Source organism: Daphnia carinata, chromosome 9, assembly GCF_022539665.2.
Source record: "Daphnia carinata strain CSIRO-1 chromosome 9, CSIRO_AGI_Dcar_HiC_V3, whole genome shotgun sequence".
NCBI lineage: Eukaryota > Metazoa > Arthropoda > Branchiopoda > Diplostraca > Daphniidae > Daphnia > Daphnia carinata.
This window is the reverse complement of record NC_081339.1, coordinates 1-72,089: the sequence shown is the minus strand read 5'-3', so window position 1 is coordinate 72,089 and position 72,089 is coordinate 1. Positions and strand designations below refer to the sequence as shown.

At 44.2% G+C, this 72,089-nt stretch overlaps 3 long non-coding RNA genes, 1 other non-coding gene and 1 pseudogene across 5 annotated transcripts; 2 read left to right on the top strand and 3 right to left on the bottom strand.

Annotated features, from left to right (window-relative positions):
* Nucleotides 1-31,350: 31,350 nt before the first annotated feature.
* Nucleotides 31,351-31,423, bottom strand: Trnar-ccu (transfer RNA arginine (anticodon CCU)). Its single transcript has one exon. It is a non-coding gene; the product is annotated as a tRNA-Arg (tRNA).
* A 1,157-nt stretch (nucleotides 31,424-32,580) lies between these two features.
* On the bottom strand, nucleotides 32,581-34,283 carry LOC130702675 (uncharacterized). 2 transcript variants are annotated; one of them, XR_009004391.2, is made up of 5 exons: nucleotides 34,159-34,283; nucleotides 33,943-34,100; nucleotides 33,673-33,862; nucleotides 33,334-33,598; nucleotides 32,581-33,191 (listed from the first exon to the last, which is right to left on the bottom strand). It is a non-coding gene; the product is annotated as an uncharacterized LOC130702675 (long non-coding RNA). The 2 variants fall into 2 exon arrangements; XR_009004389.2 differs by having other exon boundaries at nucleotides 33,673-34,100.
* A 12,187-nt stretch (nucleotides 34,284-46,470) lies between these two features.
* Nucleotides 46,471-49,910, top strand: LOC130702670 (zinc finger SWIM domain-containing protein 8 homolog; annotated as a pseudogene).
* Nucleotides 49,911-53,110: 3,200 nt separating this feature from the next.
* On the bottom strand, nucleotides 53,111-53,652 carry LOC130702671 (uncharacterized). The gene is made up of 2 exons (XR_009421651.1): nucleotides 53,520-53,652; nucleotides 53,111-53,437 (listed from the first exon to the last, which is right to left on the bottom strand). It is a non-coding gene; the product is annotated as an uncharacterized LOC130702671 (long non-coding RNA).
* A 9,833-nt stretch (nucleotides 53,653-63,485) lies between these two features.
* LOC130702676 (uncharacterized) lies at nucleotides 63,486-64,931 on the top strand. The gene is made up of 5 exons (XR_009004392.2): nucleotides 63,486-63,784; nucleotides 63,892-64,392; nucleotides 64,456-64,629; nucleotides 64,700-64,769; nucleotides 64,833-64,931. It is a non-coding gene; the product is annotated as an uncharacterized LOC130702676 (long non-coding RNA).
* The last annotated feature ends 7,158 nt before the right edge of the window (nucleotides 64,932-72,089 follow it).

Genomic DNA, 72,089 nt, shown 5'->3' with positions numbered 1-72,089 from the left:
TTTAATAATATGCTGAAATTTTTCATTAAATAAATTGAAAATTTTGCCATTTACTCGCTTTTATTATTTAAATAAATTTTTCATTTTTTAGGATGTTATAGCCCTGTCTAGTCCCCATCATTTCCGATGAGTAAAATTATCTGGGGTATTAAAGTAATAGAAAAAAAACCCTAAAAGCTGCCATAGTTGTTCATATATGTCTGAATTTGGACTCAAAAGGTCTCACGTTCGGCTACTTGTCGTAATTATTAAGCATTGTTTTGATGAATCAGATCAATTTTATATCATTGTCTTTCCATGGAAATTCAGAGTTTAATGGCTATATACCGTTTCGAATTCACGTCCCTTAAGTCGTCCATTATTGCCGCCTGTCGATTTTGCCTTGGGCTACTTGACCAAAACTGGTCAATAGGAAAAAAGGAAATAATATCTTGTGATTTGTTTTGGTTTTTTGAACGTGGTGATTTCCTATTTTTTTTCTTACAGATACACAAATGAATAGTGCAATAATCGAGACCCAGTCACGTCTGACGCAACTGGGTGATTACGACACACACAATAATAAAAACAATACTGACAACGGTCAGGTTAATATCTTAATCTAATATTCTGGTCATTGTGCGTGGTACACAGTTATATTTGTTAGGATCCGTCAGCCAGTCACGTCGACTGCACGGATATGAAGAGAACAACGATAGGAGAGTGAGAAGGGTGGGAGTGTGATGATACTTACATCGGATCCATGGTTACCGAAGGGTTGAGGCGTCGGAGAGAGCTGGTGGCGGTCACGGCAGAACGGGAAGCGGCGTCTCGGCTTGGGATGTTGAGGATATGACCAGGAGAGTAGGACAGTTGTGGAGTGTTGAATCAAGTTTATTTCGGCGTAACGTTGAAAGATACACGAACACTTAGATACGAAACTGAATGCTACGCAGAGAAACACTACAGCACGACTAACGCGAGTAAAGGTTACAAGAAGACGCTCTCGAGGCACATCTCAGGCGTGGGTTTTATACCACACTTGGGCTTGATGACACCAACTTGGCGTGGGAACGCTAAGTTTGCGTGGGGTCATCGCAACAGAGCCAGAATGTTACGCGAAACGCGAGGTCGAGTGATTTATGTCTTGTCGTTGACCCCACGTTATGCGAAGAAAGGGTAATAAAAACGAAACAAGAGGCGAAAGAGTCAAGTGGGGGGGGGCAACCGCAACATGAGCAATAGAACACATAATCTAACTAACTTATTTAACTTTAAAGTTTATCGGGAGTCCTTACATGACTCCCCTCCTCGGAAGATTGCGTCCCGCGATCGATCCCGCTTAGTCGTCGCCTGTCACCTAGGGTCGGTTCCATTGTTCGTCACCGCTCATGGGCGTGGAAGCTCGTGGTCCCGGTCCATCCATGTCACTCCACGGATTGTTTCCTAAATCCTTCCAACTGGTAGCTGCCCAGCCGTCCTCGTCCTTTCTTTGGGAGGGAACCCGGTATTGGCGCTCGACGTACCGTGCCGCTGCGAAGTCCTCTTCGTCGGAGTCCAGAGAATAATGGCTGCTGACGACGCTGACATTATGTTTTTCGCCACGCTCCCTAGCGACGCTGTCGTTTAACGCCGCGGCATCCAGGCCTCTTTCTTCTACATCACTGGTTGGCGTCAGGCTATACGGCGATCTCTGGCGGTTGACGGCTGCGCCTTCGGCCAGGTGTAAAATTACGGTCGACGTACCTGAGGAGAAAGAGTTTTCCTCCCAAGATACGTCTTCCAGGGATAGTGAGTCCTCGTCCGTGTCGTCCGTGGTGTCGGTATCGTACATGACCTCGTCGTCAGGGGGGTAATCCGCGCAGTAGAGGATTTCTTCTTCGTCTTCGTAGTGAGTCGTGGCGTGCTGCGTGTCGTTGTCGTTGGAAGGATAATCGGCGCAGTAGAGGATGTCTTCGTCAGTGACCCACCAGGCGGCGTGATCGTCCCTGCTGTGGTTTCTTGGGTCCGAGGATATGGCCGACGAGGTTGGGGTTCTAAGGTAGAGTTAGGTAGGGTTACAGTATGTTGGCGGAGGGGGTTGGAGACATGGCATCGGGGAGGCATTAAGTCATTCTACGGTATTAAGTCGGGTTTACGATCAACTAGTGCTATTGCCTTAAGGGCCTACGATGCTAACATGATATTGACATTGACATGACATTGGCTAATTTTAGGGGCTGGACAGGAGGGCGGCTGCTTCTCTTCGTTGTGCAAGGCGAAGGGGGTATACGGATGGTTGTGCGAAGTATTGTTGATTTGATGTGGGTCTTGGTGCGCCATTCGGTCCCGTCGACGATGTAGGAGGCAGGTTGACGATGGTCACCGGGGCGCTCGGTGGTGGTGCGGAAGCAGCTGGGAGTCCCATCTCAATGTCTCGATGAATGGGTTGTGGCGGTGTTAACCAGCTGCAGGGGTTGAAATACCTACAGCATGGGATGTAGAGTCCTAGGAGCGAACCCAATCCACAAAACCGGAAGGCTAAGGCAATTGCCATTCCTACTCCTGATAGAATTCCGAAGCTCCGGAGCCAGGATCCGAGTCTTGCCATGAAGGAGATGTCCCCTGCTTGGCTTGGGTGGATGAGTATGGTGTCTGTATGTCGTTTTCCCGACATTTCGGTGACGTATCCGAGCTGGATGTATGCCAAGATGTCGGCCATGATTTTGGAGGTGCTCAGTGGGTGCGATGTTATGGTGGGGTGTAACTGTATTATCATGCCTAGGGAATTGTCAATTTCTAGTGGTGTTGCGTCGATTAGGCGTCGGCCGTGCATGGCCAAGCTGGGATTCTCTGGCGTCCAAGTGTTATTCCTGAAAGCGTGGGCCTTGCCGTTAAAGTTGACAAAGTTCGCGTGCCAGTAGCACTCGGAGTACTTCGTGAGCTCCCATCCTTCTATGCTGATCGTACTGTTCCCGGCCTTAGGTTGGGCGCCGCAAGGCGTGAAGACAGTTTCGAAGGTGACGTTTTGCGGGAAGCACTGTAGCACGGACACAGAGGTTCCTATTGTTACCAGTTTGGTGCAGAGTGGGAGATCCAGATGTGTGGCTGCTAGCCAGCTGTCGTATTGGGCTGTTGTCGTGGCGGCATGATAGGCCGCCCTGCGGCTTTCGCATTGCATATTACGTATTTCTTGAGCTAGATGATTGGAGATTTCCATCGCGAAGTCTCTAATACATTGGGTGTGGCTTGCATACTCGATCTCTGCCTGCGCTAATGACGGTACCGCCTCGCCCGACTGGTTGGCTATTATTTCGGTCTTTTCTTCCATCTTGGGGCTCTCTCGTACTGCGATGACGACTTTGTCCATGCCCAGGACAGGGTGAAGCGTAAACTGGGTCTGGTTATCGCAGGCGGAGCTGTTCTCCATTGAGTATATGAAGTCTAGTTGTTTTGCTGGGTCACGTACGCGGAAAATGGTGTCGTTATCCGTCGTGTATTTAACGCCGAGTCCGTGCCCTATCATCTTTAGTTCGCATTGTTTCGCTTCTTTCCAAGAGTCTTCCCATACGAGGGTTACTAGGTTGTGCTGGAGGGAGCCGCTGGCTGCTCCAGGAGCATCTCCGAGTGGGGAACTGATAGTGCAGTTTGGGCACTCCGCTTGTAGGGTTACTTCTTCGAGACGGCAGTTAGCCATTTTTTCTGCAGTGGTCTGTAACCAACTCGTCTCTACGAACGGGTAACCTTCCAGGGCAAAAGCGTTTGGGCCGACGATGTCCATGGCTTTTCCCCTGCACTGTCGCGAGTCTCTCATCCGTCGGCATGTTGTTGCGTCTACTTCGATGGGCTTGCGGCTGTGTGACACTTGGTTCCACTGCAGGAAGTCTTTGTAAACCTTTGTGGTCACTTCCCACATGCTGCATATGTGTCCAGCGAACCGTTTGACTTCTGGAAGCGAGGAGTAGATAGCATAAGCCACCGGCGTTGGCGGGGTGGGCGACACTTCATACGCACACTCGTCTTCTTCCATTTTCAGGAAGCCTAGGTTCACTGCGTTGTCGCAATCGCACACGCTGACGTTGAAAGCAGCCGCGGGGACAAGGGACGAAAAGGCGAATAGGGTCATCACAAAAAATCTAGGGGTACAAGACATGACAGGGGTTTGAGAACGCGAAATATAAAAAGAATTTCTACACTACTTAATCAAAAGGATAATGAAATAATGGGGGTACACTGGTATACACGAAATTGGGGGTTACGTTTCCTACTCTAATTCTACCGTAATTTCTATTATTCAAAGTTAGGTGGGGGTCTAAGGACGTTTCGGGGTCGGAGTCCGGAGTGGCGTTCGGGTAAGAGAGGTATAGCGGGAGTGAGTGGGAGGAGAGGGTCTAGGGTTGTCGACGCTGGTGCTATCTCATGGACTGAGATTTCTCCTCTGGCTCCTTCTATCGGCTGGGACCATCCGTGGAAGTCGATGAGGTCTGTCTCGTCGAGGTCGGTGTGCTCTTCGTTAGCTGGGACTGGAAGTTCCAACTCGCCGGGGAGGTTAGCGGCCGGGGTCTGTTTTCGGGGGTCTGCGTGGTCGACGGTCGGCTCTTCCTTCCAGATCATGGACTCGTACAGCGGCTTGATGCGGTTCACGTGGACTCGCTGCGTCTGTTTACCCGGGCACTCTTGGATTTCCACGGTCTGGTTACTGTTCACCTTGATAACCCGGTATGGTCCAGCGAATCGTGGAATAAGCTTCTTACTGGTGCCGGCCATCGGTGTCCTAACGTCGAGGAGGACTTTATCTCCTACTTTGAAGTCATATTCCCTAGCACGTTTATCGTACTGGGCTCGCTGTTGCTCTCTGGCTTGGGCTAGATTATCCTTAACCAAGAGGAAGGCTTCATGCAGGTGTTGCATGGTTTGGCTCTTGTAATCGGAGGGCGTGATGATGCTTGTTGTTGGAGCCGGTAAGAATTGGTCGATGGGCATCGTAGGGTCGCGACCATGATTTAGAAAATATGGTGTCTCTAAGGTGGAGGAGTGTACGGAGTTTCTGTAGGCGAATGCCACTGGCCCTAACATTTCTTCCCACTTCGGGAATGCTTGGTCCATGTACTTCCGTAACATTTCTACGACCGTTCTGTTGAACCTCTCCGTGAGGCCGTTAGTCTGGGGGTGGTAAGCGGTTGTTTTCAGATGCTTGACCTGTAGTTTGTTACACAACGACGAGAAGAGTTCGGAGGTGAAGTTTGATCCTCGGTCGGTTATAATTGCTCTTGGGGGGCCGTGGTATAAAATGATTTTGTCCATCAGGGCCTTACTCGTTGTCAGGGCAGTTTGGTCTGGTAGAGGGATGACTTCCACCCATTTTGTGAAATAGTCGGTGATGACGAGGATGTGGTTGTTCCCTTGCAGAGAGTGAGGCTGGATGGGCCCTAGGAAATCCATTCCCAGTACCTCGAATGGTCTCGACGCAAGGTCTAGCGGGTTCAGGAAGGCTCGTAGACTGGATCGTCGTTGTAGGGCGCAGGATTCACAAGTCAGACAATACTCTTTGACGTCAGAGAGCATCGTCGGCCAGTAATACTTATCCCGCAGCCGTAGGACGGTCCTTTGGTAGGCTAAGTGGCCCGAGATTGGGGAGTCGTGGTACTCTTGTAGTAGAGGTTTCCTTAAGCTTAAGGGGACTACCACTTGTTGTTGGGCGAAGGGTCGCCTCTTTTTGGATGTTGGTTCGTTCCGGCGGAACAGCACGCCGCTGGAGATCGAGTATAGGTCGATTTCTTTCACCCAGATCTGAGTGTTGTTTTCTTCACTGAGGGCCCCGTCTTCTAGGTAGTTCTTGATGTCGTTGCAGAGGGCGTCCTTTTGTTGCTCGATCAGCATGGCGTCGTCTGTTTTCGGGAAGGTTTGAACCGCGTTGACGGGGATCCGCGATAAGAAGTCAGCGTTCTCGTGTACTCTACCAGGACGATACTTGATCGAGTACTGGAGGTTAACCAACATTATGGCCCATCTTCCGAGTCGGCCGGTTTCGTCTTTGAAGGTTTGTAACCATTGTAATGGTCGGTGGTCGCTGATGATGACGAACGGCTCATCTTGAAGATAGTGGCGGAAGCGTTTTATCCCAAAAATTACTGTCGCAGCTTCCTTTTCGATGGTTGAGTAGTTCACTTCGGCCTTGTTCAGGTGCCGACTTGCATAAGCGATTGGCTGATCCTTCCCTTCATGTAATTGGGACAGGACGGCACCTAGCCCGTAGTCGCTGGCATCGGTGTATATAAGGAACTCCTTCGTAAAATCTGGGTAAGCCAGGATTGGCTCCGACGTCAGACAGTTCTTGAGGAACTCGAAGGCCTTTTCTTCTTCTGTACCCCACACTATCTTGTCTTGCGGTCTTGCTTTTGTCTGCGATAGTAGTGGATGGGCTATAGTGGAGAATCCTTTGATGAACCGGCGATAATAGGAGGCCAGCCCTAAGAAGGACTGCAATTCCTTTACGGTTTGGGGTCTACGGTAAGTAGCTAGTACTTCTACTTTGGCTGGATCTGGTGCTACCCCGTTCGCTGAAATGACGTGGCCCAAGTCTTGCACTGAATTAGCCAGGAATTTGCACTTTGACAGTTTTACCCTGAGGTTGGCTTTTTCCAGTAGTGCGAAAATCTTGCTTAAGTTCTCCATGTGTTCTTCGTGGGATTTCGAAAACACGATGATGTCGTCTAGATAGACAAGGCAGGTCTTCCCGATCTCTTCCTGCAGAACGAAGTTCATTAGCCTTTGAAATGTTCCTGGGGCATTGGTAAGGCCGAACGCGAGGCGGTTCCACTCGTACAGGTTGTTCTCCACGATGAAGGCGGTCTTCTCCTATGACGCTTCTTCCATCTCTATCTGCCAGTAGCCGGAGGCTAAATCCAGGGTGGAAAAGCATTTCTGGCCGTGTAGCAAGTCTAGTACGTCGTCGATTCTAGGTAAGGGGAAGGAGTCTTTCTTCGTAACCGCATTCAGTTTTCGGTAGTCTATGCATAGTCGGTCATCCCCTGTCTTTTTTTTTTTTTTTACAAGTACAATTGGAGCGGCCCAAGGAGAGAGTGACGGTCGTATGATGTCGTTCTCCAGTAACTCTTCGATGATCTTCTTCGAAACTTCCTTTTGACGGGGTGATGCCCGGTAAGGCCTCTGGCGAATGGGTCCCTGGCCTTGTGTGTCGATCACATGTTTTACTAACCCTGTGTTGCCTAAATCGCTGGTTTTGAAGGTGAAGATGTGCTGATTCGTCAAGAGCAGGTTGCGCAAACTGTTCTTGACGTCTTCGTCGACATCTGGAAGGGCGGCTTCGAGAACGGCAGGGAGGAAAATGGGGGATTCGGTGGAGCAAGAAGCCACGTAGGTACGTGGTTTGACGGTCACGTGCCCTAGGGTGGTGTAGCGAGGCAGGTTGATGGTGCAGTTGGTCTCGTTGATTAACACGACGCGAAACAATCCATTCTGCAACGGTGTCGAGACCAAGGGATCCAATCGGAGTCCGGGGGGTAGACGGAAGTCTTTGACGAAGAAACAGGCATTGTCGAGAGATCGCTTGAAGTCACTATTCTCGCTCTCCACCACGCATGCGGATGATGGAGGTACTTTTATTCGATGAGCCGCCATCATGGTCGGTTGGTCTTCGGTCTGGAGTTGATCAGACTCCTTCACACGGTAGACGCGCCTTTCACGACCGTCGATTATGAACTTATGTTTGTAAAGAGCGTCTAAACCTAGAACGCAATCTTCCATAATTCCTTGAACGACGATGAACTCTTGCTGGAAGGGTTCACGGGGCCTCTCGTCCTCGACGAGAAGGTTTAACACTACTGTTCCCTGGCAGATCAGGGGCCTGTTGTTTATGTCAAAGAGGTCGACGGCTACCTCCTTTGAATGTTCCAGATCGGTTCCTTGCTTCAGGAGTTGGTTGAAGAGTGTACTGCTGACGAGACTCTTTCCTGCTCCGCTATCCACTAGTGCTCGGAATGAGCAGTCTCCTACGTTCAGATTAAGTCTTGGGGTGGCTGGGGTGTCGGATACTGACTTGACGAATTTTTGGGGCTTAGGGTATCCACCGAGGGGCCCAACATGCTGATCGGTGGCGTCTAGTTTTCCGCCTTTGACCGCAGAATGCCCGGTCGAGCTGAGGGCGCTTCTGCCGTATGCGATGGTGGTGGGGGTGGAGGGTTTTTGATCATGGGGCAGAAGCTGTGGCGATGCCCAATTTCGTTGCAACGGCTGCATTTGTCGTTTCGCTGTAGGTATCTGGCGATGCAATTCTCCGTTGTATGGCCTCCGTACGTGTTGTGAAACTCACACAACACCGCTGTCCTCCTGAAAGCTTCGGGCTGCGATGCGATGGGGTCTCGTGATTTGGCTGTTTGTTGTTGTTGTGTCAACTGGCGTTGCAAATTGCTCAATCGATGCTGTAACTCTAGATTCTGGTCGGAGGCGTTTCTTTCAATTTTCGTGTTAAGCTTTTCTAGAGCCTCCAATACTCCTGCCAGCTCGGTGTTACGGTTGCTTGGAATGTTAGGGGACGCATACGCAGCCTGGATGCGTACCCTCGCTTGGCCTTCTGCAATCGCCATTGCTGATAACTCTGCTTTATCGATTAATGTTTCGAAAGAATGAAACTGCTTGTGTTTCAGCCTGGGTTGGAGGTCGTATTGGAGACCTTCGATGAACCTGTCCATCATCATTTGCTCTCGTGATGCTGCAGTGGCGGCGTCGAGGGCACCTTCCATAGGATAAGCCTTGTAGAACGCTTTCCGTATACGGTTGACGTAACGTCGCATGTTTTCTTCGGTTTCTCGCCTCATATTGTGAAACTCTACACTCCTTTGCGACCTTGTCTGGGTCGAGTGAAGGAGTTTAAGAAGTCTTTCTTTAACGGCTGCGTACTCCTGAGAACGAATGGGGTTGTCCAGTTTGAAATTATCAAATTCTTCGGCGGCTTCTCCGTAGACCGCATGAGGCGGAGTTTCCTCGCCTCTTCAAAATTACCCAAGTCAAGGGTGGCCTCGAGGTGAGCCACCCAATCGTCGAAACGACCGGACCTTTGCCTGTCGCAATAGATTGTTACCGAACTGAACGCCTGCATGGCCTGCTCTTGCTGGGCTAACCTAATTTTATCTTCGATGGTTAGGCTGGGCGCGATTGACGACTGGTGGTTGCTGTTCAGTGCGTACGTCGAAGGTTCTTGAACGCCTCTCCAGTGCTGGTGTGATGGCCCGTCTGTCGCCGGTGGGGCGTTCAGAGGAGTTGACGATACAATAACCTGGGGGAGGTACGTTCGTGGGGTTAGTGCTGATGTTATGTATGGCTTGAGTGGAGAGGGCACTGTGTATCGGCTGTGGTACCGATAGGGATGTGACTCCGGGTGGTTTCAGATGCCCGCTCGTTGTTGATTGCTCTGATGCGGTGCAATTTCCTTGTGTTATTCGGGTTCTGGATAAAGCGGTGTTGACCGCAGTGTGGATTTCGACGCCTGCTTCCAGAAGTCGGGTCAACTCCTTCTCACACGTATCCACCAAATTTTCCTGGAGTTCCGTCGACCGTGAGTCCATTGTAGGGCTGTACGTGGGTAATATCGGTGTAAATGATACCTTCCGGTTGGACGGCGTCTTTACCGATGAAGGGTCGGACAGGGCGTTAACGGGGGTTGGGTGTAGGGCGTGGTGATGTTGCATAATGGGGGATAAAATAGGGGGTGCTTGTGGACGTGGGGGAACGGTATTTTCTCCTACGAGGTTAGAGGCGATTGGTTTCGTTATGTGACTCGCTTGTCCGCGCGTTAGCGGTTCGATGTTGTGGTACAACGTTCCTTGGGAGTCGGTTCCGGGGGAGTCGGCTTCCGAAATGTCGACCAATTTCCCTTCGGCTACGTTGGGAGGTTGTTGCGGGCTCGTCCTGATGGGGGGTGGGGGGACGTCGTTCCCTGAGTCCGTGGAGAGGCTGTTGCTGTCGTACGACCCTGGTCGAATGGGTGTATACCCTGTCCGCAGGTCTAGGAAATCGAACACTTGGGCGGGGGTAGCTAGGTATGGGTGGAGCTCTAGTAGGGCTATTAATGCAACTCTTGTCTGTTCAGGGTCCAACTGTCTTCGATGATTGGCTTCCAAGTGATGCTGAAGCTCGAAGATGATTTCCTCTTCTGGTACGTTTTCTATAAGTGTGTTCCAATATTGGCTATAAAAAGAAGCCCTCGGGGCGTCGCTTGGTAACAGGGAAGGATCTTCCTCTTGCAGGAGAGTGATTGCCTGACGTAGCAATTCTCTTCGCTCTTCCTCGGTGTCCGACGCGTCTTTCAGCAGAGGTCGCGCGGCGTCCAATAGTCTATTCTTCCTCTAGATACTCAGGGTTTCTTCCCCGGCGCGGTCTTCGGGGAAGTTGGACTGTTGGGTGGGCGCGGACGGCTGTGGGTGCGGAGTTTTAAGCCGGGCTCCCAGGCGTTCCCACTCGGCGTCGTTAGCGTGCTCCTGTATTTCTTCTGCGGTGAAGTAGGCCGCTTCCGGGTGCGTTTCTTTGCAGCTTGCGACGAGCTTCTTTAGTTGGTCTTCGATGTATTGTTGGTCAGAAGCGGATTGATTCGGCCCTGTTCCTCTCCTAAAGGAAGGGAAGGTTTGACGGAGGGACTTTCCCCAGCGTTTGAAGAGCGGAATCCTTTTCTCGAAGTTCGACCCTCCTTTTGACATATCTTCGGATGTTGTAGAGGAGTGGTTCGGCAGTTGAGATTCCTATTGCAGTCAGCGGGATTTTCCTTACGGGAGGCGGCGTGAGGATGTATGAGCCTTCGGGGGTCAGCGTGAGTAATCGTGGCTCCGGCAATCGGCGGGAGTCTTCGGGGTCAGGGTGAGTAGATGTGGCTTCGGGAGTCGGCGGGAGTAGCCATGAATCTTCGGGAGTTAGCGTGATCTTCGGGAGTCGGCGGGCGTCGCCGTGAGTCTTCGGGAGTGTGCGTGAGTAAATATGGCTTCGGTAGTCTGCGTGAGTAGATGTGGCTTCGGCAGTCGGCGAGAGTCGCTGTGAGTCTGCGTGAGTAGATGTGGCTTCGTGAGTCGGCGTGGGTCTGCGTGAGTAAATGTGGCTTCGGGAGTCGGCGGAAGTCGTCGTGAGTCTTCGGGAGTGCGCGTGCGGGTCTTACGTGTTGTGTTGCGGATGCCTTGGTTGTATGTTCGTTGACAGTAGGGACATGGGTAGGGGTAGGGGATTACAATTTAAACGACCCGCGCGTTCAGTCACGTTTAACGTCCGATACCCACCGCACGTTTCGTCTTTAGCGTCGCGTGCAGCGTGTAACGTTCGTGGTACGTTCCGAAAGGGCAGATCGTTGGTAGCGGGCTCGTCGGTTCTCGAGCGGCGACGTCACGGTTCGACTTCGCTGCCACCACATGCAATAATCGAGACCCAGTCACGTCTGACGCAACTGGGTGATTACGACACACACAACAATAAAAACAATACTGACAACGGTCAGGTTAATGTCTTAATCCAATATTCTGGTCATTGTGCGTAGTACACAGTTATATTTGTTAGGATCCGTCAGCCAGTCACGGCGGCTGCACGGATATGAAGAGAACAACGGTAGGAGAGTGAGAAGGGTGGGAGTGTGATGATACTTACATCGGATCCATGGTTACCGAAGGGTTGAGGATGCTGTGGCGTCGGAGAGAGCTGGTGGCGGTCACGGCAGAACGGGAAACGGCGTCTCGGATGGGATGTTGAGGATATGACCAGGAGAGTACGACAGTTGTGGAGTGTTGAATCAAGTTTATTTCGGCGTAACGTTGAAAGATACACAAGCACTTAGATACGAAACTGAATGCTACGCGTTACAAGAAGACTCTCTCGAGGCACATCTCAGGCGTGGGTTTTATACCACACTTGGGCTTGATGACGCCAACTTGGCGTGGGAACGCTAAGTTTGCGTGGGGTCATCGCAACAGAGCCAGAATGTTACGCGAAACGCGAGGTCGAGTGATTTATGTCTTGTCGTTGACCCCACGTTATGCGAAGAAAGGGTAATAAAAACGAAACAATAGGCGAAAGAGTCAAGTGGGGGGGGGGGCAACCGCAACATGAGCAATAGAACACATAATCTAACTAACTTATTTAACTTTAAAGTTTATCGGGAGTCCTTACAATAGCATTAACACTGCCATGGAAGATCTATCAAATTCATCGAGCTCTGAGATGGAAAACATCATTTTACATTCAAATTCAAACGAAGAAAAGGAAAAAACAAGTGAGTTGGAAGAAGTTTTATTAATCACTGAGACATCTTGTGCAAACAACCAAAAAGTGAAAAGGTTGAGGCAGTCCACAGCATTGAAAAACCTTGAATTTGTTAAAGCAAGTATCTCAATTACACCTTAACCTTTTATATTGCATTATTATACATTTTCTGCTTAGGCTAATCACAATACCACTAAACGTGCACTGCATTGCAAGACAATACAGGGCAGGACACGAACCAAGAACAACAGGATGGACCGAGTTACTGAGAGGGTAAGATTCATGTTGACAGTAGTAAAACTAGGGTATTTTATTTTAACATTATTTTTTCACAGCTTGCATCATTGGCACAGGATTTCAACGGTCAATATATTTTGCTGGCTGCATCTCCTAATGACAAAGTGTGGTCTTCCACCGTTAAGTCATTTGGGCCACTGGCCAAACAGTTTTAAAAAACAGAGTTGGCAATTGTCTTTCTGACCAATGGCAGAAGTTGGTAGATGATCAACAAAAGAGTAAGTATTATACTTTATGCTTCTGTCCAAATATTTACCTGATAACAATTTTTATCTCAACAGTAAGAGCGCAGGGCCCAAATTCCTTACCTACCAATGCACCTGTTACCAATAATGGTTCCATTGAGACAAGAGAGCTTCCGCTATCTTCTGCGCAATCACTTCCGGAATTTTGTCTGCAAATACCTGCTACGTCGCAAACAGTTGTAAGCTCTTCACCGCCGGGCCGCGATACATCTCAAAGTAAAGTAACGAAACGTCCGTTTGCTGTGGGAGTTAATGGTCCAGCTTCTTCGCCATCGGTTACTTCACCGCCAATCTCCCTAATTCCATTGGCAAAGGCGCCCCAAGGTGTTCTTGTTAAAACGGCTCAGGGGACTTTTATGAAATTAAAGAATAGCGAGGTAAAACAGTTAACTTTCCATGTTTTAAGCAAAAAGAATGACTGAAGAACAACTAAATATTTAGGTCCTTATTCCCTTTATCTCCAAAGTGACCCCGGCACCAGGACTCAAGAAATTATAATTTACCTCAATGAATGTAATTCTAAACTTTGTTGTTACCCAGAGGATAAAATCCAGAAATAAAAGTCATCATTCAAAGATTTTTATATCTTTTATTAATCTTTAAAAACAGAAAACCTACCTCGTAATGCACAAGCATCTCCTTTACCCTTGTAAACCAATATTAAAAACATTAAACAATACAGTACATTCCATAAAATAATGATCTACCTTTGGGACCTTTCTTCTGTTCTTGAAATAAGGTCCAGCTATCAAGTATCATGGCTTATTATGTCTCCACATAAGAATGCTTCATTAGTTCTTACGTACGACAGCTAGTACATCTGTGTTATACAAAACGAGAATTAGTGAGGGAATTGTAATCATTGACAATTTTTTACTTACAGTCCTGAACAAACAGTCACGGGTTACCAGTACTCTAGGCAGGTCCAGTGTCAGATTGGAAAGCACTTGAAGTGCCTGGTTGTTCCATCGCATCAGCAATGTTACATATTAAAACAAAACCAAACATTAATTTAAAAATGAGTTGACTTGAATTGTGATTTCTTGTTCGGCTTCTTTGTAGGACAGCGAGTAGATCTGTGTTATCTAAAACGAGAATTTGTGAGAGAATTGCAATCATTGATAATTTTTTACTTAGTCCTCAACAAACGGACAAAGGTTATCTGTATTCGCAGCAGGTCCAGCATCAGATTGGAAAGCACTTGAAGTGCCTGGGTATTCCATCGCAGACATGTTACCTATTGAAAACAACCAAACGTTACTTTAAAAATGGGTTGTCTCAATGGAACCATTATTGGTAACAGGTGCATTGGTAGGTAAGGAATTTGGGTCCTGCGCTCTTACTGTTGAGATAAAAATTGTTATCAGGTAAATATTTGGACAGAAGCATAAAGTATAATACTTACTCTTTTGTTGATCATCTACCAACTTCTGCCATTGGTCAGAAAGACAATTGCCAACTCTGCTTTTTAAAAACTGTTTGGCCAGTGGCCCAAATGACTTAACGGTGGAAGACCACACTTTGTCATTAGGAGATGCAGCCAGCAAAATATATTGACCGTTGAAATCCCGTGCCAATGATGCAAGCTGTGAAAAAATAATGTTAAAATAAAATACCCTAGTTTTACTATTGTCAACATGAATCTTACCCTCTCAGTAACTCGGTCCATCCTGTTGTTCTTGGTTCGTGTCCTACCCTGTATTGTCTTGCAATGCAGTGCACGTTTAGTAGTTTTGTGATTAGCCTAAGCAGAAAATGTATAATAATGCAATATCAAAGGTTAAGGTGTAATTTGAGATACTTGCTTTAACAAATTCAAGGTTTTTCAATGCTGTGGACTGCCTCAACCTTTTCACTTTTTGGTTGTTTGCACAAGATGTCTCAGTGATTAATAAAACTTCTTCCAACTCACTTGTTTTTTCCTTTTCTTCGTTTGAATTTGAATGTAAAATGATGTTTTCCATCTCAGAGCTCGATGAATTTGATAGATCTTCCATTGTAGTGTTAATGCTATCCATTTTTGTATCTGTAAGAAAAAAAATAGGAAATCACCACGTTCAAAAAACCAAAACAAATCACAAGATATTATTTCCTTTTTTCCTATTGACCAGTTTTGGTCAAGTAGCCCAAGGCAAAATCGACAGGCGGCAATAATGGACGACTTAAGGGACGTGAATTCGAAACGGTATATAGCCATTAAACTCTGAATTTCCATGGAAAGACAATGATATAAAATTGATCTGATTGATCAAAACATAGCTATATAAAAGAGCTGCATTATGTCGGAAAAGCAATGCTTAATAATTACGACAAGTAGCCGAACGTGAGACCTTTTGAGTCCAAATATAGGCATTTATGAACAACTATGACAGCTTTTAGGTTTTTTTTCTATTACTTTAATACCCCAGATAATTTTACTCATCGGAAATGATGGGGACTAGACAGGGCTATAACATCCTAAAAAATGAAAAATTTATTTAAATAATAAAAGCGAGTAAATGGCAAAATTTTCAATTTATTTAATGAAAGATTTCAGCATATTATTAAATACAAAATTTCACTAAAAGAAAACAAATTTTACTGCGTAATGACCGCATTTTCTGGAGATTTAGAAAAACCTACGATTGAAGGATAAAACATAAAATAATAACTCAAAAAAACTTTCAAATCATTTTTTTGCTTAAGCAAAAAGCTTTCAAGAACCTATATGGAACCCGTGCGCAAGTTGCAGGTATGAAATTTTTTTTTCTGATCCTATAGTCGCCAGTTTAAATTTTTCGGGTTAAATCATTTATGTTTGCAGAGCTTGAGTCAATGTGGTTAGTTTGCGTACAGCATTAAGAACTCTTAATGAGTTTTCACTTAAAAAAACCGCAAATAAAATAAAGAAATTAAGCGCACAGAGGGAACAATGCGTATTTTAGCAAATAAAATTTCTTTGGAGTTGATGTACCTATTCCTTAAATAAACACACAGTGTTCTCATGAATGAAATAGAGTTTTTGAAATTTTTATTTCGTTATTCATTTTTGTTTAATTTTACAGTTGCGCTATTGATGAAACATAACACAGTAAAATTAGTTTTCTCCCTCCTCTTCTGATGATTCTTCTCCGCTGTCGGTATAATAATCATCACCAGATGCTTCTTGCAGAGAATCTAATAGATTATCTTCTTTTTCTATTCTGTCTATGAATTCCTGAGGATTAATTTCTATGTCCTCTCTGAACTGGAGCGCTTCGGTAAACACATGAACAGCGTCGCTGATGATTCCGCTGAGGCGGACAATTTCTGTGTTGGCCATTACTGATCGACTATAGTCGAGAAGAGTAATAGGTCTTAATCCTGGATATAAAAATCATTAATATGGTTACATTAACTACAATAAATGAGAACTTACTTTCATAGTTCTTTATATCTCTGTGAAGATCCTTGCAGAGAGACGTGAGGGATCGCGTGAATTCTCCCATTTCCCTTTGAGTTTTGGTAATAGCTTCCTGATAACGAAGCCCGAGCATCCAAGTGTCGATCAGCTCATAGTCTTCGCCGAGGAAATCTACAAAATAAGACTTATTAAAAAATACAACAAAGTGAACAGGAAACATCTTACGTACTTTTGTTGTTTTGATGCCAAGGAAAAAATCCTGTGTCCGTGTTCTCCTCGGACACGATTATACCCTTCTGTTGAAGTAACTTGACAATCGTATCCACTCGTTTTTTCTTTTTCGACATTATCTTCCTATTGCTTGTACGTGTCTTGCAGGTATCTAAATGATTTTAAAGCGGAAAAATAGATGACTACAATGAGATATTTAGTAGTCAAAGATATTTACCAAAGAAAGTCGCGTTACGAGTATGTAGAACTTTGATCATGTGGCATTCACCTTCAATTTCTTTTTGGAGTAGCTCAACGTCCCAATCGCTGTTAAGATTTTTACTTTTCACAAGTTTTGCTTGATTCTTCAATCTGATCAGAATTTGTGGTAGAAGTTCCTCCTTTAGGCCACGGTGGTCAAGAAGGTCTTGTAATTTCTTCTCATAAAAATTAGATTTGCGTCTGGCCTACAAAATTCTGTTATTTGGAGAACTCAGAGTCAATAAAATAAATAAGACTTACTCTGTTTAACCGTAAACAAAGCGCAGCCATCATACGTTTTTCTTTGTCTACATTATAGGCGAGAATAGCGCTTGTTATATCGTCTCTCCTACCTGCACAAAATATTTAAAATGTCTCGTTAAAAGAACTAAATGCGTACAAATAAACAAATATACTGGCTCTGCTTTGATGCTTCGTCGTTGTACCGAGACGGGCCATATAGGAAAAAACTTGTTCTTGTTCTTCTCCTAACATATCCGCTACATCCTTTTGCCAATGTCCATTATAGAGTACCTAAAAGGGCATACGATTGACTCGTCAATATATTGGTTGAAATATTTAAATATGTATTTACCCTGCAAGCCCATGAATGGCCTAGACCATGAAAGCGGGAAAGAAAGGGAACCATGTCCTCAGTTAGCTTCTTGTATTCCGGATTAGATTCGCCGAAAAGATTGCTCTCTTTAGTAGCGAAAGGCCAATACTTGCAAACAACGTCGTTGCACAAAAACTTTGTCCCCATTTGGTGTGACTTCAGATGCTGGAGATGGGTATGTTTGAATGTTTCTCCCTTGAACAAGTTGGCCGAGAAAATCACTGTGCCATGAGAGCAACTCATCATTTCCAGACCGGTGATGTCCAAATTCCTTTTACTTGAAGAATCACCCCGGGCAGCCTTCCATGTCGATGAGCCACATGCATCATCTCCTTTACCCTAAGAAAATTTATACTTAAAATATAGACGACTGTTGATGAAAGAGGATATACCTTCGGGATCTTTTCTTCTATTTTTGAAATATGTTCCAGTTGTAACTGATCGCTAGCCATTTTTACGTCTCCATATAAGGATTCTCCTTGACGACTTAAATAAGTTAACGATATTAATAAGTAAATACAATAGTTTTAAACCAATTATGCTTACTCTTTTGCTGACGCAAATCGGTATAGTTTTCGATTCGCATCCGCGTGCATTCCATAAGGATGGTTACCACATATTTTACAATTGCCATGGCGTCGGAGGATTTCCTTTTCTTTCAGGCAAGTAAAATATTCAAACTCTCTACGAGCGCGATTAAAAAGTGTCCTGTTGATGATGTTAACCTGCTCAAGAAAACAACTAGTTTTAAGATAAGAATTTTCATTTTTGATTTAATTATATCTACTCGACTTACCCGGTTGCAATCCAAAGAGATTTCCTCAAGGGTTTCGATAAACTTCCGTTCGGATGTTCCTGGTGTTTTGTGCCTTAAGCGATGCCACATTCTTAATAAATTTTCTTCGAAGAAGTAGGAGCAATTTGACAGCGAGCCAGGCCATTATCCTGAACACATGTACTCCTCATTAGTGGCCAAACGAGACTGCTTGCATTCGGAGCACCAGAATTCTGTGTTTTTTAAATCAAAGCGGCCTTCTTTGGTTACAACAGCGACTTTGGTGGGACCTCATCGGAGCTTCATGGAACCTGCTGCAAAACATGAATTGCAGCAAGCTGGCTCATATAGGGGAACCGGAATATCTGTCCAAAGAAAAAGGAATTAGTCTGAATCCAAACATAGTGATTATACATTTATACCTATGATTGAGATTGCTCTTGCATGACCTAGAAATTCGGATGGCCCAAGGATACGTAGCAGATCCGTATGCAAAAGAGTACGCTGATGGGTGAAAAGTAGGCAGTGTGTGTCCAAATCACACTTCCCACAAAAATTTTGAAGACATGTCGCACAACGTACAAAGCTTGGTGCATGGCAACGAATACAAGAAAAAGTCCCTGCACCACAAGTTTGTTCTTGAATTTTTTCATAGAGGAAATACCGGTGTTCTTTGAATTCTTTTTCTTTCATTTCCATGCGGCTCTTCCAAAGTGTCTCACTCTCTTGGTATTCTTCAGTAGTTTTAATGTAGCCAGAAGACTTTTGAATTGTTATTTCTTGTTCGGTTTCTTTGTAGGACAGCGAGTAGATCTGTGTTATCTAAAACGAGAATTTGTGAGAGAATTGCAATCATTGATAATTTTTTACTTAGTCCTCAACAAACGGACAAAGGTTATCTGTATTCGCAGCAGGTCCAGCATCAGATTGGAAAGCACTTGAAGTGCCTGGGTATTCCATCGCAGCAATGTTACTTATTGAAAACAACCAAACGTTACTTTAAAAATGGGTTGATAAGTAGTGTTAGTTAGTGTTAGTTATACTTGATATAGTGTCGACCGAAGGCTGTTTGCACCTGACGTTATCGATCACAGATAGCTTTTTAACTCGAAGCCCAGTCGATTTGCTTGGGATCTGTTGTTTTATATATTTTTTTCTACACTTTTTCGGTCCTCTTTCCTCCCATACTACGACTCGCTTCCTGCTTTTAGATTCCATTTTGAAAATTACACGATTTCTTCTCTTGGGTTTCACTGCTACGAAATTAAAAATGTCACTTAAATGTCCAAATGTCAAAACAAATCACTGAAGCGTCACTAAAGCAGACGAAATTCAAATGTCAAAGCCGACATACAGGCAATTGCGCTCAACAGGAATAAGGGCATCAGTTAGAAGAGACTTCGAAAAACCCGTCACCTAAGCCAACTGTCTGGCTCAATGCAAGAGCCAAACAGTTGGCATAGGTGACGGAGACCAAGTTGGTATTAGCAGAGCTCTTTTTTCAATTTGTTTTTGAATGTTGTTATTTTGTGTTTTATTTCGTCTGCTGGGTGGCTGACATATATCGTCTGCCACAATGTCTGTGTTTGTATTTACAACGTTGATGAAAGAAATTAAATTTTAAAAATTAAATTACCGACATTTAACAACAATTATGATGTAAAGCTGGACATGCAATATTCGATAATAAAAATTTGATCTCCATACTATTAACCGTTCTTTGGATTACTAACAGGGTTCTGAACCTAATTCAGAAAACTACCGAAAATCATTAAATAATATTTAGTTACTATAGAAAGTTATAAAATATCTTAAAAAATAAAGATTAAAATTCTTTATATTACTGTAAAAAAATCATCAAAATACGTATCCCAGATTCTGAGATATCGTCATTTTAGTTTCTTCATAAAACAGGGAGTTCTCTTATGGGAAAACCCACGTTTCAATTGCCCAGACGCCCTGTTTCAATTGCCGAGTACAATTGGCAATTGAAACAACTTGGGGTACCTCCAGTTTTTTACACATAGCAGATGTTCAACTTTGCCGAACCTACCCAAAAAAAATACTGTTATGTAGCTGAGATAACTAGCTACAAATCTATATATTTTTTAGTTTACTTAGACGATTTTTGTAATCGTACGGAACAAAAATAAGTTTTGTGTTCCAACAACGCCCTACCTCCCCTACCGTCTTTTGTCATGTAATAAACTGGAGCTGAAGATCTTCACATCTAACTATTGGTATGAGAGCGCTTTTATGCAACAAGAAGAGACAGTACGAGGATCAGTGATTTCCGAATTTTAAAACTTCCCATCATCAGTTGGTAGAAAATGAATTCCCTAAAACAAATGGCTTCGTACGCATAACCGGGACGTCTTCAGGTTTCTTTTCTTCTATTGGAACCTGTTCCGGTTTCGTTTGCACAGCTGGAACTTGCACCGGTTGGGGTACACCTACTGGAACTTGTTTCGGTATCACCGAAACGCTTTCGGCTTTCTTTTGCTCTACTAAAACCTTTTGCTTCTCTGCTCATCTACGGAAAACTGTTCAGGATGTTCCAAGTCGTTTTGTTTTCATTTCTGCTGCTCTTGAGATAACTTATTCTGATTCCCGTTCCTCCATTGCCATCACGACAGGTGGAATACGGCAGCGATGGGGGTGAGGTACAGCTACAGGGTATGGTGGGAATCCTTCATCGCACTGTTCCATTTCTTTTGCATAATTTTTCCTGATTCCCCACCATTGCGTAGTTAGTTGTTGTTGTTTTTTAAGAGTTCTAGCGTAGATATTCGGCTAATGTGTTTTAACGGGAAAGCTATCTCTAATAGTATATGTAATATATTAAAATAAAATGGAAGCTACTTTGTACCCCTTGTACCTCCCTCAAAAAGCGGACTTCCTCCATGCTAAGCTATCCTCATGATATTGTCACGTGGAATCGAAGGACACACACGTGTTAATGGATTTCACGTGCAACTCTTCTCTCGTCTTGAACTGTAAGGTCAAGTAGAGTTATCTACTTGACCATCTTAACTACTCCTTCCGTATACACTTTCTACTTTACCCTAGAAAAAGGGTTAGAACGTCGTAGCGGTCATCTAGGTGTTATCTAGATGACCATCTTTTCCTAGATTCTTCCGGCGTCACCCGTAACAGGGTGATCCTTGCCTTTAAATACCCCGAGCCTAAGTAGGTTCGGGGTTCAGTCTTCTTCAGAAAGTGTCTTAGATTGTTCCTTCGAAATACACCCCGTTCTCCTCTAATTACTGTCTCAAGTGTTCTTACCCTCTTACATCGGCTTCCCCGCAGTTCCCCGTCACAATTGGTGGAGATACAGGTCGCATTTTGTTTTTTGTTCTGTTTTCTTGTTTATCGTTCTTCTTCTGTTGATTTTTCCCCCAAAGGAGGAAATTTCACATTTCCTTTCGCTTCCTTCATTCGACTCGCTTGTTCTGATTATTGTTTGTAGAAATCCTTCCTTACAGTCCGTTTACTCCTTATAGCAAATTATTGTTTTACCCCGTTCAAATCATCTATGGTTGAGCCCCGTTCGTATTTTTTTTTAATTTATTTTTTTTTACTCAACTCGTATTCCCGTTCACCCCATTTAATTCACCTTTCGCTGAGTTCTGTTCATATTCCATATTCAACCCGTGTTTCATTTCCTTTCGCTTCCTTCATTCGACTCTCTCGTTTTGATTCTTGTTTCGTAGAAATTTTTCCTTACAGTCCGTTTATTGCGTATAGCAAATTATTGTTTTACCCCGTTTAAATCGTCTTTCGTTGAGCCCCGTTCGTATTTTGTACTCAACGCGTAGTCCGTTCGACCCCGTTTAAATCATCTTTCGTTGAGCCCCGTTCGTATTTTGTACTCAACGCGTATTCCGTTCGACCCCGTTTAAATCGTCTTCGGTTGAGCCCCGTTCGTATTTTTTTTTTTTTTTTTTTTATTTTTATTTTTTTTTTTTTTTTTTTCTCTTTGCAATTAATTTTTTATTACTCAACTCGTATTCTCGTTCAACCCATTTAATTCAAGTTTCGCTAAGTTCTGTTCGTATTCCCTATTTCAACCCGTGTTTCATTTCACCTTACTAAAATCGTCTCTCGTTTCATGTACTTTGCTCTTTTATCTCGACGATCAATTTTTGAAAACTACGTAGTTTCCGTGTGTTTCTCTCGGATCTACGTTGCGTGAACTTGCTAAAGTGGTATCCCCAACGGATACATTCTCGTGAGGTGTTATACATGAGTGAAATAAAAAAACGATCTTCACGATATCCAACGTGTGGACGGCCCCCCAGCCGGCGACTTCACCCTGAACTTTTTCTTTCATCCCGACTTCCACAACTGGAAGACGCATACACGAATACGGAGCAAACAGTTGCACGGGGGACACCTCAGACGCCGTCTTCCTCGAGTTCGGTTTTCTCAGAAGAAGCTTCACTGGTACAGCACGGCACTGACGAGGAGTCTTCAGAAAATTCATCAGCGGATTCCGACGACGATTCCTCGTCCAGTAGAGCTTCCTTACTGCCTCCTTTACGTCTATTCTCTTTGGCGAACATGGCGGCAAGTGTTCAAAAGTTCATCGCACCCCCCATCTTTTCAGCTACGCTGGAAGAAGACGCAGTGGATTGGCTAGAACGGTTTGAATTAGCTGCGACATATAATCGGTGGTCAGATGCTGATCAAGCGAGAAATTTCGTGATGTATCTAGAGGGGCCAGCTCGTAAATGGTTCCTCGTGCATACTCATCCGAATCATTGGGAAGATTTACCGGCACGTCCAGACCCAACTGATCCCACATTACCCAACTTACCGGCGGCTACCGGTCTCAAATCACAATTTTCGGCGGCTTTTCGACAAGCAAATTTTTCACTAGTTCAGGAGTGCAAACTCAGACAGAGAGAACAAGGAAATGAGGAAGACGTAGTGGCATATTTTTACGACATAATAAATATGTGTCGCATAGTCAATCCGACTATGTCGCAGGAGCAGCAGCTCCAGCACTTGTATCGTGGATTGAAACCAACATTGTTACAGAAGATCTATCCCCTACAACCAGCATCGACGACGGAATTCCTGGACGTAGCCAAATTACACGCCGAGGCCAACAGTTTAGTAAACCGAAAAGTTCTTTCACAATCGCTGTTAGCCGTGACTCCAGACGTTCCTGATTCGTCAACAGCGGCGTCGACGAAACTGGTCAAGGAATTAGCGGGATTGTTAACCGGTCTTCAACAAACGATTGAACATCTCAGTAAACCTCAAACAGCCGTCTCACCGCGATCGCTCAACGTTTCGGGAGCATCCAATTGGAATCAGTCGGGTCGCAATAGGAGGACGACGGAAGGACGTTTTATTTGCGGTTTTTGTTCAAGAGCGGGACATACGGATTCACGTTGCTTCAAAAACCCATCTTCCTCCTATTATCGAGGACAGGATTTCCGATTTCAACAAAACAATAGACAAGAACAACCAGTTAACAATAATCAGCAGGGACTTTCAGGCCCACGAAACAATGTACAACACCGACCAGTTAATAATATTCAAACGATGCCGTCTGGAGACACGCAAAATTGTTCAACTTTTCCAGTTCATCACATCGATTTTCCTTTTCCGGATCACTATCTTCAACAAGAGACCGATGGTGATCTTGTTTCACCAACGGTTCCGCAACCTAACACCTGCCATCACCAGGAGGACAACGGAGCTTGGAGGTCAGATACGTCCCACTTAATTAAAGAAATTGTAACGTGTGGGCCAGTGACTACCAATGCGGTGGTTGATACTGGTGCAGCGATTAGCGTTATGTCTCCAACACTTTTACATCGTACTGGCTACCTTCTTCAAGAATGGCACGGACCGGCCATTGTCCTAGCAAATGGAACTCGTGCTGTGCCACTAGGAGGGGCACAGATTTCCATCACATATCGCAATAAAACGGCTTCAGGAACAGCAGTAGTGTTGCCCATGAATGAGATTGAGTTTTTAATGGGAAACGACTTTTTGCGACAATTTGGTCACCTTCATGTGGATTACACTGGCGAACAAGCACACGTTATTTTGGGGGACCTGCCATCTTTTGCGTTGAACTTCCCGGAACCACCCGTTCGACACACTAAACTTTGGTCGCTGGAAGAGTGTATAATTCCGGCATTTTCGGTCGTACCGGTTCTTACGACCTTGGACACTCAGTTTCCCGGGGTTTTTCTGTTTACTCCGTCGGAAAAGTTGCTTTCAACTAAATCACTGTCAGTGGGTCATGCAGTGCTGTCTAACACAACACGATCGCTCCCAGTGACCAATCTGTCGGCCATTCCGGTCTGGTTAAACAAACATTCTACTCTAGGGACTCTCCAACCTTATACGGACGACGTGGTAGTTTGTGATCTCCCTGACTCGTTCGATGGAGTGAACCAAGTCGTTTCAAATGATACCCTACCGTCAAAAAAACATGTCAGAAACCAGCCTCGAAACCAACATTAACCCTGACTTGAGCCCGCAACAAAAACTCTCTCTGATGGCTCTACTACAAAGTTATCGGCAAACGTTTGCATCATCAGATACGGATATCGGTTACTGTACCATGGCAGAACATCCAATAAATCTGAAAGAAGGTACAACTCCAGTGTGTCAACGTCCATATCCTAGTGCGTGGAAAGCCCGAAAAATAGTTCAAACTTTATCCGAAGATATGTTAAAAGCAGGCATTATCGAACGATCCGATAGTCCATGGGGTGCTCCGGTGGTGCTCATTAAAAAAAAAGATGGGTCATGGCGATTTTGTGTGGACTACCGCGGTTTAAATGAGGTCACAATTAGGGATGTGTACCCGTTACCACGCATTTCGGATATTTTAAGCAAGCTGGAAGGCGCCGAATATTTTTCAATAATGGATCTCCAGTCGGGGTATCATCAGCTTCCTTTGCGTAAAGAAGATCGAGAAAAAACAGCCTTCATTACAGCGGATGGACTATATCACTTCAAGGTACTGCCCTTTGGTCTCTCAAATGGTCCTAGTTCATTTCAACGAGCAATGGACATTATATTGGGCGGTCTTCGATGGTCGTCATGTTTGGTATATTTGGATGATGTGGTGGTATACGCCCCTACCTTTGAAACCCATCTACTTCGCCTTATTTCGGTTCTGTCCTGCCTAGACAAAGCGGGTTTAAAATTGAAAGGATCTAAATGTCAGTTCGCTATGACTACGCTTAAAGTTTTAGGACACATAGTGTCAAAACAAGGCATTGCCCCCGACCCGGACAAAATAGTAGCGGTTCGGGATTTTCCGGAATGTAATCAAGGAAAAACTACAAGTACCAAAATCAAACAGATACAAAGCTTTTTGGGATTATGCTCATACTACCGACGACATATAGCAGGATTTGCAAAAATCGCTCAGCCTTTGACGGCTCTGACTAAGAAAGGGGCGACATTTCTCTGGGGAGATGAACAACGAAACAGCTTTACGGTTCTCAAAAAAGCATTGACATCAGCACCCATATTGGCACATCCAGACTACGAATCCCCAATGATGATAATGTCAGATGCGTGCGGCTATGGCATCGGAGCTGTTTTGTCACAATCAAAGGAGGGAAAAGAATTTCCCTTGGCGTATGCCAGTCGGCTACTCTCAAAAGCCGAACTAAACTACTCCATTACAGAAAAAGAGTGCTTAGCGCTTATCTGGGCCTTGCAGAAATTCCGAGGATTCATATGGGGGTGTAAGATCATTATCATCACGGACCACGAAGCCCTTTGCTGGTTACGCACGAAGAAAGATTTGGCCGGTCGATTGGCACGTTGGAGCCTTTGTCTGTTAGAATATGAAGTAGAAATTCGATACCGCAGTGGGAAATTACACACCAATGCAGACTGCCTCTCACGTTTTCCGCTCAATTCCGAGGACACAAACGACGAAGAAAGATGCGTTACAATTGGAACTCTTAGTTACGCAAACAACGAATCATTCACGAACAAAGACTGGGACGAGTTGACTGCTAAACAACGGGACAATCATTTGTGGAGATCGATCATTACAAAACTGGAGAATAACCGATCGGCGGGTAGACGATTTTGCTTGAAAAATGGGAAACTATTCAAAATTAAACACTGTTGGGGTCAGACATATCTTCGCTTGTGCGTTCCTCCAGAATACACGCATATCGTTCTGACTAAATACCATGACGACCCTACAGCTGGACATTTGGGGATTCACAAAACTCTTGCAAAAATTGGACAACGCTTTCATTGGCCCGGGTTAGAAAAGGAGGTAGTGTCTTACGTTAAATCTTGTAAGCTTTGTCAATCCCGGAAAAGTCCAAAAATCAAGCCTGCAGGACTATTACAGTGCATTCGAGTGTCTCGCCCATTTCAAAATGTGGGGATTGATCTACTGGGGCCGTTCACGATATCCCACGGCGGGAATAAAATGATCATTGTAGCGGTTGATTACCTCACTAAATGGGTCGAACTTTCACCATTGCCCTCAGGGAAGGCGGATGTAGTATCAAAATTCTTGGTGGAACACATTGTGTTACGTCACGGAATGCCGGAAAAACTCATATCAGATCGAGGAAAGTGTTTTATGGCTGATATCACACAAACCGTTCTACGTACCTTAGGGATTCAACACAAAACGACATCTAGCTACCATCCACAATCAAACGGCCAGGTTGAAAGGATGAACCACACATTGGCAACCATGATTTCTATGTATATTTCCGAAGACCAAAAAGACTGGGATGCACAACTAAAACACATTTGTTTTGCATATAACACTTCACGACAAGATTCTACTGGGTTTTCCCCATTTTTTCTGCTATATGGGCGAGAGCCAGTACTCCCAATCGATTTGCTAGTAGGTACATGCCCGCAGGCCTGGGTACCGGAATCACAGGAAGTGTTACCATACGCTGAACAATTATTGTTGAACCTTCAAAATGCTCGACACATAGTTCGGCGGCGGATACAACACGTACAAGAAAAACAGAAGAAAGGGTATGATGCCCGACATAACGACATCACCTTCCAAAAAGGTGATTTAGTTCTAATTTACAAGCCTATCCGAAAAAATGGAAGATCAGAAAAATTACTCCATCGCTGGATTGGTCCTTACATTGTGCTACGGCAAACAACCCCGGTAAACTATGAAGTGCAGCTACAACATAGCAAGAAAAAAACGGATATTGTACATGTAGTGTGCATGAAAATGTTCGTCGAACGTATCGTCGAGTCAGATCCACGCACTCTCTCCGCGTCGTACAAACTACCTCTACCAGATCAAGAGGTGACGGAACACAGACAACTACATTCCCTGCCTCCGCAATCGCGCTCGTTAGATGTTGCTCCCGAAGCTACTGTTGAAGTTGCAGAAGCTAGGACGTCCCAACCGCCAATTCCAATAACCGAGCAATCGACAATAAACAACCGAGGCAACCCAATTGACTTGCCCCCACGTATTCGGCGCAAACCAAATTTTTTCATGGCCGGACTCATCTATCTTTTGTTACTAGGGTTTGGTAACGCGCTGCCGTCGAAAGACGGCATTATCATCCGGGATACGGCAATCTTTAAAGAACAGCCCAGCATTTCTATCAGCGAATCTTCCTGGACGGTAGTTACGGACGTCCTGCTCCATGACGCCGAAACATCAATTGCAGCAGTAGAAGACCATCTGGCGAAACTTTCTCGAGTAGCACACGCTCATCACATGGATGGCATCAAATTTGAAAAAGACGACGTGCGTACAGCATGGAGGGACACCACCAGCTTTATGGCGGCCAGTAAAATTGATAACCAAGTACGATTAATGGGGCGGACATTGAATGATTCTAAGACTCGCCTGGCAACATGTGCTCTCACATTATCGGGGGCACGGCGGCCAAAACGGGGTATCCTGGACCTGGGAGGTGCTACGTTAAAATGGCTATTCGGAGTATCGACTCAAGCAGATCTCCAAGACCTCAATTCTCGCATCGAAGCTTTGTCGAAATCGGATAAAACCGTAATACACCTGCTGGATCAACATGCGTCAATTATCAACGAGACTCTACAAATCACACGATTCAACTTGGCCCTTTTGACAGAGCTACAAAATCAGTCGGAGATTTTAACACAAAGAGTAGATTACATCATGGACTACATTAAGTCTTATGAATTGATTCATGTACAACAAACGCAATACTTCGTAGAATTAGACGCGACATTTAAAACCATGGAACACATTTTAGGGTGGCTACAGCAACAAATTGAGTCATGGGAAATCGGGTTATCTGCCTTGGCCAATGGACGACTCTCGCCACAAATGTTATCACCAACAATGCTTCAAAAGGTAATAGCGGACATCAATATTAATCTCCCATTGGGCTGGGCGATTCCATCCGAAGATTTATGGGTTATCTATCGCGAAGCACGAGTGTCAGTTGCAGTCATTAATAATCATTTTCGCCTGTTCATTGATATTCCTATCTATGACCATGCTCAACACTTCAATCTGTTTCAGATCATTTCCCTTCCCAAACCAACAAAAAACGGTTCACACGGGGTGCGTTTTACCAACATTCCGGATTTTTTGGCGGTTGCGCCAGATCTCGATACATTCATCGAACTTTCCAGTATAGAAATTTTAAATTGCCGTCAACTTAACAAACAACTTTGCGCTTTCCATACTGGATTCTCCAAACGGGGGGCTCGTACATCCTGTGCTGTTGCCTTATTTACGAATGACGTGTCACAAATTGGTTCTTACTGTCAAACCCAATTTGTACAGTGGAATGGCCCAGAAGTGGCATATTTAGGCCAAAACCAATGGGCCTTTTCGGCCGTAAACCCTCATAGTGTGGTGTTCTCCTGCCCACCGGATAACAAACGACCTCCCCGCAAAGATTACAGTTACCTCCTATTGGATACTTCGAGGTTCCCTCGGGTTGCACTGCCAGAACCGATCACTGGATTTTTCCAGCCAGTTTGGAAGGTTCCACGGTGTCCACGGCTATCGCACTCCAAATTCCGAACTTACCAGACTTTCGTCCCAATATCACGTATAATAAAGCCGCAACCGTAATCCCATTCCCGGTTACCAACACCTCTCATTTAACTCGCATGAGTGAATTATTGTTACAACAGGCAGCTGTAGAAGTGAAAGCATCGATGACGCAGGACCAGATTGTGCGTTTGCTGGACTCTTCCAGTCCAACGGTCACCCATCAATGCGCTTACCCGTATGAATGGGTGGTAGCGTTTACTCTCTTAACCCTTGGGTTAGGTGGGCTTACTGTGTTCACGCTGCTCCTGTCCCGACGGATGATGAATCATCTTCGCCAAAACAACGGAGTTTACGAAATCGCCGATTATCATCCCGTACGGCCCTCTGGACCGCCGACGCTGGAGGAAGACAACTGATTCTTTCGTGTTGAATTGGCCCATCGGGTCGATGGCCTCTTCGTGGGGGGATCTGTCACGTGGAATCGAAGGACACACACGTGTTAATGGATTTCACGTGCAACTCTTCTCTCGTCTTGAACTGTAAGGTCAAGTAGAGTTATCTACTTGACCATCTTAACTACTCCTTCCGTATACACTTTCTACTTTACCCTAGAAAAAGGGTTAGAACGTCGTAGCGGTCATCTAGGTGTTATCTAGATGACCATCTTTTCCTAGATTCTTCCGGCGTCACCCGTAACAGGGTGATCCTTGCCTTTAAATACCCCGAGCCTAAGTAGGTTCGGGGTTCAGTCTTCTTCAGAAAGTGTCTTAGATTGTTCCTTCGAAATACACCCCGTTCTCCTCTAATTACTGTCTCAAGTGTTCTTACCCTCTTACATCGGCTTCCCCGCAGTTCCCCGTCACAATATTCATTCATGACTGATATTCATGATATATCCTCAAGACCGAGTATTCGAGTTTCGAAGTGGGTCATCACTGCCTATCCCACCTTGTTGGAGGTGGAGGTTTAACCAACAAGCTACCACTTCTTTACCTCGGATTCCGTAAGTGTTATGACAGCTCTTACCTCTCTAACCAGTTTTGGTTGGATAGTACTGGTATCGGCCGCCACCTGTACGAGCCATGCCAACTGCACGTAGAGTGACAAATGCCGCCTAGCAAGCCCAATGCTGGGATGAGTGCAACACCCGTTCGTTGGAAGTGCCGCTACCTTGTGAAGTTGCATTACAATCCTTATGTACCGTGACTTGGGTCCCGAAACACAGTTGATAACGCCGTGATGCAGTTTTCCGCCAACTATCTCATTTCAAATATTTAATGAAATAACAATTGGTAAATGTAATAAATGGACATTATTCGAAATATTGTGTAGAATACGATTCGACTTCATTATGAAACAAAAATTTATGAAAATTTAAAAAAAAATGACAAATTGAGTGAAACTCTGCATAGGGGAATACAGCCATGCTGAATGCAACTGTGTGCTTGCTATAGGCTTTCCGCTGCCCGTTTTTTGATATTTTAATATGTAAACTGGCTGAAATTTCGTCACATTTTTCATAGAGGTTGTCACCGCAGTATTGCTAAAGGTGGACTACCCGGACAGCCGGTGTGCATTGAACCGATTCCGCAGTTATCCAAATGTAAAATAACTCACAAAATGTATGTATCAAGTAAATATTAAGTCACTTTTCGTGATCCTCATTGAATTTTGAATATAAATCTTGTATTTTAATAGTTATATCATATTTTCTTATCAAAATATAGAAAAAAAGGAAAAGTCGGGCTTATAATGTCGGGCTTGTATTTTGAAGCCCAACTTTCTTGTGAAAAACAAATCAGACATTCCATGATCTTTTTAAAGATTCTGGTCGCACGATAAAAGCTGGAAATCACTTGTAAATGAGGATAATCGAAGAAATGCAATCGATAGAAATGTGTCGTTCACACCAAAGCTCTAAAGATGAAGTTTCTTTGAGACGCAAACAAACTAGAATAAATTCAATAAATCCTTGTACAGCATATTCTAATGCCTCACGATTACGGAGCTCGAATGATGTGGTTTCGCGTTAGTATTTCGTATGAGGTTGAAAACAAAGTCAGGCAGTACGCACCTTCCTGATGATAAACATTTACCACCAAAAATAGTTTTCGTTTATCGCCTTGGCTTTTAGAAGCAATCCGGCTATACGATACGAAAGTGGTTTCCGTTTTTACGCAAAGAGCAACCGAAAAGCTTTGCTGAAAAACGTACGAGCCAAACTTTTGTTTCCTTTACACAGGTTATGCTGTGGAAATGCATCACTCAGACCCAAGAATCAAGACAAGGAAGCTGTAGATAATACTAATGTTGGCAGACTGTTAATACGGGTAAGCTTAATCAATACAGCGGAAGTTAATTAACCTCTGGCGGGACTCGAACCCGCAATCCCCGGCTTAGGAGGCCGATGCCTTATCCATTAGGCCACAGAGGCTGTAAAAGTATACCTGCCTTCCAATTTGCAAGCCGCAAATTTTTCATTTGGGTCAGGTCTAGGTTATTTATATCATTGCCTTTATTCCACAAACTATCGTAAGGACCCAAGCGCAAATATGTCCGTTTTCTTCTGGTTATATTAATACACTAGCGGATACATTTAAAGGACCACTTTTGAGGTTAGTATTTCTGTTTCCAGTAGCGCAGCTGGTTGGCGAATGGAACTTATGCGACAGTAATTTCATTGTGTTTCGGGATTGAACGATTCTCTAAGTAATGCCGAGGCCACGAGTTCGATGCTCGCCTGAAGAATGTGTTATTTTTAACCTGCCCGATCCCGACAGGTTTAATGAAATAGAGGAAAGTAATTGAAACTACGTTTGCTAATTGAATGAACAGTCAGTGCTTTGTATCCATTTTCCACAAGAGTTTTGTCCAACTTCCAACTTCAGGAGATGTATTCCAGCATTTTGTCTGCTAGTTTTACCAAAGTAACACAGTTCAATCAGGTGATCGCAGGCAGCTACAATCCTCGTAAAGAGATAGAAATAAAAACCCAACGCTCCAGGTGAGGATTGAACTCGCGATTTCGGTATTCCTTCGGAAATCTTTAGATTCCTTCGCACATTCACATTACTGACATATAAGCGGCGTAAGTGGTAGTGTAGTATTTGGAAATAGTGCTTTGGTGGCTCGCTGTAGTAGCTAGGAGTGGCAGATGTTGTTGTGTAGTATGTTGGAGCTTCAGTGTAATAACTTGGTGCCGCGTACATGGTGGTGTAGTACTCGGGAGCCTTCGTCGTGTAGTATCGTGGACCCTCCGTCTTGTAATACATGCGAACCTCAGTATAGTAAGCTGGGACAGCGTACGTGGTAGGCGGGGAAGCGTAGATTGTCGTGTAATAGTCAGAGGCGTATAGTAGGTGGGAGCTACGGTGTAGTAACTTGGAGTGGCATATGTTGTTGTGTAATACACTGGCGCTTCTGTGTAATAGCTCGGTGCGGAGTAGTATTTCAAGGCCTCCGTATAGTAAGTCGGAGCTGCATACGTAGTGGTGTAGTATTCAGATGCCTTGGTGCTGTAATACTTGGGCGCATCGGTGTAGGAAGTACGGGCCACATATGTCGTGGTGTAGTGCTCGGCCGCCTTCGTAGCGTAATACGACACAGCAGTGGTTGTCTGGTATGAATAGATACCGTATCCACAAGATGAACCCATCGGCACACTTAAAGTCGATCCAGTCATCAGAAGACGACAGCTAGTAGCAGCATAATGCCATCATAACCTGACGAAAAAAAAAAAAACATTAATTTTCATAATTCCATTATGACATTGAAATGCTTAAAACGACAATAAAGAATCATTTCACCTCGTTCAAACATCAATTTAATCAACAATTGCATCATCACATTAACTAAAATCATTAAACAAGTTGAAGTGTGTACATTACCCATGATTGCAGGTTGGAACTGGAAGACACTATATTAAATCAGCTATTGGTATTTGAAAGACTGCTAGTACTATACTGTGTCAGAGATGTTCACTCGACTAACCTCTACCTTCGATTTGACCTCGTTTTATAAGGTTTTCTATCATCCTGATTCGTCTTTTCAGGCCAGAGGGTCCACCTGTTCATTCTGACATAACAACCACTATTCCTACACTACCTCTAATCGCTCGTGTCGTATGCATTTTCAAATATCGAAGAAACGCATAATTATCTTCCCCATCCCACTAACCATTGTTATGCGAGCGAATGAAGCGCCTAGAAAAAACGAATGCTGATTTAAATGTAATATCGACAATAATGAAATTATATTCAAGATTATTTGCTGCGAATCTTAGAACTTACTGAAAAGAAATAAAGGTTCAACAGTAAGAATTATTAATTCAATATCATTCCTTACGTGAAGAACTGTGAGGCTTCCAGCATCGTTGCAAACCCATGTATCGCGTATACAGAAGTATTTATATTTCTTCTTTTTCTTCGTCATTCATAAACGTTGCGGAATGATCATTTTTCACCGCCTTTTTTTTGTTTCGATTTCGTCATTATTGACGATGGTGTAGTTATCCAATGGCACGAAATGGCTATGAATAATGAGCATCAGTAGCGCAATTGCGTGTGTCCACTAGTCAAAACTATCCGCCAACATGTTGTTCCAAAGCTACCTAATTAGTAATTTGCTTTCAATGTGCGTCACCTAGTTTAATTTGTTCTTGTACAGTACGTTTAAATTCTATACCTGTGATTCATTCCGGATGCCGTCGAGTCATTCCAACTAGTTGGAATTTTGTTTTTCTAGAGTTTCGTTTTGTGATGAAGCACTTGCTATTGATGTTAATACCTGGTGTTATAGTTTTCATTCACGCGCTAAATAGGGTCCCTTTAGAAATCTTTGCAATCACGCGTGATTCAGTTTCAACGATGAAGCGCTACAATAGAAAACAATACCGTTGCCATAAGAAACTGGGAAAAGATAATGTAAAGGCTTTGTTGTTTTATGAATAGCTACGCCAAACGGTTTAGAAGAGTTTTCAACACCATCTCGAGTTTCTAGTAGAAAGAAGTTCTGTGTGTCAACAACGATGGTGAATAACGTCAAAGGTGCTGTGCATATTAAAGTTGTTTTCCACTTCGGAAGCGAATGACGCGATTGATTTTCAAAATAAACTGAAATACGATTGCAGAAATTGAAATGCAAAGATTTCTAAGTCAAATTGTATACTACCTGAATAGGAATTTCCTGCTTGCTTCTCGTACACTTTAGTACAAGTCTTAGTACACATTAACCAACACTTAATCTGTGTTGCCTTTCCTTTTCATGTAAAGAAATTAGATGTGTTATTATTGCTCTTCAGGTTGTCTGTGTAACGAAGCCAATATACGCCAAACGGACGGAGAGATAAACACTTAAAAAAGTGCTTAATATAGTAACTAATCAAAATTATTGTTCATGTTCGATTATCCGTTTACGATTAAAATTTTAAGTGTAGAGTCCAAGGTTCCCCTTTCAATAAACCTTGGTATTAAATAGCGAATTTGCTGAAATAAACTAATAATGAAAAACAGCTATGACGTAATCTCGTTTTTTATTACTTTACTCCTTCTCTTGTTTTTTTCTAATAATGATAATAATTTTTAATATGATAATAATGATGGCCGCTGCCTTATTTTTACCCCTTTTTCTTTTTTTTTCTGTCATATTGTCTCACGTTTCAGTTTCAACCTCGAAAGGTTACCGCTGGGATTGAGCTACGTTACATTTTTACCATGTCTGAGCAGTTCGTTTACATTACCTCTGTGATTAAGATGCACCCATAATGGATACTTTTAGCCGCCTTAAACATTAAACAGATAGATTTGTATTACGCCATACCTACCTTCTTCTATTTACTGGCTTCCTGTGAAACGAAAGTTTCCTCCTTTTCCTCCCAACTAAAAATCAAACGACTATTAAACCCTACCTCAATCGCCAGCTATAGGAGGAATCGCACAATTTTTTTCCCATTGCCTTTTATTTCACTCACTCGTATCTCCCACTTTTCTTCCCATTGCCTTTTAGTTCGCTCACTGGTATCGCCCACTCTTATCACGTTCTTTTTTTTATTTTCTACTACCTCTTGGTTCGCTCACTGGTATCCCTCGTTGTTACACGCCTTTTTGTCCACTAGTGTACTTATACTAATGGCTATTCGCGCTCGTAGTATTACACTACAATCTACGCTTCTCCGGCTTACTACATTGAGGCCTCAATATATTACTCTGCTCCGAGCTACACGACAAGTGCGTTGTACTACACCACTGCAGAGGCGCCCAGTATTACGTAGCCGGTAACATATTATACCGCAGCTGCTCCATCTTTTTACGCTGAGACGACCTACTACACTGAAGCCCCGAAATTCTACGCTGCCCCAAGTTACTACAGCAACGCTGCTCTTTCATACTATGTGGAACCTACCTACTACACCACAACTTATGTTGTCCCATCTTACTACAGCACAAAGGCTGCTGAATACTACACTATGTCCCAAACGGGCAACTAGAATAGCCCAGAGGTGAATGGAAGTCATGATTGTCGACCACTGAGTTTCTGACAACTAAAATGTAATAGTGTCACGTGGAATCGAAGGACACACACGTGTTAATGGATTTCACGTGCAACTCTTCTCTCGTCTTGAACTGTAAGGTCAAGTAGAGTTATCTACTTGACCATCTTAACTACTCCTTCCGTATACACTTTCTACTTTACCCTAGAAAAAGGGTTAGAACGTCGTAGCGGTCATCTAGGTGTTATCTAGATGACCATCTTTTCCTAGATTCTTCCGGCGTCACCCGTAACAGGGTGATCCTTGCCTTTAAATACCCCGAGCCTAAGTAGGTTCGGGGTTCAGTCTTCTTCAGAAAGTGTCTTAGATTGTTCCTTCGAAATACACCCCGTTCTCCTCTAATTACTGTCTCAAGTGTTCTTACCCTCTTACATCGGCTTCCCCGCAGTTCCCCGTCACAATTGGTGGAGATACAGGTCGCATTTTGTTTTTTGTTCTGTTTTCTTGTTTATCGTTCTTCTTCTGTTGATTTTTCCCCCAAAGGAGGAAATTTCACATTTCCTTTCGCTTCCTTCATTCGACTCGCTTGTTCTGATTATTGTTTGTAGAAATTCTTCCTTACAGTCCGTTTACTCCTTATAGCAAATTATTGTTTTACCCCGTTCAAATCATCTATGGTTGAGCCCCGTTCGTATTTTTTTTTAATTTATTTTTTTTTTACTCAACTCGTATTCCCGTTCACCCCATTTAATTCACCTTTCGCTGAGTTCTGTTCGTATTCCATATTCAACCCGTGTTTCATTTCCTTTCGCTTCCTTCATTCGACTCTCTCGTTTTGATTCTTGTTTCGTAGAAATTTTTCCTTACAGTCCGTTTATTGCGTATAGCAAATTATTGTTTTACCCCGTTTAAATCGTCTTTCGTTGAGCCCCGTTCGTATTTTGTACTCAACGCGTAGTCCGTTCGACCCCGTTTAAATCATCTTTCGTTGAGCCCCGTTCGTATTTTGTACTCAACGCGTATTCCGTTCGACCCCGTTTAAATCGTCTTCGGTTGAGCCCCGTTCGTATTTTTTTTTATTTTTATTTTTATTTTTATTTTTATTTTTTTTTTCTCTTTGCAATTAATTTTTTATTACTCAACTCGTATTCTCGTTCAACCCATTTAATTCAAGTTTCGCTAAGTTCTGTTCGTATTCCCTATTTCAACCCGTGTTTCATTTCACCTTACTAAAATCGTCTCTCGTTTCATGTACTTTGCTCTTTTATCTCGACGATCAATTTTTGAAAACTACGTAGTTTCCGTGTGTTTCTCTCGGATCTACGTTGCGTGAACTTGCTAAAGTGGTATCCCCAACGGATACATTCTCGTGAGGTGTTATACATGAGTGAAATAAAAAAACGATCTTCACGATATCCAACGTGTGGACGGCCCCCCAGCCGGCGACTTCACCCTGAACTTTTTCTTTCATCCCGACTTCCACAACTGGAAGACGCATACACGAATACGGAGCAAACAGTTGCACGGGGGACACCTCAGACGCCGTCTTCCTCGAGTTCGGTTTTCTCAGAAGAAGCTTCACTGGTACAGCACGGCACTGACGAGGAGTCTTCAGAAAATTCATCAGCGGATTCCGACGACGATTCCTCGTCCAGTAGAGCTTCCTTACTGCCTCCTTTACGTCTATTCTCTTTGGCGAACATGGCGGCAAGTGTTCAAAAGTTCATCGCACCCCCCATCTTTTCAGCTACGCTGGAAGAAGACGCAGTGGATTGGCTAGAACGGTTTGAATTAGCTGCGGCATATAATCGGTGGTCAGATGCTGATCAAGCGAGAAATTTCGTGATGTATCTAGAGGGGCCAGCTCGTAAATGGTTCCTCGTGCATACTCATCCGAATCATTGGGAAGATTTACCGGCACGTCCAGACCCAACTGATCCCACATTACCCAACTTACCGGCGGCTACCGGTCTCAAATCACAATTTTCGGCGGCTTTCCGACAAGCAAATTTTTCACTAGTTCAGGAGTGCAAACTCAGACAGAGAGAACAAGGAAATGAGGAAGACGTAGTGGCATATTTTTACGACATAATAAATATGTGTCGCATAGTCAATCCGACTATGTCGCAGGAGCAGCAGCTCCAGCACTTGTATCGTGGATTGAAACCAACATTGTTACAGAAGATCTATCCCCTACAACCAGCATCGACGACGGAATTCCTGGACGTAGCCAAATTACACGCCGAGGCCAACAGTTTAGTAAACCGAAAAGTTCTTTCACAATCGCTGTTAGCCGTGACTCCAGACGTTCCTGATTCGTCAACAGCGGCGTCGACGAAACTGGTCAAGGAATTAGCGGGATTGTTAACCGGTCTTCAACAAACGATTGAACATCTCAGTAAACCTCAAACAGCCGTCTCACCGCGATCGCTCAACGTTTCGGGAGCACCCAATTGGAATCAGTCGGGTCGCAATAGGAGGACGACGGAAGGACGTTTTATTTGCGGTTTTTGTTCAAGAGCGGGACATACGGATTCACGTTGCTTCAAAAACCCATCTTCCTCCTATTATCGAGGACAGGATTTCCGATTTCAACAAAACAATAGACAAGAACAACCAGTTAACAATAATCAGCAGGGACTTTCAGGCCCACGAAACAATGTACAACACCGACCAGTTAATAATATTCAAACGATGCCGTCTGGAGACACGCAAAATTGTTCAACTTTTCCAGTTCATCACATCGATTTTCCTTTTCCGGATCACTATCTTCAACAAGAGACCGATGGTGATCTTGTTTCACCAACGGTTCCGCAACCTAACACCTGCCATCACCAGGAGGACAACGGAGCTTGGAGGTCAGATACGTCCCACTTAATTAAAGAAATTGTAACGTGTGGGCCAGTGACTACCAATGCGGTGGTTGATACTGGTGCAGCGATTAGCGTTATGTCTCCAACACTTTTACATCGTACTGGCTACCTTCTTCAAGAATGGCACGGACCGGCCATTGTCCTAGCAAATGGAACTCGTGCTGTGCCACTAGGAGGGGCACAGATTTCCATCACATATCGCAATAAAACGGCTTCAGGAACAGCAGTAGTGTTGCCCATGAATGAGATTGAGTTTTTAATGGGAAACGACTTTTTGCGACAATTTGGTCACCTTCATGTGGATTACACTGGCGAACAAGCACACGTTATTTTGGGGGACCTGCCATCTTTTGCGTTGAACTTCCCGGAACCACCCGTTCGACACACTAAACTTTGGTCGCTGGAAGAGTGTATAATTCCGGCATTTTCGGTCGTACCGGTTCTTACGACCTTGGACACTCAGTTTCCCGGGGTTTTTCTGTTTACTCCGTCGGAAAAGTTGCTTTCAACTAAATCACTGTCAGTGGGTCATGCAGTGCTGTCTAACACAACACGATCGCTCCCAGTGACCAATCTGTCGGCCATTCCGGTCTGGTTAAACAAACATTCTACTCTAGGGACTCTCCAACCTTATACGGACGACGTGGTAGTTTGTGATCTCCCTGACTCGTTCGATGGAGTGAACCAAGTCGTTTCAAATGATACCCTACCGTCGGAAAAAAACATGTCAGAAACCAGCCTCGAAACCAACATTAACCCTGACTTGAGCCCGCAACAAAAACTCTCTCTGATGGCTCTACTACAAAGTTATCGGCAAACGTTTGCATCATCAGATACGGATATCGGTTACTGTACCATGGCAGAACATCCAATAAATCTGAAAGAAGGTACAACTCCAGTGTGTCAACGTCCATATCCTAGTGCGTGGAAAGCCCGAAAAATAGTTCAAACTTTATCCGAAGATATGTTAAAAGCAGGCATTATCGAACGATCCGATAGTCCATGGGGTGCTCCGGTGGTGCTCATTAAAAAAAAAGATGGGTCATGGCGATTTTGTGTGGACTACCGCGGTTTAAATGAGGTCACAATTAGGGATGTGTACCCGTTACCACGCATTTCGGATATTTTAAGCAAGCTGGAAGGCGCCGAATATTTTTCAATAATGGATCTCCAGTCGGGGTATCATCAGCTTCCTTTGCGTAAAGAAGATCGAGAAAAAACAGCCTTCATTACAGCGGATGGACTATATCACTTCAAGGTACTGCCCTTTGGTCTCTCAAATGGTCCTAGTTCATTTCAACGAGCAATGGACATTATATTGGGCGGTCTTCGATGGTCGTCATGTTTGGTATATTTGGATGATGTGGTGGTATACGCCCCTACCTTTGAAACCCATCTACTTCGCCTTAATTCGGTTCTGTCCTGCCTAGACAAAGCGGGTTTAAAATTGAAAGGATCTAAATGTCAGTTCGCTATGACTACGCTTAAAGTTTTAGGACACATAGTGTCAAAACAAGGCATTGCCCCCGACCCGGACAAAATAGTAGCGGTTCGGGATTTTCCGGAATGTAATCAAGGAAAAACTACAAGTACCAAAATCAAACAGATACAAAGCTTTTTGGGATTATGCTCATACTACCGACGACATATAGCAGGATTTGCAAAAATCGCTCAGCCTTTGACGGCTCTGACTAAGAAAGGGGCGACATTTCTCTGGGGAGATGAACAACGAAACAGCTTTACGGTTCTCAAAAAAGCATTGACATCAGCACCCATATTGGCACATCCAGACTACGAATCCCCAATGATGATAATGTCAGATGCGTGCGGCTATGGCATCGGAGCTGTTTTGTCACAATCAAAGGAGGGAAAAGAATTTCCCTTGGCGTATGCCAGTCGGCTACTCTCAAAAGCCGAACTAAACTACTCCATTACAGAAAAAGAGTGCTTAGCGCTTATCTGGGCCTTGCAGAAATTCCGAGGATTCATATGGGGGTGTAAGATCATTATCATCACGGACCACGAAGCCCTTTGCTGGTTACGCACGAAGAAAGATTTGGCCGGTCGATTGGCACGTTGGAGCCTTTGTCTGTTAGAATATGAAGTAGAAATTCGATACCGCAGTGGGAAATTACACACCAATGCAGACTGCCTCTCACGTTTTCCGCTCAATTCCGAGGACACAAACGACGAAGAAAGATGCGTTACAATTGGAACTCTTAGTTACGCAAACAACGAATCATTCACGAACAAAGACTGGGACGAGTTGACTGCTAAACAACGGGACAATCATTTGTGGAGATCGATCATTACAAAACTGGAGAATAACCGATCGGCGGGTAGACGATTTTGCTTGAAAAATGGGAAACTATTCAAAATTAAACACTGTTGGGGTCAGACATATCTTCGCTTGTGCGTTCCTCCAGAATACACGCATATCGTTCTGACTAAATACCATGACGACCCTACAGCTGGACATTTGGGGATTCACAAAACTCTTGCAAAAATTGGACAACGCTTTCATTGGCCCGGGTTAGAAAAGGAGGTAGTGTCTTACGTTAAATCTTGTAAGCTTTGTCAATCCCGGAAAAGTCCAAAAATCAAGCCTGCAGGACTATTACAGTGCATTCGAGTGTCTCGCCCATTTCAAAATGTGGGGATTGATCTACTGGGGCCGTTCACGATATCCCACGGCGGGAATAAAATGATCATTGTAGCGGTTGATTACCTCACTAAATGGGTCGAACTTTCACCATTGCCCTCAGGGAAGGCGGATGTAGTATCAAAATTCTTGGTGGAACACATTGTGTTACGTCACGGAATGCCGGAAAAACTCATATCAGATCGAGGAAAGTGTTTTATGGCTGATATCACACAAACCGTTCTACGTACCTTAGGGATTCAACACAAAACGACATCTAGCTACCATCCACAATCAAACGGCCAGGTTGAAAGGATGAACCACACATTGGCAACCATGATTTCTATGTATATTTCCGAAGACCAAAAAGACTGGGATGCACAACTAAAACACATTTGTTTTGCATATAACACTTCACGACAAGATTCTACTGGGTTTTCCCCATTTTTTCTGCTATATGGGCGAGAGCCAGTACTCCCAATCGATTTGCTAGTAGGTACATGCCCGCAGGCCTTGGTACCGGAATCACAGGAAGTGTTACCATACGCTGAACAATTATTGTTGAACCTTCAAAATGCTCGACACATAGTTCGGCGGCGGATACAACACGTACAAGAAAAACAGAAGAAAGGGTATGATGCCCGACATAACGACATCACCTTCCAAAAAGGTGATTTAGTTCTAATTTACAAGCCTATCCGAAAAAATGGAAGATCAGAAAAATTACTCCATCGCTGGATTGGTCCTTACATTGTGCTACGGCAAACAACCCCGGTAAACTATGAAGTGCAGCTACAACATAGCAAGAAAAAAACGGATATTGTACATGTAGTGTGCATGAAAATGTTCGTCGAACGTATCGTCGAGTCAGATCCACGCACTCTCTCCGCGTCGTACAAACTACCTCTACCAGATCAAGAGGTGACGGAACACAGACAACTACATTCCCTGCCTCCGCAATCGCGCTCGTTAGATGTTGCTCCCGAAGCTACTGTTGAAGTTGCAGAAGCTAGGTCGTCCCAACCGCCAATTCCAATAACCGAGCAATCGACAATAAACAACCGAGGCAACCCAATTGACTTGCCCCCACGTATTCGGCGCAAACCAAATTTTTTCATGGCCGGACTCATCTATCTTTTGTTACTAGGGTTTGGTAACGCGCTGCCGTCGAAAGACGGCATTATCATCCGGGATACGGCAATCTTTAAAGAACAGCCCAGCATTTCTATCAGCGAATCTTCCTGGACGGTAGTTACGGACGTCCTGCTTCATGACGCCGAAACATCAATTGCAGCAGTAGAAGACCATCTGGCGAAACTTTCTCGAGTAGCACACGCTCATCACATGGATGGCATCAAATTTGAAAAAGACGACGTGCGTACAGCATGGAGGGACACCACCAGCTTTATGGCGGCCAATAAAATTGATAACCAAGTACGATTAATGGGGCGGACATTGAATGATTCTAAGACTCGCCTGGCAACATGTGCTCTCACATTATCGGGGGCACGGCGGCCAAAACGGGGTATCCTGGACCTGGGAGGTACTACGTTAAAATGGCTATTCGGAGTATCGACTCAAGCAGATCTCCAAGACCTCAATTCTCGCATCGAAGCTTTGTCGAAATCGGATAAAACCGTAATACACCTGCTGGATCAACATGCGTCAATTATCAACGAGACTCTACAAATCACACGATCCAACTTGGCCCTTTTGACAGAGCTACAAAATCAGTCGGAGATTTTAACACAAAGAGTAGATTACATCATGGACTACATTAAGTCTTATGAATTGATTCATGTACAACAAACGCAATACTTCGTAGAATTAGACGCGACATTTAAAACCATGGAACACATTTTAGGGTGGCTACAGCAACAAATTGAGTCATGGGAAATCGGGTTATCTGCCTTGGCCAATGGACGACTCTCGCCACAAATGTTATCACCAACAATGCTTCAAAAGGTAATAGCGGACATCAATATTAATCTCCCATTGGGCTGGGCGATTCCATCCGAAGATTTATGGGTTATCTATCGCGAAGCACGAGTGTCAGTTGCAGTCATTAATAATCATTTTCGCCTGTTCATTGATATTCCTATCTATGACCATGCTCAACACTTCAATCTGTTTCAGATCATTTCCCTTCCCAAACCAACAAAAAACGGTTCACACGGGGTGCGTTTTACCAACATTCCGGATTTTTTGGCGGTTGCGCCAGATCTCGATACATTCATCGAACTTTCCAGTATAGAAATTTTAAATTGCCGTCAACTTAACAAACAACTTTGCGCTTTCCATACTGGATTCTCCAAACGGGGGGCTCGTACATCCTGTGCTGTTGCCTTATTTACGAATGACGTGTCACAAATTGGTTCTTACTGTCAAACCCAATTTGTACAGTGGAATGGCCCAGAAGTGGCATATTTAGGCCAAAACCAATGGGCCTTTTCGGCCGTAAACCCTCATAGTGTGGTGTTCTCCTGCCCACCGGATAACAAACGACCTCCCCGCAAAGATTACAGTTACCTCCTATTGGATACTTCGAGGTTCCCTCGGGTTGCACTGCCAGAACCGATCACTGGATTTTTCCAGCCAGTTTGGAAGGTTCCACGGTGTCCACAGCTATCGCACTCCAAATTCCGAACTTACCAGACTTTCGTCCCAATATCACGTATAATAAAGCCGCAACCGTAATCCCATTCCCGGTTACCAACACCTCTCATTTAACTCGCATGAGTGAATTATTGTTACAACAGGCAGCTGTAGAAGTGAAAGCATCGATGACGCAGGACCAGATTGTGCGTTTGCTGGACTCTTCCAGTCCAACGGTCACCCATCAATGCGCTTACCCGTATGAATGGGTGGTAGCGTTTACTCTCTTAACCCTTGGGTTAGGTGGGCTTACTGTGTTCACGCTGCTCCTGTCCCGACGGATGATGAATCATCTTCGCCAAAACAACGGAGTTTACGAAATCGCCGATTATCATCCCGTACGGCCCTCTGGACCGCCGACGCTGGAGGAAGACAACTGATTCTTTCGTGTTGAATTGGCCCATCGGGTCGATGGCCTCTTCGTGGGGGGATCTGTCACGTGGAATCGAAGGACACACACGTGTTAATGGATTTCACGTGCAACTCTTCTCTCGTCTTGAACTGTAAGGTCAAGTAGAGTTATCTACTTGACCATCTTAACTACTCCTTCCGTATACACTTTCTACTTTACCCTAGAAAAAGGGTTAGAACGTCGTAGCGGTCATCTAGGTGTTATCTAGATGACCATCTTTTCCTAGATTCTTCCGGCGTCACCCGTAACAGGGTGATCCTTGCCTTTAAATACCCCGAGCCTAAGTAGGTTCGGGGTTCAGTCTTCTTCAGAAAGTGTCTTAGATTGTTCCTTCGAAATACACCCCGTTCTCCTCTAATTACTGTCTCAAGTGTTCTTACCCTCTTACATCGGCTTCCCCGCAGTTCCCCGTCACAATAGGAACAAAATTTAAATCAGATTCTTTCGAGTTTATGAAAAGGTTTACATCGTGCGTAAGTGATAAAAAGGGAAATATTTGCCCTCCGCAATTGGCTTCAAACCCCCCTTTAACTTGTTTTTTCACCGTTTGAAGGCATATCGTGATGATTAGACATATTAATATTGCCTAGCATCGTAGTAATCCTTACCGACTGTTATTCTGTTAACTCCACAATAGGATAGACTTTCGCTTAAACTACAGGAGGGTCGTAAAATACAGGGTTTCCCGTCTCTGAACTTGCACGGGTTTTTAACGCAAGGCCCTGTATTCATAGTGGTAAAAAGTGCTCCTTGACTTCAACAGGCTACGTTACGTAACTACTAAAGCCCCGCATCCAAAGCATCTGTGACTTAATTTAGGTAGATGAACTTCATCACCACTAGGGTAGATTTCTTCTAACAGGAGAATCAACCAACACCACCAAGCTGATACTATCAACTTGATGATCCCTCCCAAAGAAGCCTAGTCTATAGGCCATCAGATACTTTGAACAAGCTTTACTGTTCGTCAAGGAGGTTATGGAAGAAGTGTAAATCCGGTTAGGTTCTCAATGCTCAATCTCAACGCATCGAGAGGCCCTTTTACTTGTTTCTTCACCGTTTGAAGGTATATCGTGATGATTAGACGTCTCAATATTGCCTAGCACCTTATTACATGAGTTTGTTCCAGACGCATGCCGATGACACCTCATATGGCGTAGCAGGGTGAAACTCAACTCACGGGAACCGTAACGGTGACGCAATGCGTTGTGAACCGCGACTCACAACTGGATCACGAGATGGCCACCACGGCTCCAATAAGCAGAGGCACACACAAGTGCTTTATACGTGTCTTTCTGCACGAAAACTGCGTTTGTAAGAAGTTGCGGGAGTCCCGAACAGTGATTCGTTTTTAGTGTCAATAAATGAATTTCGTAAGAAATCGTTTAATGAACTTTGTTTGAATTTTCATTTTGATTTAAAAAATATAAATAGTTTTCAAATTGTCTAGTTTTATCTTTCTATTATTATAAGATAACTGATGGGAACCCCCACCTTCTTGCTCTTCATCTTCATCTTATCCGTATGATAAAATATTCCACGATTTCATCAAATTTGTTCCGCGAAAACCCTTCCGGTGGTGGTTTCCACAATTGATGGCGCCTCGATTTCCACGGTGATTTCCTCGCCATAGTGTTCAACGTTCCAAGTATACACAATAAACACGGTACCATTTGGACTATCACAGCTGATTTCAATTGATTTGAGCAGAAGGAATCACACCTGACGTGCTAACTGATTCGAAGTCGCATATTAGCTAATGACATTCTAAATACAATCGACCAGGTAGTATTTTGAAATTTAGATCACGAAAATGGCTATGGGAAAATGTTACAAGATTTGGCATAAAATTAATGGACAGGGACCGGACAGTGTTTTGCTCTAACAACGGAACCGAGACGAAGCCCTTCTCTTTGAATCTTTAGTTATTGCTGCTTTGGGTAATCAAACTAATTGTTTTCACAAAAAAGCTAAAAAACAAACCAACAAAATTGCACATATAACTCCTAAATATTTGCTAGGTCCTGCTGAGGTTGACATAGTAAAAATGTTGTATACAAAACTTTCTGACTCATAGGGATGTGTTGGTGTACTACTAGTTTATACAGGTTTGTCAAATGAACTAGAATAAAAATTGAAAATAATTTTGAACTTTGATAGTTCAATTTATTTAGGAGATGGGCCCTTGTAATATACGTTGTCTTACCAATACCTAGTCTTGGTTACAAGTTGTGTTTCTGTTGGGTAGATTGGGGAATCTGAAGTTTTTCGCATCAATCAAACAACTTTTATACCTTTGAAGGTGCCACAGACAGTAGAAGAAGAAAGAGTGACCGAGCTTTTGGAAGCTGTTTAACTCTGGAACATTCTATTTCCTCTAGTCATCTGGTGAAGACCCAATTGATGCTACATTATGCACCCAAAAGCTTCAGCAAAATCGTGGAACAGACAACAGATCTACCTATTCTTCTGGAATAGGTAGATATTCCCTATAGGCTGGTTCACTGTACAATTATAATTTAAAAAATGATCCTCTAAAATTGGCAGGCTTTTGCACTTACCATTGCAACACTATGGAATTGATTTTTCTCACTGGCTGTTACGAGTTACATGTGGCAGTGTTGAAATCCGTACGTTGAAACCAGGAGTTCAAGTAGGGTCGCACAAAGTGAGATTCTCACGCGGCCCCGAGGCCTCTTCACCAGCTCTAGAACGCCATTTGAAGCTCATGCAAGAGCGTTATCATGACACAGCTACCGTGAATCTACTCGGTCTCTACATGGTCGGTGCAAAAGAAAGGGAAGCTTCACTTAGTCAACCCTTCCAAGCTGACCAGAAACGCTATTATTATTAATTTTTTTAAAAAAGAGTTTTATAGGAAACTAACGGTCTAGTTTTCATACATAAGTGATGTAAATTACTTGAGCTCGACCGCACCCCTCGCAGCGGTTGAATGGAGCAGCCTGTTGCGCCCATTAAGGGGTCGGGAGCCGGAAAGCACGTGGAACTTGCTTTCCATCGTCCGCGCGAATTGTTCAAACGCCATGACCGCAATGCCGTTCCACGTTTGGGGGTTTTAACGGAAGAGATTGTGTCGTGTGAACAGGTAGTGATAAACAATTAACAGCAATAGGTACAAAGTGTTTGTTAAATTCACCTTCTTTTATATTTTAGATTATGGTCTGGTGGTTTAACACCAAGGTGGCATTACACAATGGAAGTGCAGCTGGATACGGTAGCGGTATCAAATCAAGCAACCTGGGAAGCCAATCGCAAGCTTCTGAGCACGCTTGCTCTTCTTTATGTGACGAAGTGGTTATCCTTTAGCGATTGGCTGCACTCAATCCAGGCCTTTCTGGAGAAGAACGCGATCTACTTCGTCAACAGTTCAGCGAATGGCATGTCAAAGTCATTGACAAGGTCACGAAAAGCAAAGGGTTAACAATCAGTGCTACTCATGGCGCACCCCATGTTGCTGGCGGAAATGGTGCCGAACCGTCCACACCTCGTCGTACTAGCCAATCATTAAAAGCAGAAGTTGAGGTGTTTACTGGCTTCAAACCTTCAGTTGAAGCTCGTTATCTTAACTGGGACGATTACTCCATTCCCGGTGTGTTACTTACACTCAAGGCCACCGTCTTTACCATTGTCCTTTTACCTGCTTTCGACACACAGAGGCTCATGGTCGCTTTCATATCGGCCGTCATCACCAATGACCTACCCGTTCACATGCTCCAAAGACGAGCGGTAGTGCAAAGCGATTATGCCCAGGCTATGGACGACATGCGTCACGTGAGGGAAAGGATTGGCTGATTTCACCCTGCATCACCTCTTGTCCGGCCGAAAAGAGTAATAGATCAAGCGGGCAAATAGAAGCAGCGTTAGCATCGAAGATTTCTGCGAAAATGAAGGCGATCCAGCAGTCGAAGCGTTTGAGCCGGCAGTACCTTCAGGTCTGCGGGATCTAACCCGCCAAGACAGTGACGATCCGGCTCTGGGCTATGATACCAATGAGCTGGAAGTTTTGGCGGTGGATAGTTGCACTTTGACAGATAAAGAAAAATCATCATCTGAAGATTTTGATGCTGACTCGGACTGGTTGGGAGTTGATGCACGTTTAAAGAATTCACGACTTGAAGCCAGCAGTGGAGTGCTACTCCTGCCTGGATCAGGATTGGTGGCTGGATCTTCACGAGATACTGACGATATGGCCAGTTTGTCTGCCAGTCCTCGAGAATCTAGAACAATGGGCTTACCAGCAGCTCAAGGTGCCGTGCCACAAGAGCCTTGCGTTGTTACCGTTCCTAACCGGAACGGTGGAGTCTTTGGCGAGTTAAACCCACTCGATGATCCACTGGAGATCCTCTTTGCAAGTGCGGAGGGACTTCACGCTCATGGGCATAGTTCCGAAGCTTGTGAATTGGGCATAGAATTGGCAACAGAACTATTAGCAAATACACCCGATTTGATGGTTGAGTTGCCTCCTGTCATCACGCAGAATGGCAAGAAAATGAAGACGAATCCTGCTTGTCATCAAATTAGCTTTGGCGGAAAATTGCGACTATTACCATCTCGCCTTCAGGGTAGAAATGTTTGGATTGGAATTGGCACGGCCACCTGCTACAACGAAACCATTAGAAGTGAACTGGCTCACCAAGAATCTGAGTTGGTTACACTATTGAAACGAATACCTTTAGGTAATTAAATATTTTTTCTTTAAAATTGTTCAAGATATTCAATCTATTGTTTTAATTCACAGGTCATCCATAATTGTCGATTGAGTGAGAAAGCTGAAGAATTACCAGATGGCATATTACGACCATACCATCATATCACGAAGCATTGGTCACTGTGTCAGGAGCACAGCAAGTTCTTGCTGACGAGACTCTTGGACTCTTTCGCTTCGAAGCAGCCGTGTCTGCCCTAGGATTTAAGGTAACAATATCGTAAATAAAAATAGTCAAGAAAATCAGCAATGTAATGCATAAAAATCAGGCAAATGTATCGGAGGCGGACCATCCTCTGCTTTGTGAAGTAACGCGTCGTCAACGAGATGATCTCGCTGTCATGTTACTGGTTCATTACAAGGACGACCCAGACAAGCTAGCCAAAATTATGAAAAGCTACTGGATCGTCAAGTGCATCCGATGGGCCTATCCTCCCAACACGTCTTCCAAGACCCATCGAGTTTTTTCTATGCGTGTAGCAAAAATTTCTATGTCTATGAAGGCTATGACATACCAGTGATCGCTCTGTTTTAGTTCTGCACGACCGTAACAGACAGTTCGTCCTGGGTTATGACCATGATCACGCTGTTTGCATAACAGTACACGATCTATCTATGCCGGCGCTCGGCTCGCTCGTTAAAGGGCAAGGTTACCACCTTGCATTCTTAGTGATAGTTGATCACGGTATGAGGCATCGACTCACAATAGCGTTTTTGGACAGCTTGGAAGAGTTCACTAAGTGAATCATCCCCTTCTGTTCTTCCTCTTTGTTCCACGATTCTGTTGGAGCTTATGGATGCATTATGTAGCATCAATTGGGTCTTACCCAGATGACAAGAGGAAATAGAATGTTCCATAGTTAAACGGCTCCAGCCGCTCAGTCACCCATTCTTCTTCTACTGTTTGCGGCCCCTTCAGAGGGATAAAAGTCTATTGATAGATGCGAAAAACTGCAGATACCCCAATCTTCCCAACAGAAACACAACCTGTAGCCAAGACTAGGAATTGCAAGCGCCAATCTCCTAAATAAATTTAAGTATCTAAGTTCAAAATTATTAAAATTTTTTATTCTAGTTCATTTGACAAACCTGTATTAACTACTAGTACACCAAGACGTCCAATGTGTCAGAAAGTTTTGTGTGCAACTTGCGCCAGTTTCGGCTGCTAGATCAATAGTTTAAATACCTATGGCTGATCTAATGACAGAAATTTATTTACATCAAAGCAGATCTAAGAGAAATTCAATACCTCCGTAAACGCTCGTACAATTACATAACACACATTTAAAAATTCTGCAATTCCACAAGGAATTGAATTATTTACCCATTTAGTTAAAAATTAGATCTCCACAATCATTTTTCAGTAGTTATTGCCCCATTTAAAAGACTTTGGCATGGCAGGCATATTTGACAGATGAAATGCGATTGATCGCAAAAGCTAGATTCTGGACAGTCCAAATCTAAGCGGCACTAATCCATAAAAAAAAACCTCAGTAAAACGTATGAATCCCGCTACTACAGTTTGCTAGGGCTAAATTTATCTCGTGGGACGTAGCAGCAGCATTGAATAAATGAAGCAAATGCACGAACAAAATTCACACCATGAAGTTCATCGAATGAAAGGTGTACATGTTGTGAACGTCCTGCGAATACTGAATGAGTAAATTATCTTACACTTAAACATACGCTTGTGTAGTATTTGGGAGCATCGGTGTAGTAGCTTGCAGTAGCAGATGTTGTCATGTGGTAAACTGGAAACTCTTTGTAATAACTTGGAGTAGAGTAGTATTTGGTGGTTAGGGTGCAGTACATTTGAGCAGTATAGGTGTTGGTGTAGTATTCCAGATTTTGGACATGTAGTACTTGGGGGGTTCGGTGCACTAGCTAGGGGCAGCCTGTATGGTCGTGTAATACTTGGTCTTCTTCGTTGTGTAGTAGTCACGACCTTGGTGGTATACTAGGATGACGGGGTAGTATAGTATCCAGAATAAGACGAACCTATTGGTCCACCCATGGCATTTCCAGCTATCTGAAATGCAACAGCCAACATCAGCATTGTGGCGTAGTTAGCTACAAATTGAAAACGAATGTGGTTTAAAAAATCATTCAAGCAGCCATAATTTGGTTGGTATTACAAATACCAGCCAATTTACTGTACCTTTTGATTAAATTGAGGCTTTTACCTGATCAAATGATGTCAGAACAGGTCAACTTTTTTCAGCTTGTGTATGAAGATCAAGTTTAATGCATACAAAAGGAGACGAACGGAACACGATTTCAATATTCAAAATTTCAAAAGAAATATCATAACTTACCGTTTAAAAAAAAAGAATGAATTAAATTAGAATAGCAGGCTACCCATTGTTATTTATTTACATGATAATTCGTCTGATTTTGAACAATGCTCTACACTACGATGCCACATTTACAGAAATTCCGATTAGGGAAAAAGTCATGGATGAAATTAAAACGGATGAAATGAATTTAGTAACTGTATATTTAAATAACGTCTCAGTGCTAGTCATTCTTGGGAAGGAATAGTACTTTACTAGTCTCGCTGTAGTAGCTGGGATTGAACCTTTGTTGTAGTGTAGTAAACCGAAGGTTGGGAATGCTAGCTTGAAGTCAAATGGTATTTAAAAGCAGGTTTGAGTTTAGGATGTGGTTGAGTAGTAATAATACGTTATGGTCATGCAGAATTTTGTAATACACGATTTTTGTGATAACTGGTACCAATCATTCAATCCAAAATGTGTTTGGCTCGACAACTTATAATTTCACAGCACACCTGGAATAACACTTTGCCAATGTATCAACACATTAGTGACAAGATTGGCCGCACGGTGATACGTAGGATTCTTGCATAGCATTAACGGTATTGTTGCGTGATGCCACACCCTAATTCGTGAATGCTAGATAATAATTGAATTTTAAACGTTTAGTTTGTTTTTGGCTTTATAACGACGTTGAATAATATTCATTACTATTTTCTCGATAATGTTCATTTATTACATTGTATAATAGTTTCTCTGAATTTAAATGAGAGTTACTTTTACTACGGAAAATGCACGCTTGTGTTATCAACATGGTTTGGTGCCGTAATTCACTGTATATAATAGTTGCGTGTATATCTAAATATAGCGGCACTTGAAATGACTGGGTATGGCACCCTCCCAATGTTGGAATTGCTAGTAACCAAGAGTCTGTAAGCAATTACAACTCGAAACGTCAAGCGTTGGTATGGGACTGGCCATCCATTCCAACGCAAGACTGAATAGAGAAGTAAGAGCTTTCAGCTGATGTCACGGTGGGGATCATGTAGTACAGCAATATGATCCGGGCCAACATCGTGACAGTTCTGGAGGATACTAGCATGTCAATCAAGTGCTTAGCGCAACCATTTTGACTATTTTCCTAATAACTAAAATAAAAACTGGCAAACCGAGGCTTCTATCTTTACCGATTATTTGAGTATTTCCTTAACATAGAAATTTCAGATTGAAACTAGGAATTAAGTTAAATTAAGTTTAAAATGTTAAAATAATTAGACTATTCCGTCCTCGAGCTTAAGTAGTAAATATAAAACTCGAATTGGGGGCAACAATGTAGTAATGGGGTTGCATAGGTTGCTGTGTAGTTAGCTTTAGCCTCGGTGTAGTAGCTGGGTACGGCGTATGTGGTAGTGTAGTGCCCTGGTGCATTTGTGGTGTAGTATTTTGAGGCTTCGCCTTGGTAATACTTGGGGCATCAGTGTAAGAAGCTGGAGCAGCGTATGTTGTTGTGTAATACTCATTAGCCTTTGTGGTGTAGTATTGGAAAGCCTCGGTGTAATAAGCCGGGACAGCGCAGGTGGTGGTGTAGTAGTATTTGGGAGCTTCGGAATAGCACCTCGGTGCAGCATACGTTGTTGTGTATTGTATATTCATATGTATTGTATATTCATCTGTATTGTATATTGTATATCAGATTCTTCTTTTGGTAATTTTCATCCGCTGATGAAGGAACAATCTTTGAGCTGCGCCCGATAAGGCTGACCGTGCGGAATTTTTCCGCAATAATAGCTAGCGTGAGACATCTGCATTATTATAGCACATACCAGATTTTTCAATCAAATGCTTTATGGAACAATGTTCCAGTGTAGATTATCCAGGTTTCTTTTGGTCATTAGCAATTTTTGGCGCATGGTCGGTAATGATTTTATGCTGTGCATTAGAGTGTATAACTATGATAACTTGATTGCATTTATATTTACACCACGCTCGCGATAAATGAGATATACAGAAATTATGGGACGTACTTTAAATATTAAATCATGTATCGGGAAATCTAGTAAATCTTGTAACCCTTTCCATTGAAGGGGATGTGAACGGGGGCAACGGGGAGCTCGTATTCATGGACGGGAGCAACTGGGAGCTCGTATTCATGGACGGGGACGACGGGCAAGTGATCACCTTTGGGCTGGAAACCGGCCTCATCAGCAACCCAGGTCAAAGTGAACTTCTGACCCTCAGGAGAAATCCAGTAAGAAGATCCTTTGTTGGTGTTGCCTAGGACTTCACCGTACGATTCTTTGCCGTAGGAATCGTAGGTGACTCCTTGCATCTTCTTCTGGACCTGAGACTCTTCGCGAGTGGTGTAGTCAGACTGGGCATAGCTATGGGTTGAAATAATAAAATTTGTCTAATGGTTATCTTTAGTTCTTAAAATGATGAGTATAAAGTATGAAATAGATTTACCTCCATTGGCTGCTGCCATCGAGATTGCGCTCGTCAGATTGGCTGGTGACGGTGATGTCGGCATATTTGTTATCCTTGTTGTAGCTGGGAGTAGGGTAAGCTGGTGCGGGGTAGGCTGGTGCAGGGTAGGCTGGTGCAGGATAGGCTGATGCAGGGTAGGCCGGTGCGGGGTAGCTAGGAGTAGGGTACTTTGGTGCAGGGTAGCTTGGGGCTGGGTAGCTGGGTGCCTTGTATTCCGGCTTGTAGCTGGATGGAACAGCGGCAACGACGGCCAAGAAAGCGGCAACGACGAACTGTCAGACAATGCCGTTTTAAACATAAAATTGATTTTAGCTCAAAATAAGAATAAGAGATTAAATGCCTTACGAGCTTCATGTTGCACTAGGAGGGTTTGATAAACAACTGATGGTCTTAGTCCTTCCATCCCGCACTTTTATAGTCGAGTGAGAGGCATAGAACGTTCAGTTGACCTAGTTGTTTTGGCACTAGAATTCGCTCTAGCAAATTAGGTTTTGGGCGTTGAATAAAATACCTTACTTTCGCTTTTACCCTTAACCACAGTGCATTTTTGATTTCGTTTGGCTGGTGAAGGATTTATTTTGTCTCCTGGTCTATGATGATGAGAAATCAATATCTTGTTATAGGAATATTCACACGTCAGTGTCTATGAAATACAAATAATATAATTTATCTTACTAAAATCAGGTTGACGAACGATAATTTGCTCAATTCCTAAATCATCAGTCGGTGGTGATATGTGACAATTCTGAAGGAAAATCATCAGCAAATTGTGTTAGGTTTCTGCTTATCGAAAGCAATCACTGCATTGCAAGGGCCCTGTCCTGTAATGCAAACCAAATCATTTCGCCACTACAAGGCGGTGAACGCCGCTTTAAAAAACTAAGTAAAGAAATCAAATGAAAATGAAAGACATCCAATATTTTTTCGACTATATAAGGCCGTCTGAAGGTGACTGAAGACATCCGTTGTTCAACTCTCCAACCCGCTCTCAACATGAAACTAGTAAATATAATTTCTTTAAATTTTTCTTTTATTTACAATTTCATAGCTTATTGAAAAGCTTTTTTCGCAGTTTGTTATCGCCGCTTTCTTGGCCGTCGCTGCCGCTGTTCCACCCAGCTACAAGCCGGAATACAAGGCACCCAGCTACCCAGCCCCAAGCTACCCTGCACCAAAGTACCCTACTCCTAGTTACCCCGCACCGGCCTACCCTGCATCAGCCTATCCTGCACAAGCCTACCCTGCACCAGCCTACCCTGCACCAGCTTACCCTACTCCCAGCTACAACAAGGATAACAAATACGCCGACGTTACCATCACTAGCCAATCTGACGAGCGCAACCTCGATGGCAGCAGCCAATGGAGGTAGGCGCATTACCTTATACTCACCAACGTATGGTTTAAAAGTATTCATATTTTTTAAAATTAAATTCTATTCTATTCACCTACAGCTACGGCCAGTCTGGCTACCAACTCGTGAAGAGTCTCAGGCCCAGAAGAAGATGCAAGGAGTCACCTACGATTCCTACGGCAAAGAATCGTACGGTGAAATCCTAGGCAACACCAATAAAGGATCCTCTTACTGGGTTTCTCCTGAAGGCCAAAAATTCACTTTGACCTGGGCCGCCGATGAAGCCGGTTTCCAGCCCAAATGAGAACACTTTCCCGTTTCTCCCGTCCACGAATACGAACTTCCAGTCGCCCCTGTCCATATCCCTTTCAACGGCAAAGGCTACCAGATCTACTAAATTAATGAAACCTCAGTTGAGTAAATAATTCAAAGTCATTTATTCTATGCCTTACGCCTCTGTTGCTTTCGGTGTAAAAACGTGTACATATAAAACTAATAGCATCTAGCAAACGTGTTCGTCTGAAATTTTATGTAGTTCCTCATGAAATTGGGTTGTTGCGTCGAAGCTGGGTGCTCGGCGTTGATTTGTTGTGGAAGAGTACTGGGATACGACTGAATTATATGTAGGTGCAACATGATGTGAAACCATGCTGGATATTGAGCAGAAACGGACGGAGAGATTAACACTTAAAAAAGTGCTTAATATAGTAACTAATCAAAATTATTGTTCATGTTCGATTATCGGTTTGCGATTAAAATTTCAAGTGTAGAGTCCAAGGTTCCTCTTTCAATAAACCTTGGTATTAAATAGCGAATTTGCTGAAATAAACTAATAATGAAAAACAGCTATGACGTAATCTCGTTTTTTTATTACTTTACTCCTTCTCTTGTTTTTTTCTAATAATGATAATAATTTTTAATATGATAATAATGATGGCCGCTGCCTTATTTTTATCCCTTTTTCTTTTTTTTCTTCTGTCATATTGTCTCACGTTTCAGTTTCAACCTCGAAAGGTTACCGCTGGGATTGAGCTACGTTACATTTTTACCATGTCTGAGCAGTTCGTTTACATTACCTCTGTGATTAAGATGCACCCATAATGGATACTTTTAGCCGCCTTAAACATTAAACAGATAGATTTATTTTACGCCATGCCTACCTTCTTCTATTTACTGGCTTCCTGTGAAACGAAAGATTCCTTCTTTTCCTCCCAACTAAAAATCAAACGACTATTAAACCCAACCTCAATCGCCAGCTATAGGAGGAATCGCACAATTTTTTTCCCATTGCCTTTTATTTCACTCACTGGTATCGCCCACTCTATCACGTTCTTTTTTTTATTTTCTACTACCTCTTGGTTCGCTCACTGGTATCCCTCGTTGTTACACGCCTCTTCGTTCACTAGTATACTTATACTAATGGCTATTCGCGCTCGTAGTATTACACCACAATCTACGCTTCTCCGGCTTACTACATTGAGGCCATAATATATTACTCTGCTCCGAGCTACACGACAAGTGCGTTGTACTACACCACTACAGAGGCGCCCAAGTATTACGTAGCTCCGTAACATGCTATATCGCAGCTACTCCATCTAATTACGCTGAGACAACCTACTACACTGAAGCCCCGAAATTCTACGCTGCCCCAAGTTACTACAGCAAGGCTGCTCTTTGTACTATGTGGATCCTACCTACTACACCACAACTTATGTTGTCCGTCTTACTACAGCACAAAGGCTGCTGAACACTACACTATGTCCCAAATGGGCAACTAGAATAGCCCACAAGTGAATGTTATTCATGATTGTCGACCACTGACTTTCTGAAAACTAAAATGTAATAGGAACAAAATTTAAATCAGATTCTTTCGAGTTTATGAAAAGGTTTACATCGTGTGTAAGTGATAAAAAGGGAAACATGTGCCCTCCGCAATTGGCTTCAAACCCCCCTTTTACTTGTTTCATCACCGTTTGAAGGCATATCGTGATGATAAGACATATTAATATTACCTAGTATCGTAGTAATCCTTACCGACTGTTATTCTGTTAACTCAACAATAGGATAGACTTTCGCTTAAACTACAGGAGTGTAGTGTTCTGGGCTGTCGACAGGTGGCAAGTCGAGATGGAGAAGAGAGACCGGTGTGTATCGGGTGGGCAGTGAGGGACGAGGCTAGAGACAGTGTGGTTGTCTCAGTTAGCTGTGCAATACACAGAAGTTTATCCAGCAACATCGTGGTACGTTTAATTACAAAACCTTTCGGACTATTACACTGGCGACGAAGACGAGTCTAAGTAACCTTTCACGTGAGCAATAAAATGCAAGCGGCTGCATTGCCCTCTTACGAGGCATTCTCCATCAGCCTGGACAAAACCACGCTAAGCGCACGCTGGGTTGAATGGATTGAAGGTTTCACTGACCTACTGAATATCCTGGGCTACACTGACGATGGAAAAAAAGTATCAGCTCTCAACTACTACGGTGGAGGTGAGCTAAAGAAACTGGTCAAAACTCTCAAGGTAAATCCTCAACCTGCGGTAGCCGCTGACCCTGCTCAGAACCAAGCCGCAGTCGCTGCAGAGTCGCTGTTTGATGCAACGGTTCGGACGATCTCGGCTCATTTTTGCCCAAATGACCACCAGATCTACAACACGTATGTGTTTCGTCAAGCGAAACAGGCAACCGACGAGTCATTAGATGGATTCCACATGAGGTTGACTACGCTCGCGTTGGGCTGTGGCTTCACAGATGTTGATCGGGAAATCCTGATTCAGATCATTACGGGCTGCTCAGACCGTAAGATACGAGAAATTGGTCTTTCTAAACCAGGCCTGTCTCTGTCTGACCTCCTTCATCGTGGCCGCACGTTAGAGCTAACCAAGGTTCAAGCCACCAATATAGAGGACCGCTCAACGGAGGTAGTTATAGACGGGCCCAATGAGTCGAAAGTCTACAAGGTTGGTCAACGTGGCACTGGGACATCGAAGCGTGGTGAGCAGTTCGGGCGGAAAAACGCAGGTCCACGGAATGTTTGTCAGTATTGTGCAAAAGATGACCATGAAAAACTATCTGATTGTCCGGCGAGAGGCAAAGAGTGCTCGTACTGCGGAAAGCCCAATCATTTTGCTGCGGCATGCTACACTAAACAAAAAGAGAAGAAGGGTCATTCTCGCAGAAACAAAAGTAGTGGCTCAAACGGTGGTCTGAAAAAAGACGTGCGTCAAGTAACTTTCAGTGCGACAGAAACAGACTCTGGGTCAGACAGCTCGGTCAGTCGGTTAGTTTTCAAAACAGCTGGTGGCAAGGACTTGTTTCCGTCCGTCTCCCTAATACTCTGCAGCCGCAAGATAAATTTCATCGTGGACACGGCTGCCGGACTAACTATCGTCAATTACCGAATGTACAAACAACTTGGTTCCCCTGCCCTTACCACTGTTAACAGACGTGTGTTTGGGTATGACTCTGTGTGTCCCATCACCCTGCTTGGGAAGTTTAAGTGTGAAGTGCGTGTTGCAAAAAGCTCCCGGTCGTGCTCAGTTGTGATACATGTTGTCCGCTCAACAACGGAACCATGCATTCTGGGATATGAAGCTGCAATGAAGCTTGGTTGCTTCAAGATGGCTGCATTTGTTGGAAACTCAACAGTTTTCAAAATAGGAAGCCCGTCGCTGTCAATTGGGAAGTACAAAGACGTGCAGGTGAAGCTACACATTGACCCGTCAGTCAAACCCATAGCACAGCCCCATAGAAGAATACCGTATCACCTACATGGCGCAGTAGAGGCGGAAGTTACACGCCTGTTAGAGAATGACGTCATTGAAAAAGCGGTGGGCCCAACGCCGTGGATCTCACCCATCCATATGACTCCGAAGAGGGATGAATGGAGGATGGTGGTTGACATGCGTTTAGCCAACAAGGCTATCCAGAGAGAACGCCATGTCATGCCGACCATAAGTGACATCATCTCAGATGTTGCAGGCTCCTGTTTCTTCTCAAATATAGATCTAGTGTCGGCGTACAACCAAGTTGAGCTAGCTCCTGAGTCCCGACACATCACAACGTTTTCAACCCACATAGGGTTGTTCAGATACAAACGGCTTTTCTTTGGCGTCTCAGCTGCAGCGGAAGTTTTCCACAACCTCATCCGAGAAACACTTAAAGACATTCCAGGCGTTGTTAACCTCAGTGACGATGTTTTAATCCATGGTCGGACAAAAGAAGAACATGACCGTAGATATGCTGCGGTACGTCGTGTCTTCCAAGACAAAGGTCTCACGATCAATGAGAAAAAGGGCAAATTCTGCCAAACACGAGTTAAGTTTGCCGGTATCATCATCGGTGCTGATGGAGTAGAGATTGATCCGGCCAAGCGTCAAGCAGTGCTGGAAGCAGGCCGCCCACAGTCCATGTCAGAAGTAAGGAGCTTTCTAGGCCTAACCACGTACTGCTCCAGATTTTTCTCGCGGCGTGCAGATCTGTCTGCACCTCTTCGCCAACTCACCTCCAGAAAAGAGTTCGTCTGGTCTGAAGAGTGCGAAAGAGCTTTTCAAGACCTCAAGTCTGCAATCGCAAACCCAAGGAAACTGTCGTACTTCAGATCGGACCGCCCAACGGAAGTCATCGTGGATGCAAGCCCAATTGGTTTAGGTGCCATCCTTACTCAACTTGACTCTCATGGCGGCCGACATGTGATTGCCTTTGCTAGTAAAGCCCTAACCCCAACTGAGTCACGTTACTCTCAACTTGAACGAGAAGCCCTGGCCATTGTATGGGGCTGTGAGCAGTTCAAAATATACCTCTTAGGAGCACCTTTCACAGTTCTTACCGATCATAAACCGTTGGTACCACTGTTCACGAACCCATCTGCCAAGCTGTCTGCGAGACTCGAACGGTGGATGATGCGACGGCAACAGTTCGATATGCAAGTGACTCATATCGCTGGGAAAGACAATGCAGCCGACTACCTGTCGAGGCACCCACCCCAATCACTAACTGGAGACGCAAGAGCCACGAAAGCTGCGGAGTTGTATGTCCGAAGGATTAGTAGCTCGAGTTCCCTAACAGCGATCCCAGAACACACGTTTGCGGAGGAAACCCGTAAAGACAAAGAGCTGCAGCTGGTTGTGAACGCTCTAACTAAGAATTTGTGGCACACCTTGCCAAAACAGGTGCAAGCCTCCTACAATCTCGTCAAGCAGGAACTCACAACGACTTCTGATGGCATACTTCTTCGAGGTCTACGGATTGTGGTGCCAAAGTCACTTCAAGAACGTGTCGTCCAACTTGCACACCTTGGGCATCAAGGCATCGATCGCAGTAAGAGGCTACTAAGGTCTAAAGTGTGGTTCCCTGGAATGAATGCGGCCGTGGAAAACTTAGTGAACGCATGCTTTCCATGCCAAGCGGTGACGGCGAAAGCATCAAGAGAACCATTGCAAATGTCAACACTACCAGATCACCCGTGGCAAGCAGCATCGGTTGATTTCTACACCACATCCAGCGGTGGGGAAATCCTGGTCCTCATTGACGATTTCTCCAGGTTCCCAGTAGTTGGTCATGTACGAAGTACGAGCGCAACTCACGTACTCCCCACGCTTCAAGCAACGTTTGCAATGTTTGGGAATCCTGAGACGATCCGCTCGGATAACGGCCCTCCTTTCAACAGTCAAAAGTTCGAGGAGTTTTGCAAAGATCGAGGGATTCATCATCGGAAAATCACACCCCAATGGCCGGAAGCAAATGGCCTAGTTGAGCGCTTCATGAGGACGCTCAGTAAGGTAATTCGAACTGCAGCAATAGAAAAGAAAGACTGGAAAGTAGAAGTGGAGACGTTCTTAGCAAACTATCGACTAACTCCTCACCCAGCAACCGGTGTCTCGCCCGCTGACCTTATGTTTCGCCACTCACCTCGGCAGCTGCTTCCAGAACTCAAGCGTAGGGACGCGCTTTACAAGTCAAAACTAAAGGCATACGCAGACTCACGAAGGAATGTATGCGTCTCTGGTCTGAAAACGGGGGATAAAGTCCTACTAAAGAGGCCCACCAAGCTACTCAACAAGGCAGAGAGCCGTTATGAGCTGGAACCGTACCGAGTAGTCCGCGTCAAAGGATCGTGCATCACGGCAGTTAACTCAAAGTTGACAGTGTGCCGAAACAGCAGCTACTTCAAGAAGATGTCATCCAATGTCCCGCACCTGCGTAGCAGCCAGCTGTCTACTACCAAGCCGACGCGGCAACAGACCGAACGATCCAGGATACTTACTGGCAGCTCCGTCGCTCACGTATCACCCCAAGGACCAACTATGCTTGCTCAAACACCAAATCCAGCCGACTCATCTCTAACACTGGGTCGAGCGGGGCCTGTCTCCCCCCAGCAGTCATCTAGGCCCCCGAGTTGTATGCAAAATGCACACCCCCAGTCAGAGATGGCAACAGAAGTGGTCGTACCTAATGACTCAGACAGAGTGGAAGGTTCTAGCGAACTCGAAGAACCAGGCAGACCACTCGTGGCTGCTCAACAACCAGGGATGGCAGCTGAAACTACTACTCCGGACAGCCCAGGCAGTGGAGTTGCCTTTCATGGATTTGAGATGTCAGAGCGCGCACAAACAGCGGGAGCAGAAAGAAATCCTGTCGTGACGAGATCAGGCCGTACGAGTAGGCGACCGGGTTATCTGACTCAAGACTTTTTGTAAGAGGAATGCGAAGGGAAATTAAAACTCAGGAAAATGATGGTTATGTGTGTAATCCCCTTGTGAACGTGTTGTATCTCCTTCTCTTTCTCCACATGTCCGTCTCGATTTCTGTTTCGATCTCATTGCTGTCGCCATACTCAATCTGTCACACTCAGTGTCCTTAATCTGTCCTGTGTTAGTTTTGAAGGGATGTAGTGTTCTGGGCTGTCGACAGGTGGCAAGTCGAGATGGAGAAGAGAGACCGGTGTGTATCGGGTGGGCAGTGAGGGACGAGGCTAGAGACAGTGTGGTTGTCTCAGTTAGCTGTGCAATACACAGAAGTTTATCCAGCAACATCGTGGTACGTTTAATTACAAAACCTTTCGGACTATTACACAGGAGGGTCGTAAAATACAGTGTTTTCCGTCTCTGAACTTGCACGGGTTTTTAACGCAAGGCCCTGTATTCATAGTGGTAAAAAGTGCTCCTTGACTTCAACAGGCTACGTTACGTAACTACTAAAGCCCCGCATCCAAAGCATCTGTGACTTAATTTAGGTAGATGAACTTCATCACCACTAGGGTAGATTTCTTCTAACAGGAGAATCAACCAACACCACCAAGCTGATACTATCAACTTGATGATCCCTCCCAAAGAAGCCTAGTCTATAGGCCATCAGATACTTTGAACAAGCTTTACTGTTCGTCAAGGCGGTTATGGAAGAAGTGTAAATCCGGTTAGGTTCTCAATGCTCAATCTCAACGCATCGAGAGGCCCTTTTACTTGTTTCTTCACCGTTTGAAGGCATATAGTGATGATTAGACATCTCAATATTGCCTAGCACCTTATTACATGAGTTTGTTCCAGACGCATGCCGATGACACCTCATATGACGTAGCAGGGTGAAACTCAACTCACGGGAACCGTAACGGTGACGCAATGCGTTGTGAACCGCGACTCACAACTGGATCACGAGATGGCCACCACGGCTCCAATAAGCAGAGGCACACACAAGTGCTTTATACGTGTCTTTCTGCACGAAAACTGCGTTTGTAAGAAGTTGCGGGAGTCCCGAACAGTGATTCGTTTTTAGTGTTAATAAATGAATTTCGTAAGAAATCGTTTAATGAACTTTGTTTGAATTTTCATTTTGATTTAAAAAATATAAATAGTTTTCAAATTGTCTAGTTTTATCTTTCTATTATTATAAGATAACTGATGGGAACCCCCACCTTCTTGCTCTTCATCTTCATCTTATCCGTATGATAAAATATTCCACGATTTCATCAAATTTGTTCCGCGAAAACCCTTCCGGTGGTGGTTTCCACAATTGATGGCGCCTCGATTTCCACGGTGATTTCCTCGCCATAGCGTTCAACGTTCCAAGTATACACAATAAACACGGTACCATTTGGACTATCACAGCTGATTTCAATTGATTTGAGCAGAAGGAATCACACCTGACGTGCTAACTGATTCGAAGTCGCATATTAGCTAATGACATTCTAAATACAATCGACCGGGTAGTGTTTTGAAATTTAGATCACGAAAATGGCTATGGGAAAATGTTACAAAATTTTGCATAAAATTAATGGACAGGGACCGGACAGTGTTTTGCTTGAACAACGGAACCGTGACGAAGCCCTTCTCTTTGAATCTTTAGTTATTGCTGCTTTGGGTAATCAAACTAATTTTTTTCACAAAAAAGCTAAAAAACAAACCAACAAAATTGCTTATATAACTCCTCAATATTTGCTAGGTCCTGCTGAGGTTGACATAGTAAAAATGTTGTATACAAAACTTTCTGACGCATAGGGATGTGTTGGTGTACTACTAGTTAATACAGGTTTGTCAAATGAACTAGAATAAAAATTGAAAATAATTTTGAACTTTGATAGTTCAATTTATTTAGGAGGTGGGCCCTTGTAATATACGTTGTCTTACCAATACCTAGTCTTGGTTACAAGTTGTGTTTCTGTTGGGTAGATTGGGGAATCTGAAGTTTTTCGCATCAATCAAACAACTTTTATACCTTTGAAGGGGCCACAGACAGTAGAAGAAGAAAGAGTGACCGAGCTTTTGGAAGCTGTTTAACTCTGGAACATTCTATTTCCTCTAGTCATCTGGTGAAGACCCAATTGATGCTACATTATGCACCCAAAAGCTTCAGCAAAATCGTGGAACAGACAACAGATCTACCTATTCTTCTGGAATAGGTAGATATTCCCTAGATATTCCATTGATTCCCTATTCCCTAGATATTCCCTATAGGCTGGTTCACTGTACAATTATAATTTAAAAAATGATCCTCTAAAATTGGCAGGCTTTTGCACTTACCATTGCAACACTATGGAATTGATTTTTCTCACTGGCTGTTACGAGTTACATGTGGCAGTGTTGAAATCCGTACGTTGAAACCAGGAGTTCAAGTAGGGTCGCACAAAGTGAGATTCTCACGCGGCCCCGAGGCCTCTTCACCAGCTCTAGAACGCCATTTGAAGCTCATGCAAGAGCGTTATCATGACACAGCTACCGTGAATCTACTCGGTCTCTACATGGTCGGTGCAAAAGAAGGGGAAGCTTCACTTAGTCAACTCTTCCAAGCTGACCAGAAACGCTGTTATGAGTCGATGCCTCATACCATGTTCGACTATCACCAAGAATGCAGAGGTGGAAACCTCCAGAATCACGCAAAATTCAAACAAAGTCTGCAGCCTATCTTTGAGCGCCATTCGTTCTTCTTATTCAAGAATCAGCAAGTTTTATCTCAACAAAAAGGAGTTATCCCAACCAACTGCCTCGACTGTCTTGACCGAACAAACTGGTAAAAATTACAAATTTGAACGGTAATTTGAACGTGATTCGATTTTTCGAATATTGTTACAAGCTTGTAAATAGTGCGCAGAATTCATCGGCTTAGAGATCTTAGTGCTTCAATTGGATGCTCCAGAACCTCAAACGAAACCCAACAACAACACAAAGTTCGCGCTATTTTTCCGGTCAACGTGGGTGAACAGCGGAAACAAAATCTGTAAAATCTACCCTGGAACCGGAGTTATCGGTTATAAAAGTGACTGTTTGTGTTAGCTGCTTTTAGCTTCTACTTAACAACCATGGTATTATTTTAACAGGGTGGACCAAAGACTATGGATGGCAGCGAGCAGTGAGAACGCCAAAGCCTAGGCAACTGAGCTACAAAAGGTTTTAGTTGACATCAAATCAACCAATTAGACATTCAGTAATGTGTGAATGATTTCGTTCAAGGTGCTTTCACGGGATCGCCCATTCGCGTTACTGACCTATGTTCAACTTGTTGGCGTATGTCGCTACGTTTTTATTCGGCACGAATTAGCGGTTGACGTGTGAGACGTCGCCACAGAGTCAGTCAAAACCGGGCTTGGTGGTGCAATGGGAAATAAAAGTGGCGTACCTATCCGCTTTTTGCTGCGCAACACTTCGCTGTGTTTTATCTGCAGCCACTTTGCCGGTGGCCAATCTCAGTGGGTTGAGCGCAATGCTGACTACGCAAGGTCATGCGACGCATCTCTCTCCATCATGGAAGCAAAGTGGAGCAGCAGATTTCGTTTTAAAAAATTCAACAAGCGCAAGGCATTCGTGAATTACGTTGAATGTGAATTCAGCTTTCGCCAATGCACAAATACTATCCTTTCTCTCACGATTATGACACCCCGGCATGAATAGATCGTGTACTGTTACGCAAACGACGTGATCATGGTCAAAAACCAAGGATGAACTGCCTGTTACGGTCGTGCAGAACTAAAACAGAGTGATGATAGGCCTGTGATGGCCTTCATAGACATAGAAATTCTTGCTACACGCATAGAAAAAACTCTATGGGTCTTGGAAGACGTGGTTGGGAGGCTCTGACCCGATTGCGGGTGCGTGTGCTAGTGAACAGACGTCATGGTGCCTCGATGAAAATACACTTCACGAGAATATTCGGAAAATCCTGATTAAATTTTGCGGTACCGTCACCGACGGTATTCAGGTAACAAAATTTGACGCCGTTTTTTTTTATAAGAGTTTTACAGGAAACTAACGGTCTAGTTTTCATAAATCAGTGATGTAAATTACTTGAGCTCGACCGCGCCCCTCGCAGCGGCTGAATGAAGCAGCCTGTTGCGCCCATTAAGGGGTCGAGAGGCGGAACGCACGTGGAACTTGCTTTCCATCGTCCTCGCGAAATGTTCAAACGCCATGACCGCAATGCTGTTCCACTTTTAGAGGTTTTAACGGAAGAGATCATGTCGTGCGAACAGGTAGAGATAAACAATTAACAGCAATAGGTACAAAGTGTTTGTTAAATTCACCTTTATTTTTATATTTTGCCCCAGAGATAAAATATTTTATGTTTTTCATTCAATTTTATGCGATTGATCAAGAACATCATTAAGTGATTGTCCTCAAATGAAATCTAATCGTGTAAAGAAAGCAGATTGCTTAACAGGACTACTACGTACGCAGAGTTTATCCATCAAGCCTGAACCACAAAAAAATGACAGGCGTACTTCAATCTGGTAGAATGATACAATTTATCATAATAGAGAGTACAGGAAAATGCATAATCCGTAATAGTCCTTGACTTTAGTTCTAGCAATGGAAGTAGTGAATTCAAATCAATTACGGCTTATGGTGAATTCATCGTCATTGCGAAACTACGTGTTCTCGAGTACGGTGAGGGATTACGTTAGTTACCCAACGTTATTGTTGAAAAATTTTCCTTGTGACATGTACCACTAGGCGTCTATTAAAAATAAGGTAGCGAAAATAATGTCTAACTAGCGTGGCGTAACAGAAATTGCGACTCAGGTATGGAAGAAATGTTTCCTGGTACCATATTGGGGCACTCGGTGTCGTTTCTTTTGCCTTTTAGCTTTCCCGGTTGTTTTTTCTTTTTGTCCGTGGCTTGTGGGTCGTTTGTTTGCTTTGCTTCGAGACAATGTGAATATGTGCGAAATGGGCACTTGCGTGACAGGAAAAGATCGTCAATGGAGTTGGCATAGTATAATCTGATACCTTTGCACGGAAGGCAGCGCTCCACGGCCTGTAACTGTGGTATTACCGATCGGAACTGGTACGACGTTTATATTGTTTGTCTTTCCTAATTTTGTATCACAAGGTACAAGGAAACCGTCTTAGATAATAAAATGAAATCTATTGCATCCATTTAAGTTAAAAATTCCAAACACAAACTTATCGTATTGATTGTTTCTTATACGGTACCAAGTTATACAGATAAGATGATCAATTCGCCTTCAGTTCCTTCTGTTACAACGTTCTGAGCAGTTTCGATTAGAAATAAGTGGGACGTAGTGAGTCAAGCATCGTCGTCCAGCTAACGCACGTCAGACCCTCAATGGCACAACTGTACCATCAAACTTGACAGGAAACTCAACAAGTAGTAACATCCCAATAGTAAACCCGGTGCTGTTATGTGCGAGCAGCACGGGCCGATGTCCGTTCCGACAACGTCACACCGGTGGTCAAGTTCCGCGTATACGGTAAATTATTGCGTACAGTATAAAAATACGCAGTGTTTTTTGTTGGATGCGGTTTTTGTCTTGCCTTTACTCGTCCATGCCAACCTGAAGTTCGTCACTGGTGAATGCGATACACTCACGCCTGGCGTTGCTGTGTCGGTTTTGTATCCCTATAATGCCCACCTGACTGGTAGATGTTACGAGAAACCCTATATCCTATCATGTACCCCCATCTAGTGTCCCGATTCCACCTCCCCTTGTTAGATGGCAGACCGAAAGGTATGCGACGGGTCGTCTGCTGACAATCATGAAAAGCAGTTAGTTACCTCGCCGTCTACCAAGTGGTCCTAAGAAGGAGCTCCGCATATTGTTGGCTTCCCTTCGCGTAACCCCTAAGTGAATTGTGTTGTACCCCAATTGTGTAGTAAATATACTTGTCCCGTATATCCATCGGATTATTTCATCTTCGTCTTCCCCGCTATTCGCCGCATCATCCACTGCTTCTCACGGTCTGGGTCCGACGCCGGTAACATCCATAACAATTGGTGTCAGAAGAGGGATTGAGGAGGATTGAAGATCGAGGATGTTCATCTCCGCCAGGCCATCGAACAACTTTAAAAAAAAAAGTTGCCTGCAACGGACCCGTGTACCGCCCACGTGATAAGGAAAATTTTCGCGTACCTGGCCGCCGCCATTGTGGATGGTCCTTACCTGCGCCGAAGGGGAGTGGATCCCATCCCGCCGCGACGTCTTTGTTAAAGGGTGGAGGAACGGTACAGGTAAGTATTTCAACCCTTGTTACCTATAGCCACGGGCTATTAAATAAACAACTCCAGCGCATGATTTTGGTTTGTACTGTGTGTAGTTAGGAATTGTATCTTTTTTGCGGTGTGCCTTTTGTCCGCCCCGCTTTGTCTTGCACGTTCCGCCTTTTTTTTTTTTTTTTCTTTTTTTTTTGGGACGCCTCATACGTTTTTTTTTGTCACGTGTGATATTTTGTTTTTTCTTCTTTTTTTTCCCTTAGCGATCGGATTTACGGTGAGGAAGTGTTTTTTTTTTTCTTTTCTACTTTTTTTTCGCGTGGACAAGGAAAAGATTTTTGGGTGCGAATTACGCTGTGAGACCTCGCTCGGCTTCTCACTTTTCCCTTTTTGGTTTTGACGGCGTTTTGTGTTTTTTTTTGTGATTTTTTCCCCTCTCACCCACAGAGGATATTTTTTTTTGTTGTACTTTTTTGTTATGGTGTTGCGTTTTTTTTTTTGGCTCGCCATTTTGGTTGCGTTCAACAACTTTTTTTTTTGGCTTTTGCTTTGTTTTGTCGACCTTCTGATCTTGGTCGAGGTGTCTTAGTAGGAACGTACTTATTTGTTTTTTTTCTCTGCTCTTTTGTTGTTGTTTTTTTCTTCTCATTTTTTGGGCCTTCTTTTTTTTTCTTTGCCTTTCGCGCTTGTTTTTCTTTTTTTTTCTATTTCTGTTTTGGTATTTTCGAATTTTCGTACGGTTGGTTCTGCATGTCGGATTTGAATCCCGACGTCCCAGATCCCTTTTTTGGCTTCGAAACACAGTACTACCTGCGGAATCAGAGGGGAAAAGCTCGTCAAACAACAGCAAGAGCACGTATTGTTCGTCCGGTGCCGCGTTCACCTGCGACGAAAACGAGCTGTCCGAAGTTGGAGTTTGTACTGGCGGCAGAAGCATCTCCATCAACAGACATGGCAGACAATAACGAGCTAATCGTGGCATTGAATAGGTTTGCTGAAGTAGCAGTGGCTGACGGTGCGGCGAGGCAAAATCAGGTTGCCCAACTCGTCGAAATGATTAACGTGCAACAACTACAGAACAACGAAGCTATCCAAGCACTTGCTGCCGCTTTGCCAGCTGCCCAGACAGTCCGTCCGTCGACGATTGCTGTCAGTTCTATACCACGCTTCTCGGGTGCTGTTGGCGAAGATGCGCAAAGGTTTATTGACCATGTGGAACGCGTTGGTGGGTTAGAGGGTTGGACAGAGGAGAATCGACTTTTGGTTGCAGTGACACGTCTCGAGGGCACTGCCTCCCAATGGCACGTGCAAACGGGACACCATCACGCTACATGGGCTTTTTGGTCAGCCGCACTAGTGACAAACTTTGCTCGAGCGCTTTCGTTTTTGGAGTGGAGTTCGCTCGTAGAGTCTAGGGTACAAAAACCAGGGGAATCTTGCCTTGAATACGGGTTGGACAAGCGACGATTGTGCCTTCGTTGTCCCGTCCCGTTACCGGAGGCTGACATCATCAAGATGTTGCTGAGAGGTCTCGCGAACCCCATTCACGTCGCAGCCTTAACTTCTCCCTTACCGGTAGACTTTATGGCCTTCTTGACGCGACTCAGAGACTTGGAGGAACTTGGGTTAACGCCTCCAGTGCCCAGCGTGCCAGCGTCTACAAATGCACATACATTACAACCAACGCCCCCTGTTTTAACAGCCACTCAGTCAACTGTCCCTGCGCCAGCAACACAGGATTTGACCACACTCTTTCAAAGTCTACGAGACCGCTTGGTCAACCAAATTTCATCGTCGCTATCACGACTCCCTGTTAATCCCGGACCTAGTGCTCCGCGGATGGGTGGTGGAGGCTTTGCACCAAGAGGGCCCGCGCAAAGATTGTGCTATTCGTGCAATCGACACGGCCATATCGCTAGGGACTGTCCGGCAAAAAACGACGGGGTATCTCGTCGAGGACAATGGCGCCCTTAAAAGGTTTTTTTTTGTCTGAAAGTCGTCCAGCCCTGCCTCTTATCAAGGTCTGGGTAGAAAACGTTGGGGAAGTTACGGCACTCGTCGACTCGGGGGCTAGCGTTAGTGCGGTACGGCTAAGCGTCGTGCGGAAATTTATGGACCCTCATCGGAAGGCCACGAAAATTAAACTGAGAGGCGTCGACAACAAGCTAGTGCGAGTAGAGGGAGCACTACCGTTGAACGTTAAGTGGAAGCACAATTTTGTCAAACTCAAGTCCGTCACCGTACTAAGGACCGCTCCATTCGCGTTAATCTTGGGTAGTGGAAAGTAAAACCAGCATTGTAGTAAGGGAAGGGAGAATTGAATTAGTCGGGGAAGGGTTAGTTGAGGAGAAAAATAAGGGTGTAGTGGCGAAGGAAAGTAGGGAGTTAGATCAAGTAGGGGGGAGATTAACGTAACGGGGAAAGGTGTAAGGGGGGAGGAAATAGGGTTAATTGAGAGAAATTTAAATAAACGGTACAGGGAAATCGAAGAGGGCGAAGGAAAGAGGGTAGAGGAAGTTTTGACGAAGGAGAAAAAGATAGTGCGATGGGCGGAAGAGGTGCACATAATTAACGAGGAAAGCCGCAGGGAGGAAACATTTTTGGATGAAGAGGGGAGTAATGAAGAAGATTTTGACGTAAGCGACGGTCTGATAGAGTCTTTCGCGGAGGAATCGCCTTCGAAACGACGTGGATGGATGCCAGTTAAGGCAGATGGACACCAGGCAGTTCCGCCCAACTCGCTAGTCTTTGTGAAGTGAAGATTATCGTCAAATGTCTCTGGTACGGCTTTTGTTAAGTTCAATTGTTTTTCGAAGCCGGGGAAGGAGTGGGTGATACCAGCCAGTGTCATGACGGTAAATAGAGGACTGACGGAGATACTCCCTTGTAAATTATTCCCCTGTAGAGTTGAAACTAAGACGACGTCATTTCTTTTGTGCCGTTTAAGTCAACGACGACGCCGTTTTGTCTACTTTGACAGACGGGGCCTCTGAGATCTGTCCCACCGTTCTTCCAGCACATGATGAAGCCAAATTCACCACTCAAGTTAAAATTGGGAAGGGACTCGACTCTGGTCAACGAGAAAAACTTCTGGGTATGCTTGGACGCCGACGAAAATGCTTCCCGACGTCAAAAAGGGAAATTGGGCAAACCACCGAAGTTGAGCACCATATTGACACGGGGAATGCTTGTCCGGTGAAGTCTGCGCCATACAGGGTGTCAGTATTCGACCGTCAGATTATTGCGGGAAAGATTGAAGAGATGTTAGAAGACGGTGTTGTCGAAGAATCTTTTAGCCCGTGGAGTTCGCCCGTCGTTTTAGTTCGTAAAGCAAAATGTGGTGACTATCGTTTTTGTATTGATTTTAGACGTCTAAATGCGGTAACGAAACGTGATGTTTATCCGTTACCTCGCACTGACGATGTTTTGGACAGGCTAGCAGGTGCGCAATTTTTTTCTTGTTTGGATTTGGCCAGTGGATATTGGCAGGTGCCTGTAGCGTTGGAAGATCGGGAGAAGACAGCATTTGTAACCCCAGACGGTCTTTATCAGTTTACACGTCTGCCGTTCGGGTTGAGCAATGCTCCGGCGACGTTCCAACGTTTAATGGATAGGGTTTTGGCTGCTTAAAAAGGCATATGTGTCTTGTTTACTTAGACGACATCTTGGTGTTTGGCCGATCTTTTGACGAGCACTTGGCACGCCTAGAGTTGGTGTTAACTGCTCTAGAGCGAGCAAATTTGACTCTGAACATTGACAAATGCGTTTTCGGCGCCACCTAGGACACGTAATCGATGCAGAAGGCATTCACCCGGAAGGCGAGAAAGTGCGCGCTTTGACTTCCATGCCTGTTACAAATTTAAAATCACTACGAGGTTTTCTTGGACTTGCGTCGTACTATCGGCGTTTTGTCCCTGATTTTGCGTCATTGGCTCACCCTTTGCACGCGCTCCTCAAAAATAATGCTGTTTGGCAATGGACGGAACGTCACGAAGGCGCAAAGATCATTTTAGAGCGTCTTACGACTGCTCCTGTTCTGGCTCATTTCGATGACGCTCTGGAAGTTACCATTCAGACTGACGCAAGTCAAACTGGTCTTGGAGTAGTGTTGACGCAAGATGCTGGTGAAGGACATCGACCTGTGACTTTCATCAGCAAAAGGCTGTCGGACACCGAAACACGATATCACGCCAATGAATTGGAATGTTTGGCGGTGGTGTGGGCACTCAAGAAATTGCGTACCTACGTTTATGGGAGAC